This window comes from Arachis stenosperma, chromosome 2 (genome assembly GCF_014773155.1).
Source record: "Arachis stenosperma cultivar V10309 chromosome 2, arast.V10309.gnm1.PFL2, whole genome shotgun sequence".
Classification (NCBI taxonomy): Eukaryota; Viridiplantae; Streptophyta; class Magnoliopsida; order Fabales; family Fabaceae; genus Arachis; species Arachis stenosperma.
In genome coordinates, this window is record NC_080378.1 from 35,090,516 (window position 1) to 35,162,604 (window position 72,089).

The 72,089-nt window shown below is 37.9% G+C and overlaps 2 protein-coding genes across 2 annotated transcripts; both read right to left on the reverse strand.

Annotated features, from left to right (window-relative positions):
• Positions 1 to 3,056: 3,056 nt before the first annotated feature.
• Positions 3,057 to 3,920, reverse strand: LOC130962794 (uncharacterized). Its single transcript, XM_057888960.1, has one exon. The coding sequence runs from the start codon at positions 3,918 to 3,920 to the stop codon at positions 3,057 to 3,059; it is 864 nt and encodes a 287-aa protein (XP_057744943.1).
• Positions 3,921 to 47,341: 43,421 nt separating this feature from the next.
• Positions 47,342 to 48,205, reverse strand: LOC130962795 (uncharacterized). Its single transcript, XM_057888962.1, has one exon. The coding sequence runs from the start codon at positions 48,203 to 48,205 to the stop codon at positions 47,342 to 47,344; it is 864 nt and encodes a 287-aa protein (XP_057744945.1).
• Positions 48,206 to 72,089: the final 23,884 nt, after the last annotated feature.

Below are 72,089 nucleotides of genomic sequence, written 5' to 3' on the forward strand. Positions count from 1 at the left end.
GTAAAGGTGCCCGCATAGTTAATATAAAAGGTCTCAGGAAAGTCAGAGGCATTCCTAGAACTCCGACACTCAAAATCATTCTTAAATAAAATAAACTAAACCAAAAGTTAGGTAAGTTATCTAACGTATTCTAGGTCTGAATCTAACTTTAACTTAATACTTCACTTTCTGTCGCCTCCAATCCTCCGAATCACTGGTGGAACAACCCTCTCTCCTCACACCTTCGTCAAGAGGAATATCTCAGAAAACATACACATATAGTTCAAGCAAGGAAAACACAGATAGAGAAGCATTTACAGCAAGTAGAACAAGTAGCGGATAAGCAGAATTAAACAGTTAAGCAAACCAAAACAATGCACACTCAAGCAAACAAACAATGCATATGATGTATGCCTGTCCTATGGCTGATGAGTCTCATCTGTCGGTTATACAGCCAACCCGACAAGTCCTGGTAATTAACCATTGGACAGTCCCTCTGTGCGCGCATCCCCAAGCTCAATAATATTCCATGGAGTCAAACTCCAAGCTCAAATATAATATTCCATGGAGTCACACTCCAAGCTCAATAACATAGTATTCCATGGAGTTAAACTCCAAGCTCAATAATATTCAATATTCATATTATATGCATGCCCATGGGGGAATCCGGGGAGTTAAAGTGCCCGGTCACATCTTGCGACAGAGGGTCAACAAATAGTCTCAAATACACAGGCCACATAATAATCTCTTTCCTTTTTAAAATAACCCTTCAAATCAAAACTCTAATTCTCATAGAAATCTTGGCAGTATCTCCTCTAAAACTCGAATTTCTGCCACCCTTAAAGGGTCCCAACTACCAAACCAAACACCTCTCAGTCATTCAAATCATTTCCAGTAATAAATTATTTCAAAATAAAACAAATACCAATATTAAATCTTTTCTCAAAACTAACCAACTTCAACAGCAAATTATTAACAACAGCTAAACCACACATTTTATTCCATATACACAATCCATCAATTATACATTCAGTTCATTCCTATCTTAAGGTCTTCTAGCCTAAGTTTTCACGTGACATTAAACATTAACTACGAGAAACCAAAACCATACCTTCGTACGGAATCAAAATATTCAAAGCTCTGGAGAAGCTTTCTGACCGAGCTATCGAAGAAGAAAACGTCCAGAATCGTCTTTGCCTCCTAAAACTCTCGTTGGCCAAATCCAAAGAAAAGAGGAGCTACGCTATTGTCAACTTCCACTAATCAAAAATGGTGTCAACGTGTAGAGGAGGAGGTTACGAATACTTTCACCGGATTAGATTTTTGATTGGAGTTACGGATTGCAAGAAATCGAAACCAGAAATTCAAAGAGATTTACGTTATTTCTTTTTTTTTTTCTTCGTTACGCTATTCTCTTCTCTCCCTTTTTTTTTCCTTACGGTATTCATATATATATATATATATATATATATATATGATTTAAGAAAGCAAGCCGCCTTAGGCTTTCTTTATTATATATACATAAGGATAATGATAAACCTTAGTAAATATATATATAATGATTGAAGTATTAGGTTAAATAGTGAATAATAATAATAATAATAGTACAGGAACGAACTTTAGTGAATAATAATAATATATATATGTAACTTAATCCAGAATATAAACCGCCTTTGATTTCCATCTTTTATAATTAATAATAGTAATAATAATACTAACAATAGCAATGATGATCATATAATAATAATAATAATAATAATAATAATAATAATAATAATAATAATAACAACGTAGTGTAATATAATAACAACAATGATTTTATAATACTAGGGAGCAAAACTATATAAGTTTATAGTACATATAATACTCCTGATAATTATATCCAATGTTTTATAATAATAATAATAATAATAATAATAATAGTAATAATATGGATTTGATTAAATTCAAATTATTATAAAATTAATTCAATTACTGATAATAAAAATAATTTTTCTAAAAATAAAGAATTTTAATTTTATAAAATAAATTATAACTTATTTATATTTATATTTTTAAAACTGAGGGTCTCTACATTCTACCCACCTTATAAAAATTTTCGCCCTCGAAAATTGATATAACATGGAAAAGATTCATTCTAGCGTAACTTCCCTTCTTAAACATGTCAAAGAAAAACAGAAAGGTTTGACATGCTTAGTTTATAAATCCAGGATATCTTATGGCTTAAAGTCTACGCAAAGCGGAAGATACAAGATAGACTCGATGCAGAAAGGTTATAAGGCATGTTGGTATTAGAACGACGGGTTTATCGCTTCTAATACTCGCTTCATCTAGCTCTTAAGTTCTGCCAATTCTATTGGTGTCACCTTACGTAATACAATCGAAACTGGTTCAGCCTCTGACACTGAATTTATCACAACTTACTCTTTCTCTTGACACCTAACAGATTATCAATTATGGGTTCAATCTATGTCATGTCTCTTCCTCATAACTTACCATCTCTGGGTTTCAGGTAATTGTCCCGCACAGCTCTCAATATTTCTGGTCCCATATGTATAACTTAAGTTGTATATTCATAATAGTTTGACGCACTACTGCTGCGCCACTCTTATTATTATCCTCCAAGAATTTAGTCACTTTTCTAGGCTGACCACTATCGTTTTGTCTCACCATTCGGAGGTCTTTAGTCGATCGCTCAGTTGAAAATCACAAGGCTCACAACTCGGTAATGTACTACAATGAATGCTACGTGTTATTTACTATGCAAGGCAGTCGGAAATTTCGATTATCAGTTCGTGATTACCTCTAATCGAAGTATCTGCGCTTCCAGCACCATCCGCTGTCATAGTGAACATGCGTCCCTGATGTTGTGCCTTTCCAGCTTCTTGATTCTTCTTCTTTTCTGGACAATTCCAAGACAAATGCCCAGCTTCACCACAGTAAAAGCATACACCTAAACCAGCCCTGCACGGAGTATTCGGGTGGTACTTTCCACACCTCCTACAAGTTAAATCATTCGGTGGGGTCTGAGCTTGCTTTCCTTTGCCTCTTCCCTGGCTGTTATTATTACTGAATCTCTAGAAGTTATTCTGGCCCAAATATGGTTGTGGGGTGTAACCGCCTCGCTTAAAATCTTGTCCTCTAGGGGCGAAGTTCCTTCCCTGATCTCTCCTAACAAAAATTCGTTGATCACTCTTATCTGTTGTTGCCTTTCTCAGACAATCCTCAGCAACTCTACTTTTGTTTACCAGTTCCGAAAACACTCTGATCTCCATTGGTGCAACGAAGCTCAGAATATCACTTCGAATACCTCCTTCATACTTAATACATTTCCACTCAGCAAAATCTTCAGGCGCACCTTGACAGATACGAGAAAAGCGACATAACTCCTCAAACCTACTAGTATACTCAGTAACAGTCATTTGTCCCTGCTTTAACTGCATCAGTTCAAGTTCCTTGGCATTTCTGACTGAATTAGGAAAGTATTTCTTATAGAACTCTGTTCGGAAAACCTCCCAAGGAGCCACAGTGCCATCTGGCTGCAGGATACGTCGTGTCCCCTGCCACCAATACTGAGCCTCACCCTGCAACTGATAAGTTCCAAACTCAACCCATTGCTCCTCAGGAACCTGCTGAGCCTGCAGTGCCCGTTCCATAGCCTGAATCCAATTGTCTGCATCAGTGAGATTTGAGGTTCCCCTGAAGGTCGGAGGGTGAACTTTCAGAAATGTAGCAAGTGTCATGGGACCGTCCTCATCATTATTGTTTCTGTGATTATCCTGGTTTATCTGATTATCCAGTGCCTCGGCTGTCGCCTGCATAGCCGCAGCCATATTTCCCAGTGCAGCCATGAAGTCTACTGGATCATTTCCTGCCGGGCCAGGAGTAACGGTGCCTATCCTACCTCTACCTCGCCCGCGACCGCGTCCATGAGTCGACATCTGGTCCCTTCACACACCAAACAAGTGATATTAAGTTGATCAGTCTCAATATCGCAAGTCTAATGCTTCAAGTTCCAAATGCATGCTCATGAACGTTTATGCCACATATATCAATCAGATATCCTAATAGCACATACACACACCCAGAGTATGCCCAAAAGCATAATAAGTCCATCCCTCAGGCTCTACAGGAACGAACTGCTCTGATACTGTAAAACCCGGCCTAACCGAAATTGATTAAATAATAAGTTAAGTAGGAGCGAATATGGTTGGAAGATTTTGCAATTGGAATTTGATGATTTAAATATGATATTTGGATTCAGTGAATTTTTTCGAGTCGGAAAACATAGTTTTCTGCGTAAAAGCGCGCAGTGAAATTTTGACCGGAAGTACCGGCTGAGATTTGTCTGGTACTACAGCTGAGAAAATTGATTATGGGTAAATAAGATTAAGAAATGAGGAATTATAATTAGGAGAGGTAGAAATATTTGAAGTGCGATTTAGAGCGCTAATCTTAAGGGTTTTGGTCCAAAATTGGGCCAACGGACAAAAATAAGTGAACTGGGCCTAAGTGGGCCCAAGACCCAACATATATAAACATTAGTTATGAGCATTTCAGCTCATTTTACCCTAAAGAGAAGGGTTGGGGCGCTGAAATAGTGAAGAGAGGAGAGAAGAGAGAAAACCTAACTCTCTTTGATCTTCAAATCACCATAACTTGAGCTACGGAGCTCCGATTGACGAGCCGTTTGCGGCCACGCGTCGCTCTTCTCATCCTCTACAATTCTATCTAAGTTTTGTGGTGAGTATTCCATTCATCTCTGCCCAGTTTTCGAAATTCCCCACTGTTACACGTTTTTGGGAAGTTAGTGTTGAAATCTTGTGATTTTGGGTGTTTAGGGATACTCCAACATGGATTCTAAGTGGGTTCTATCCCTACTTCATATGGGCTGAGGTAAGAAGTGCTCAAACTCTTGTGATTTATCATCCTTATGAGCCCTAGGTTGATGTATGTATGTGATATTGGTTATGTTAGTGTATTTGGTGATTTTGATGCACAATTGGGAGGTTGATATTGCTTGTGGAGCTTTGGTGAGGCTTGGAGCTAAGGTTGGTGGAGACTTCCAAAGAAGAGGCTCAATTGATTTGGCTACAAGAGGTACGGTTTAAGTTCCATTTAAGTACCGTGTGGTGTGATGAGAATTCCTAGGCTAGATGCCCCTAGGATTAAGTTTGGATTGTGTAAATGGTTGATGCTAATATGCATAGTTGGTATGTAATGTGAATTGATGATTTGGGTTGAGAATTGTGTGGCCTTGTATGCTTGGTGTATTGAAAATTTGATGTATTGGGTAATGAGTATTAATTTGTGGTTTATGCATTTAAATTGTGAAATTGGGCCGGAGGCCGTAAATTTTGGGCCGGAGGCCGGAAAGAGGTAAGGAAGGTAAGTTGATGTGTGCATTGTATGATGACACAAGTGATTGGATGAATTTCATATAATGAATGTATGAATGATTGGGTTGGTTATTGGATAATGAGGTTTGAGGAGTTGAAGTGTGGAAATTGGTAATTTTGGGTGAAATTGTATAGATGAGGTATGTTTGATTTTGGTTGAGATTTATTATGTGGTATATGTGAGTATGATTGTTAATGCCTTGATGGTATGATAATGCATGAGAGGTATATATATTGTGATATATGTTTGAGGAATGATTAAGGTTGATTTGTGGGTGGAACCACGTGATAGTGATTATGATATTGATTATGTATAATGATGGTTGATTGGAAATAGTATTGTTGGAAATTGAGATGAGGAAGGATGTAGGACATGTTGATATGCTTGGAATTTAGCCATTTGCTTGAAATGGGTAAAGATGGTTATATGATGGTTTTGTGATTCGTGGTAAAGTGTTAATGTATGAGTTGAGGAGGCTTGATGTTGATTTTGGTATATTTTTATTGGTTTCAAAAGGGTTGAAATTGGCATGTTTTGATTGATTTTGAAAAGAGTTGAAAATGGCTTGTTTTGAAAATGGCACTTTGTGGTTTTATATGAAAACATGGTTTTGGGCATACTTTGACGGGACATAACTTGGACTACGGATCTTTGTTTTGTGCCAAATCTGTTTAGAAATGAAATTGGGTCCGGGATGTCCATGCCGTTCGAAGAACGGGTGAAAAACGATTTAAAATGAGGAAGTTATGTCCGTCGGAAGATTGGGGGTTGAAGCTGTGAATTCTGCAGTTTTTAACTTAGTAAATTTTTAGCAGAATAACCCCTTGCGCGTGGGCGCACTTGGCGCGTACGCGCCGATCTTTCAGAAAACGCCATCCACGCGTGCGCGTGATGTGCGCGGGCGCGCCGATAGTGCTGCACCCAATGCCCAGCCATTTTCCAGAGAGTTGTGCCAGAACTGTGCCAGCTTTGTGCCTGGGGCACGAGAGTATCCACGCGTACGCGTGGTTGACGCGTGCGCGTCGATATGGCAAATTTTTAATCCACGCGTTAGCGTGCATGACGCTTGCGCGTCGATGAGTTTTTAAGGACATCCACGCGTGCGCGTGGAGTACGCGTACGCGTGGCATTATTTTCATGCCAAAGTTGATATTTGAGTTTTAAAAGCCAAATCTCATACTTCTAAGCCTCCGATCTCACCACTTATATATTAAATCTTTATGATATGCCTAGCTATTAGAAAAGGGCTAGTGAATGAGGTAACTTGCGAGTGAAGCAAGGGGAAAATGAATAATCAATGAGGATCATTGAGGATTATGTGAGATGTGGAGGATGGTGGTGGAAGTGCTTGTTATGCCATTGGCCGAAGGGCCGTAATTGTTTATGAATTGGCCGGTTCTGGATTGAACCGTGAGCCGGAATAGCTGTGTATGCTATGAATATTGGCTGGTTCTGGATTGAACCGTGAGCCGGAATAGCTGTGTATGCTATGAATATTGGCTGGTTATGGATTTAACCGTGAGCCGGATGGCTGATATGGATGTTGATCCATGGATGAGAATTCATGCATGTTTATGCTGAATTATTGATAATTGTGAATTTCACTTCCACTATCTGAGATACGAGTTTACCTGGGTAGTAGCAAGGGTTGTGGTTCGTCCCGCTTGCTCCGGGTCAATACTTGTGTTTTCTCTCTGGTTGTAAGGGTGACAGGGCACCGATACCCTCTAATGGCGACAGGGCGCAGATACCCTCTAATGGCGACAGGGCGCAGATACCCTCTAATGGCGACAGGGCGCAGATACCCTCTAATGATATTAATACGCAACAGAGAGACTGTGCCCGGGTTAGCTACCGGACACGTCGGGTTGGCTTGATAACCGACAGATGATATCATCAGCCATAGGGCAGGCATACATCATTTGCATATGTTTGAATTGTTTGGGTTTGCCTATTTGTTTTGGATTTCCGTATCATATATGCTATGTTACCTGATTACATGCTTCTTGTCCTACTTGTACCTTATTTGTGTATTACTTGACTGTATTGCTTGTGTTTGTACAACTGAGAGATCCCTCATGATGGTGTTGGTGGATGTTGGGGGCTGTTCTTGATGAGATGAATTGATAATGCGATTGCATAATGATGATGATTTTCGAATGAGATCATTTGAGCCCCCCTGGGTGGACGTAGTGATGTGATTTCACTGGCTCCAGGCGAGGGTATGATGTATTGATATAGAGCTGCTGAGGCAGAGCAACTGGTAATGGTTTTGCTTATGATTCTGAGTCCGATTCGTGAAAGAATCAGTGGATTGGGAAAACATGTGTAATATGAACTAGATTTAGCATCCCCTTACGTCAGATGCCTATTTATGGATTAGTGAGAATCTAGGCTGGATATTTGGTGAAAAGGAGTTTAGGATGCTTAGTGAGTTTTTATTGCCGTGCATTGGATTTATTTGGCACTTTTACCGTACTGGGAACCCATGGGCCCGGGGTTCTCATTCCGTATATATCTCTTGTTTTTCAGATACAGATTCAGGTGCTCAGAAGTGAGCTGCGGTTCGTCTGAGAGACGGCGAAGATATTTATTTCCTCTACCTTGTGTTTTGATTAGAATCTCTCCATCTTTGTTTTGAAAAGATTATATTATGTATTGAACTCTTTTGGAACTTGCCTATAGAGGCTCTCATGTTTTCTTTGGGAGAGATTAGGATATATTGTTGTCAACTACTTTTGTACTGTACCCTAGCCGGCCTAAACTTCGCGGGTCGCGACTAGTGGCTATTTACTTACGTTATATATATCTATCTGTTATCTGTCTCTCAATCTCCTTTATGTCTGTCCGTTTATCGCTTTCGGCTTCACAGTTTAACTTTTCGTTGTCGAAACGTGAGTGATACGTCTTTGCGATTTTATTTCTACTCTTTTCAGGCTTCTCGATTAATACTCCTTTCAAAATTAACTATATTTATATATTAATAATCCACCTGAGAGTCGTACCACCGTAATATCATTGACTTATGACTCGAGCATAAGGAGCTGAATATTAGGGTGTTACATTATGGTATCAGAGCAGTTCGTCCTCGTGAGCCTGAGGGATGGAACTGCTTATGCTTCAATGCATACTCTGAGTCTGTGCCTGTGCTAGTTAGGGTATCTAACTGATACATCTAGCATGAAGTCCATGAGTGTACCTTTGGTACTTTGAAGCACTATTCTTCCGATATTGAGACTGATCAACTTGATATCGATTGTTTGGTGTGTAGAGGAACCAGATGGCGCCTCGTGGACCCGGTCGTGGACGTGAGAGAGATCGTACGAGTACTCAGGAACCAGAAATCAACCCGAATAACCCGGTAAGCCTTATGGCGGCTTTGGAGAATATGGCTGCTGCTATGCAGACCACTGCAGAGGCTCTTGGGCAACAGATAAACAATAATGTCAATGGTGGAAGGGAAGCTCAGGGCCCGATGACACTGGCAACTTTCTTAAAGGTTAATCCACCTAAGTTCAAGGGAACCACCAATCCGACTGAAGCTGATACTTGGTTTCAGGCCATGGAGCGAGCACTGCAAGCGCAGTTGGTGCCTGAAGAGCAGCGTGTTGAATTTGCTACCTATCTGCTCACAGGAGAAGCATCGCATTGGTGGCAAGGGGCTCGACGTCTCCTGCAACAGGGGAATGATCCTATCACTTGGGATGCCTTCCAAGTGGAATTCTATAAGAAGTACTTTCCGAATTCCGCCAGAACAGCTGACTTTTTGGTCTTGTATGATTTTACTCTTAGGGCACTGTTTATTTTCACAACTCCGTTCAACTAACCAGCAAGTGTACTGGGTCGTCCAAGTAATAACCTTACGTGAGTAAGGGTCGAATCCACAGAGATTGTTGGTATGAAGCAAGCTATGGTCACCTTGCAAATCTCAGTTAGGCGGATTGAACATTTGTAATAGTGATAATTGGATTGTTCTAATAAAAAGGAATAATAAAAGGGATAGAGATACTTATGCAGATTCATTGGTAGGAATTTCAGATAAGCGGAATGGAGATGCTGTAGAGCTCTCGGACGCCTGCTATCCCATTGCTTCTACTCAATCCTTCTTACTCCTCTCCATGGCAAGCTTTGTATAGGGGTTCACTATCAGCTGTGGCTACTTTCATTCCTCTCGGGGAAATAACCTGTACGGCTGTCACTCGCACAGCTAACCAGTCTGGAGGCATCACCCATGGTTGATAGCTACATCCCATCCTCGCAGTGAAAGCTAATGCACGCACTCTGTCACAGTACGGCCAATCACCGGTTGGTTCCCGCTCCTACTGGAATAGAATCCCTCTTTTGCGTTTGTCACTAACGCCCAGCAGGTTAAAGTTTGAAGCACGTCACAGTCATTCATGAACGGAATCCTACTCGGAACACCACAGACAAGGTTGGACTTTCCGGATTCCCAGGATCCTACTCGGAACACCACAGACAAGGTTGGACTTTCCGGATCCAGATGAATGCCGCCATCTATCTAGCTTATACCACGAAGATTCTGTTGGGGAATCTAAGAGATACACATTCAAGCTTTGTTGCATGTAGAACGGAAGTGGTTGTCAATCACGCGCGCTCATAAGTGAGAATGATGATGAGAGTTATTAGCTCATCACATTCATCATATTCTTGGGTACGAATGAATATCTTGGAATAAGAATAAGATAGAGAATTGAATAAAAGAAAATAGAACTTCATTAATCTCTGAGGTACAGCAGAGCTCCACACCCTTAATCTATGGTGTGCAGAGACTCCACCGTTGAAAATACATAAGCAAGAGGTTCAGGCATGGCCGAATGGCCAGCCCCCTAAACGTGATCACCGGATAGAAAGTACAATCCAGGATCCAGAATGTCTAATACAATAGTAAAAGGTCCTATATATACTAGACTAGCTACTAGGGTTTACATGAGTAAGTAATTGATGCATAAATCCACTTCCGGGGCCCACTTGGTGTGTGTTTGGGCTGAGCTTGATCAATCCACGTGTAGAGGCATTTCTTGGCGTCAAACTTCAGGTTATGACGTGTTTTGGGCGTTTAACTCCGGATCATGACGTTTTTCTGGCGTTTAACTCCAGACAGCAGCATGTACTTGGCGTTTAACGCCAAGTTACGTCGTCATTCTTCGAATAAAGCATGGACTATATATATTGCTGGAAAGCCCTGGATGTCTACTTTCCAACGCCGTTGAGAGCGCGCCATTTGGAGTTCTGTAGCTCCAGAAAATCCATTTCGAGTGCAGGGAGGTCAGAATCCAACAGCATCAGCAGTCCTTTTGTCAGCCTTTTTCAGAGTTTTGCTCAAATCCCTCAATTTCAGTCAGAATTTACCTGAAATCACAGAAAAACACACAAACTCATAGTAAAGTCCAGAAATGTGAATTTAACATAAAAACTAATGAAAACATCCCTAAAAGTAGCTTAAACTTACTAAAAACTATATAAAAACAATGCCAAAAAGTGTATAAATTATCCGCTCATCACAACACCAAACTTAAATTGTTGCTTGTCCCCAAGCAACTGAAAATCAAATAGGATAAAAAGAAGAGAATGTACTATAAAGTCCAAAATATCAATGAATATTAATTTAATTACATGAGCGGGACTTGTAGCTTTTTGCTTCTGAACAGTTTTGGCATCTCACTTTTTCCTTTGAAGTTCAGAGTGATTGGCATCTCTAGGAACTTAGAATTTTGGATAGTGTTATTGACTTTCTTAGTTAAGCATGTTGATTCTTGAACACAGCTACTCATGAGTCTTGGCTGTGGCCCTAAGCATTTTGTCTTCCAGTATTACCACCAGATACACAAATGCCACAGACACATAACTGGGTGAACCTTTTCAGATTGTGACTTAGCTTTGCTAAAGTCCCCAATTAGTGGTGTCCAGAGCTCTTAAGCACACTCTTTGCTTTAGATCACGACTTTAACCACTCAGTCTCAAGCTTTTCACTTGGACCTTCATGACACAAGCACATGGTTAGGGACAGCTTGATTTAGCCGCTTAGGCCCGGATTAAATTTCCTTGGGCCCTCCTACCCATTGATGCTCAAAGCCTTGGATCCTTGCTTTGGAATTTTCGCCTCTCTTTTTTTTTTTTTTTTCACTGCTTTTTCTTGCTTCAAGAATCAATTTCATGATATTTTTCAGATCATCAATAACATTTCTCTTTGTTCCTCATTCTTTCAAGAACCAACAATTTTAACACTCATAAACAACAAGATCCAAAGATATATGCACTGTTCATTCATTCATTCAGAAAACAAAAGCATTGTCACCACATCAATATAATTAAACTAAATTCAATAATAATTTTGAAAATTATGTACTTCTTGTTCTTTTGAATTAAAACATTTTTCTTTTAAGAGAGGTGAAGGACTAATGGAATTTATTTATAGCTTTAAGGCATGGTTACATACTAATGATCATGAAATAAAGACACAAAACATAGATAAACATAATAATTAAAAATCGAAAACAGAAAGAAATAAAGAACAAGGAATGAATCCACCTCTAGTGGCGTCTTCTTCTTGAAGGACCAATGATGTTCTTCAACTCTTCTATGTCCCTTCCTTGCCTTTGTTGCTCCTCCCTCATTGCTCTTTGATCTTCTCTTATTTCTTGAAGAGTGAGGGCGTGCTCATGGTGTTCCACCCATAGTTGTTCCACATTATGGCTCAAATCTTCCAAGGAGGTGCTAAGTTGCTCCCAATAGTTGTTGGGAGGAAAGTGCATTTGAGGCATTTGTTGATGGTGAACCTCCTCTTGTTCTCCTTGAGGGCCGTGAGGAACTTCCCTTGTTTGCTCCATCCTTTTCTTGGTGATGGGCTTGTCTTCTTCTATGGAGGCATCTCCATCTATGATAACTCCGGCTGAATAACATAGATGGCATATGAGGTGAGGGAATGCTAGCCGTGCCATGTATGAAGGTTTGTCAGCTATTTTGTAGAGTTCATTGGCTATGACTTCATGAACCTCTACTTCTTCACCAATCATGATGCTATGAACCATGATGGCCCGATCCACAGTAACTTCAGATCGGTTGCTTGTGGGGATGATGGATCTTTGAATGAACTCCAACCATCCTCTAGCTACAGGCTTGAGGTCCAGTCTTCTTAGTTGGACTGGCTTGCCTTTGGAGTCAACTCTCCATTGGGCGCCTTCCACACAAATGTTCCTAAGGACTTGGTCCAACCTTTGATCAAGTTGACCCTTCTAGTGTAGGGGTGTTCATCACCTTGCATCATAGGCAAATGAAACGCCAACCTCACATTCTCCGGACTAAAATCCAAGTATTTCCCCCTAACCATTGTGAGATAATTCTTTGGGCTTGGGTTCATACTTTGGTCATGGTTTCTAGTGATCCATGCATTGGCATAGAACTCTTGAACCATGAGAATTCCGACTTGTTGCATGGGGTTGGCTAAGACTTCCCAACCTCTTTTTTGAATTTCATGTCAGATTTCCGGATACTCATTCTTCTTGAGCTTGAAAGGGACCTCAGGGATCACTTTCTTCTTTGCCACAACATCATAGAAGTGGTCTTGATGGCTCTTGGAGATGAATCTCTCCCTCTCCCATGACTCGGAAGTGGAAGCTTTTGCCTTCCCTTTTCCTTTTCTTGAGGAAACTCCGGCCTTGGGTGCCATTGATGGTGAATGAAAAATAAAAAGCTTAGGCTTTTTACCACACCAAACTTAAAATTTGCTTGTCCCCAAGCAAAAAGAAAAGAAGAGTAGAAGAAGAAGAAGAAAATATGGAGAGAGGGAGAAGAGAGGGTTCGGTTATGTGGGAGAATGTGGAATTGAGGTGATAGGTGAAGGTTTTTGGGAAGTGTGACATTGAGAATGAGATTTGGATTAGAAGAGTGTGATTAGGATTAAAAGGAATGTGGTAGGTGGGGATCCTGTGGGGTCCACAGATCCTGAGGTGAGGATCCTGTGGGGTCCACAGATCCAGAGGTGAAAACAAATACCATTCTTTCACCATATAGGCATGTAACATGCCTTGATGCATCATTCTGGCGTTCAAACGCCCATTGATGCTAGTTCTGGGCGTTAAACGCCCATGTTATGCACGTTTCTGGCTTTGAACGCCAGTTTCATGCTTGTTTCTGGCGTTCAGCGCCAGATTGTCCTCTGTGTGCGCATCCTGGCGTTAAATGCCAGGTTGTTGCTTGTTTTGGGCGTTCAACGCCAGAAAGATGCTCCTTCTGGGCGTTGAACGCCAGCCTGTGCGCCTCCAGGGTGAAAAAATTTTTTCTCCTGTTTTTGACTCTGTTTTTAATTTTTTTTGATTTTTTTCGTGACTCCTCATGATCATGTACCTAATAAAACACAAAAATAACAAAGAAACAAAATAAAATAAAATTAGATAAATAAAATTGGGTTGCCTCCCAACAAGCGCTTCTTTAATGTCAATAGCTTGACAGTGGTTCTCATGGAACCACAAGGTGATCAGGTCAATTTAAGTGTGGTATTCCCAACACCAAACTTAGAGTTTGGATATGGGGTTTGAACACCAAACTTAGAGTTTGGTTGTGGCCTCACAACACCAAACTTAGAGTTTGACTGTGGAGGCTCTTCTTGACTCTGAACTGAGAGAAGCTCTTCATGCTTACTCTCTTCTGTCATAGAGGGATGGCCGTGTGCTTGAAACACAAGGTAGTCCCCATTCAATTGAAGGACTAACTCACCTCTGTTGACATCTATCACAGCTCCTGCTGTGGCTAGGAAAGGTCTTCCTAGGATGATGCATTCATCATCTTCCTTCCTAGTATCTAGGATTATGAAATCAGTAGGGATGTAAAGGCCTTCAACCTTTACTAGCACGTCCTCTACTAATCCATAAGCTTGTCTTATGGACTTATCTGCCAATTGTAATGAGAACAAGGCAGGTTGTACCTCAATGATCCCCATCTTCTCCATTACAGAGAGTGGCATAAGATTTATCCCTGACCCCAGATCACATAGAGCTTTTTCAAAGCTCATGGTGCCAATGGTACAAGGTATTAAGAACTTGCCAGGATCTTGTTTCTTTGGAGGTAGAGTTTTCTGAATCCAAGTGTCTAGTTCACTAATGAGTAAGGTAGGTTTACTTTCCCAAGTCTCATTACCAAACAGTTTGGCATTCAGCTTCATGATAGCTCCTAAATATAGAGCAGCTTGCTCTCCAATCACATCTTCATCCTCTTCAGAGGATGAATATTCTTCAGAGCTCATGAATGGCAGAAGGAGATTTAATGGGATCTCTATGGTCTCTAGATGAGCCTCAGATTCCTCTGGATCCTTAATAGGAGACTCCTTCATGCTTGAAGGACGTCCCAGGAGGTCTTTCTCCTTAGGATATTCGTCCTCCTCCTCCCTAGTGCATTCGGTCACTTTGATTAAATCAATGGCCTTGCACTCTCCTTTTGGATTCTCTTCTGTATTGCTTGGGAGAATACTGGGAGGAGTTTCAATAACTTTCTTACTCAGCTGGCCCACTTGTGCTTCCAGATTTCTAATGGAAGATCTGGTTTCATTCATGAAACTGAAAGTGGCCTTTGACAGATCAGAGACTATGTTGGCTAAATTAGAATTGTTTTGTTCAGAGTTCTCTGTCTGTTGCTGAGAAGATGATGGATATGGCTTACTATTATTCAGCCTTGCACGTCCACCATTGTTAAAACCTTGATGGGGTTTTTGTTGATCCTTCCAGGAGAAATTTGGATGATTTCTCCATGATGAGTTATAGGTGTTTCCATAAGGTTCACCTAAGTAATTAACTTCTGCCATGGCAGGGTTTTCAGGATCATAAGCTTCTTCAGAAGCTACCTCTCTAGTACTATTGGATGCATGTTGCAATCCATTCAGATTCTGAGAGATCATGTTGACCTGTTGAGTTAACATTTTGTTCTGAGCCAATATGGCATTCAGAGCATCAATTTCAAGAACTCCTTTCTTCTGAGGTACCCCATTGTTCACGGAATTCCTCTCAGAGGTGTACATGAACTGGTTGTTTGCAACCATGTCAATGAGTTCTTGAGCCTCTTCAGGCGTTTTCTTCAGGTGAATAGATCCACCTGCAGAGTGGTCCAATGACATTTTCGAAAATTCAGAGAGACCATAATAGAATATATCTAATATGGTCCATTCAGAAAAACATGTCAGATGGACATCTCTTGGTCAGCTGCTTGTATCTTTCCCAAGCTTCATAGAGGGATTCACCATCTTTTTGTTTGAAGGTTTGAACATCCACTCTCAGCTTGCTCAGCTTTTGAGGAGGAAAGAACTTGTCTAAGAATGCAGTGACAAGCTTATCCCATGAGTCCAGGCTATCCTTGGGTTGTGAATCCAACCATACTCTAGCTCTGTCTCTTACAGCAAAAGGGAAAAGCAAGAGTCTGTAGACTTCAGGATTAACTCCATTTGTCTTTACAGTGTCACAGATCTGCAAGAACTCAGTTAAAAACTGATAAGGATCTTCAGATGGAAGTCCATAAAACTTGTAGTTTTGTTGCATTAATGCAACTAGTTGAGGCTTAAGCTCAAAGTTATTGGCTCCAATGGCAGGAATGGAGATGCTTCTTCCATCAATCTTGGATGTTGGCTTTGTGAAGTCACCAAGCATTCTCCTTGCATTATTATCATTATTTTCGGCCATCTCTTCCTCTTGTTCGAAATTTTCTAAAAGGTTGCTTCTGGATTGTTGTAATTTAGCTTCTTTTTAATTTTCTCTTCAGAGTCCTTTCAGGTTCTGGATCAACTTCAACAAGAGTGCCTTTGTCCCTGTTCCTGCTCATATGAAAGAAAAGGGAACACAAAAAGAAAGAAGGAATCCTCTATGTCACAGTATAGAGATTCCTTTATGTTAGTAGAAAAAGAAAGGGGTAGAAGAAGAGGAATGGATTCGGATTTTGATGAAGAGGGGTGAAGAGAAGTGTTAGTAATTAAATAATTAAATAGAAGAGGAAGAGAGAAGAGAAATTTCGAAAATAATTTTGAAAAGGAGTTAGTGATTTTCGAAAATTAGAGATAAAATGTAATTAAAACATGAAACAATTAATTAATTAAAAAGAACTTTTTGAAAAAGAGAGAGATATTTTCGAAAATAGAAGAGGAAAAAGTAGTTAAGTGGTTTTGAAAAAGATAAGAAACAAACAAAAAGTTAGTTAGTTGATTGAAAAAGATTTGAAATCAAAATTTAAAAAGATAAGAAGATAGTAAGTTGGATAAGATATTTTAAAATCAAATTTTGAAAAAAATAAAATTTTTGAAAAAGATAACATAAAAGATAAAAAGATTTAATTTAAAAATTTAAAAATTTTTTTACTTCACTAACAAGAAACTACAAGATAAGATTCTAGAACTTAAAGATTGAACCTTTCTTAACAAGAAAGTAACAAACTTCAAATTTTTGAACCAATCACATTAATTATTAGTGAATTTTCGAAAATTACATATAAAGATAAGAAAAAGAATTTGAAAATATTTGAAAAATATTTTTGAAATTTTCGAAAATAAATAAAAAATTTTGAAAAAGATATGATTTTGAAAAAGATTTTGAAAAGATAAGATTTTTAAAATTGAAATTTTGACTTGACTTGTAAGAAACAACTAATTTTAAAAATCTTTTGACCAAGTCAACCCAAAATTTCTAAATTGTGGAGGGAAATAAGGAAAAGATATTTTTGATTTTTAAATTTTTAAGGAAAAACACAAAAATGACCCAAAACATGGAAATTTTGGATCAAGACACAAGATGCATGCAAGAATGCTATGAATGTCAAGATGAACACCAAGAACACTTTGAAGATCATGATGAACACCAAGAACATATTTTTGAAAAATTTTGATGCAAAGAAAACATGCAAGACACCAAACTTAGAAATTTTTAATGTATGAAAAATATGAATGCAAAAATGCACATGAAAAACAAGAAAAGACACAAAACAAGAAATCATCAAGATCAAACAAGAAGACTTGTCAAGAACAACTTGAAGATCATGAAGAACACTATGAATGCATGGGATTTTCGAAAAATGCAAGAAAATTTTTAAAAGCATGCAATTGACACCAAACTTAAAAATTGACTCAAGACTCAAACAAGAAACACAAAATATTTTTTTTTATGATTTTCTAATTTTTTGGATTTTTATTAATTATTTTCGAAAATAATGTGAAGAAAAACGAAAATTTAAAAGAAAAATTTTGAAAAAGATTTTTGAAAAGAAAATTACCTAATCTGAGCAACAAGATGAACCGTCAGTTGTCCATACTCGAACAATCCCCGGCAACGGCGCCAAAAACTTGGTGGACGAAATTGTGATCACTTGTTATTTGATCTGACTTTTTGGTCTTGTATGATTTTACTCTTAGGGCACTGTTTATTTTCACAACTCCGTTCAACTAACCAGCAAGTGTACTGGGTCGTCCAAGTAATAACCTTACGTGAGTAAGGGTCGAATCCACAGAGATTGTTGGTATGAAGCAAGCTATGGTCACCTTGCAAATCTCAGTTAGGCGGATTGAACATTTGTAATAGTGATAATTGGATTGTTCTAATAAAAAGGAATAATAAAAGGGATAGAGATACTTATGCAGATTCATTGGTAGGAATTTCAGATAAGCGGAATGGAGATGCTGTAGAGCTCTCGGACGCCTGCTATCCCATTGCTTCTACTCAATCCTTCTTACTCCTCTCCATGGCAAGCTTTGTATAGGGGTTCACTATCAGCTGTGGCTACTTTCATTCCTCTCGGGGAAATAACCTGTACGGCTGTCACTCGCACAGCTAACCAGTCTGGAGGCATCACCCATGGTTGATAGCTACATCCCATCCTCGCAGTGAAAGCTAATGCACGCACTCTGTCACAGTACGGCCAATCACCGGTTGGTTCCCGCTCCTACTGGAATAGAATCCCTCTTTTGCGTTTGTCACTAACGCCCAGCAGGTTAAAGTTTGAAGCACGTCACAGTCATTCATGAACGGAATCCTACTCGGAACACCACAGACAAGGTTGGACTTTCCGGATTCCCAGGATCCTACTCGGAACACCACAGACAAGGTTGGACTTTCCGGATCCAGATGAATGCCGCCATCTATCTAGCTTATACCACGAAGATTCTGTTGGGGAATCTAAGAGATACACATTCAAGCTTTGTTGCATGTAGAACGGAAGTGGTTGTCAATCACGCGCGCTCATAAGTGAGAATGATGATGAGAGTTATTAGCTCATCACATTCATCATATTCTTGGGTACGAATGAATATCTTGGAATAAGAATAAGATAGAGAATTGAATAAAAGAAAATAGAACTTCATTAATCTCTGAGGTACAGCAGAGCTCCACACCCTTAATCTATGGTGTGCAGAGACTCCACCGTTGAAAATACATAAGCAAGAGGTTCAGGCATGGCCGAATGGCCAGCCCCCTAAACGTGATCACCGGATAGAAAGTACAATCCAGGATCCAGAATGTCTAATACAATAGTAAAAGGTCCTATATATACTAGACTAGCTACTAGGGTTTACATGAGTAAGTAATTGATGCATAAATCCACTTCCGGGGCCCACTTGGTGTGTGTTTGGGCTGAGCTTGATCAATCCACGTGTAGAGGCATTTCTTGGCGTCAAACTTCAGGTTATGACGTGTTTTGGGCGTTTAACTCCGGATCATGACGTTTTTCTGGCGTTTAACTCCAGACAGCAGCATGTACTTGGCGTTTAACGCCAAGTTACGTCGTCATTCTTCGAATAAAGCATGGACTATTATATATTGCTGGAAAGCCCTGGATGTCTACTTTCCAACGCCGTTGAGAGCGCGCCATTTGGAGTTCTGTAGCTCCAGAAAATCCATTTCGAGTGCAGGGAGGTCAGAATCCAACAGCATCAGCAGTCCTTTTGTCAGCCTTTTTCAGAGTTTTGCTCAAATCCCTCAATTTCAGTCAGAATTTACCTGAAATCACAGAAAAACACACAAACTCATAGTAAAGTCCAGAAATGTGAATTTAACATAAAACTAATGAAAACATCCCTAAAAGTAGCTTAAACTTACTAAAAACTATATAAAAACAATGCCAAAAAGTGTATAAATTATCCGCTCATCAACAGCCAAGGAATTGGAGTTACTACAGCTGAAGCAAGGTGCTATGTCCGTATCTGAGTATACAGACAAATTTGAGGAGCTATTCAGGTTTTCCCGCATGTGTCAGGGAGCTCCAGGAGACTTTGAGGAATGGAAGTGTATTAAGTATGAGGGAGGACTTCGAAGTGAAATCCTGAACTCCGTTGGACCGATGGAGATTAGGGTCTTCTCCGAACTTGTGAACAAGAGCCGTATTGCTGAAGAATGTGTGAGGAAGGCTGTTGAGGCGAAGAATGACCGTCGGGAGTCCCACCGCAGGGAGCACAATCAAGAATACCCAACAAGGGGTCAAGAGTTTAAGAGAAGAGGATACCCACAACGTTTTCCTCAAAGGCGAAATGACTTTGCGACGAGTGAGGAGTCCCAAAGAAACGGTAAGGGAAAACGGGCAGCGGCTGCTTCTGATGTTTCGAGCTGTCAGAGATGTGGAGGTCATCACCCAAATAGACCGTGTCGTTATGGTTCGGGTTTGTGTTACAATTGCGGAAAGCTAGGACATTTGGTCAGAGATTGCCCACACCGGAAGGATCGGGAGACTGCCAGGTCCGATTTTCGTACCTGAGGTAATAAGAAAACTGATAACTTAACTCTTTACCACTTTATATAATGCTGAAGGCTGGTATTCACTCGTAATACATGGTCGAATGAAAAATTATGATCTGTTCTAGATAACCCTAAGTTATCTTAATAAAAGGTTTGGTGAGCATAAATGATTAGGTAGGCCTTTAACGGAAAGCAACCTCAGAATGGAATGACTGGTGGGTGATGTCAAAGCCATCATTCGGGAACTCCGTGTCGAGGTAGATTGGGACTTTGCCATGGTTGCAGAGGAGTTGGACATGTGTCCTAGAAATGTCCTAAGGAGGTCAACCGGAATACTACCAAGAGCCAACAACAAGGTCGTGTGTTCACTACAACAACGGGTGATACCGTTAGATCCGACGGTTTGGGAATTGGTAAGCGAAAGATTGGTAACAACGTGTTAAAAGTACGATTAAGTTGGTATGTGGTTTTGGCTATCATAGATAGAAATCTAGTGAATGCCAGTCATGCTAAGTTGTGGTTGAGTACTTGAGGAAATAAGTGATAGAGCTCGTACTAGACGAGAGATCCGAATAAAGCAACGGAAACTTGTGGAAGCAGTAACACAGGATAGCTACGAATAAGAGCTGTAAAAGTTTATTATAGTATCTTATGTTTGAATATTAGAAGGGTTAAGCGGGTTACTGCAAGTAATGATCCCAAATTAGTTGGAAATGATTGCGGCTGCGAGCTTTGATGGTTCTAAAGCGGATAAGGAAATTATCATTAATGCACAATTGGATTTAGATGATGAGAGAGTGCAAGTTGTGGTGTTGAGAGATGAGTACTGTGATGTTTGGTCATAGTGATCTTGGTTTTAGTTTGAGATTTATAATGATTGGTTTTGAAAGACGAATGTGAAAACCATTAAATCGAAATGTCGATGCGGTATTGAGATTGGTTTGAGGGAACCCGTGACAGGTGGTAAACTCCAATTTTTGGAGAGGTGCTGTTGAAAATTTTTCCCCAAGAATTTGAAAGAGTGTTGGTTTTGGTTTTGAAGATGATTTTTGATATGAGTAATTTTAACAAAAGAGATGTGTCTCAAATGCTTTTATAGATTATTAAAGGAAATGCGAACTCTTATGATTTTGTTAACTCGCTATTCCGAACTCATTTGGTTTCTAGAAATGAAAGGAGTTTTTGATTGATAAGCCAGAGGCTTTATATCAGCAAGTCATGAAGAAATTTGAGGGTTTGAGAATAAGAAAGTAAGTTTGGAGATTATGCTTGGAGTTGAGCTGTGATTAGAGGAATTGGCTTGGCAGAGAGAGAGAGAGAGGATAGTGATGGAGTATGATTAAGGTGTGGTGACGATCATTGATTGATTATAGTGATGTGAAAAAAAAATGGCTATGATTAACGATGATGGCAATCTTATTGATGACATGATTCGAGATTTAATAGGGTGTGAGTTGATGAGCCGGTAAAAGTAAGGGACGAGGCTGTTGGTCGGCGTTGAACGAACGACCGAGACCCTCAGGGATAGAGAGATCAGAGTGCGGCAACGGAAGCGCGCAGAGTAAAAAGGACCTTGGAACTGTTATACGTTGATATAAAGGCAGACTATGCTCGCGTACTCGTAGTGATGGATGGAATTTTCGAGGGCGAAAATTTCTGTTAGGGGGGTAGAATGTAAAACCCGGCCTAACCGAAATTGATTAAATAATAAGTTAAGTAGGAGCGAATATGGTTGGAAGATTTTGCAATTGGAATTTGATGATTTAAATATGATATTTGGATTCAGTGAATTTTTTCGAGTCGGAAAACATAGTTTTCTGCGTAAAAGCGCGCAGTGAAATTTTGACCGGAAGTACCGGCTGAGATTTGTCTGGTACTACAGCTGAGAAAATTGATTATGGGTAAATAAGATTAAGAAATGAGGAATTATAATTAGGAGAGGTAGAAATATTTGAAGTGCGATTTAGAGCGCTAATCTTAAGGGTTTTGGTCCAAAATTGGGCCAACGGACAAAAATAAGTGAACTGGGCCTAAGTGGGCCCAAGACCCAACATATATAAACATTAGTTATGAGCATTTCAGCTCATTTTACCCTAAAGAGAAGGGTTGGGGCGCTGAAATAGTGAAGAGAGGAGAGAAGAGAGAAAACCTAACTCTCTTTGATCTTCAAATCACCATAACTTGAGCTACGGAGCTCCGATTGACGAGCCGTTTGCGGCCACGCGTCGCTCTTCTCATCCTCTACAATTCTATCTAAGTTTTGTGGTGAGTATTCCATTCATCTCTGCCCAGTTTTCGAAATTCCCCACTGTTACACGTTTTTGGGAAGTTAGTGTTGAAATCTTGTGATTTTGGGTGTTTAGGGATACTCCAACATGGATTCTAAGTGGGTTCTATCCCTACTTCATATGGGCTGAGGTAAGAAGTGCTCAAACTCTTGTGATTTATCATCCTTATGAGCCCTAGGTTGATGTATGTATGTGATATTGGTTATGTTAGTGTATTTGGTGATTTTGATGCACAATTGGGAGGTTGATATTGCTTGTGGAGCTTTGGTGAGGCTTGGAGCTAAGGTTGGTGGAGACTTCCTAAGGTTGGTGGAGAAAGAAGAGGCTCAATTGATTTGGCTACAAGAGGTACGGTTTAAGTTCCATTTAAGTACCGTGTGGTGTGATGAGAATTCCTAGGCTAGATGCCCCTAGGATTAAGTTTGGATTGTGTAAATGGTTGATGCTAATATGCATAGTTGGTATGTAATGTGAATTGATGATTTGGGTTGAGAATTGTGTGGCCTTGTATGCTTGGTGTATTGAAAATTTGATGTATTGGGTAATGAGTATTAATTTGTGGTTTATGCATTTAAATTGTGAAATTGGGCCGGAGGCCGTAAATTTTGGGCCGGAGGCCGGAAAGAGGTAAGGAAGGTAAGTTGATGTGTGCATTGTATGATGACACAAGTGATTGGATGAATTTCATATAATGAATGTATGAATGATTGGGTTGGTTATTGGATAATGAGGTTTGAGGAGTTGAAGTGTGGAAATTGGTAATTTTGGGTGAAATTGTATAGATGAGGTATGTTTGATTTTGGTTGAGATTTATTATGTGGTCATATATGTGAGTATGATTGTTAATGCCTTGATGGTATGATAATGCATGAGAGGTATATATATTGTGATATGTTTGAGGAATGATTAAGGTTGATTTGTGGGTGGAACCACGTGATAGTGATTATGATATTGATTATGTATAATGATGGTTGATTGGAAATAGTATTGTTGGAAATTGAGATGAGGAAGGATGTAGGACATGTTGATATGCTTGGAATTTAGCCATTTGCTTGAAATGGGTAAAGATGGTTATATGATGGTTTTGTGATTCGTGGTAAAGTGTTAATGTATGAGTTGAGGAGGCTTGATGTTGATTTTGGTATATTTTGATTGGTTTCAAAAAGGGTTGAAATTGGCATGTTTTGATTGATTTTGAAAAGAGTTGAAAATGGCTTGTTTTGAAAATGGCACTTTGTGGTTTTATATGAAAACATGGTTTTGGGCATACTTTGACGGGACATAACTTGGACTACGGATCTTTGTTTTGTGCCAAATCTGTTTAGAAATGAAATTGGGTCCGGGATGTCCATGCCGTTCGAAGAACGGGTGAAAAACGATTTAAAATGAGGAAGTTATGTCCGTCGGAAGATTGGGGGTTGAAGCTGTGAATTCAGCAGTTTTTAACTTAGTAAATTTTTAGCAGAATAACCCCTTGCGCGTGGGCGCACTTGGCGCGTACGCGCCGATCTTTCAGAAAACGCCATCCACGCGTGCGCGTGATGTGCGCGGGCGCGCCGATAGTGCTGCACCCAATGCCCAGCCATTTTCCAGAGAGTTGTGCCAGAACTGTGCCAGCTTTGTGCCTGGGGCACGAGAGTATCCACGCGTACGCGTGGTTGACGCGTGCGCGTCGATATGGCAAATTTTTAATCCACGCGTTAGCGTGCATGACGCTTGCGCGTCGATGAGTTTTTAAGGACATCCACGCGTGCGCGTGGAGTACGCGTACGCGTGGCATTGTTTTCATGCCAAAGTTGATATTTGAGTTTTAAAAGCCAAATCTCATACTTCTAAGCCTCCGATCTCACCACTTATATATTAAATCTTTATGATATGCCTAGCTATTAGAAAAGGGCTAGTGAATGAGGTAACTTGCGAGTGAAGCAAGGGGAAAATGAATAATCAATGAGGATCATTGAGGATTATGTGAGATGTGGAGGATGGTGGTGGAAGTGCTTGTTATGCCATTGGCCGAAGGGCCGTAATTGTTTATGAATTGGCCGGTTCTGGATTGAACCGTGAGCCGGAATAGCTGTGTATGCTATGAATATTGGCTGGTTCTGGATTGAACCGTGAGCCGGAATAGCTGTGTATGCTATGAATATTGGCTGGTTATGGATTTAACCGTGAGCCGGATGGCTGATATGGATGTTGATCCATGGATGAGAATTCATGCATGTTTATGCTGAATTATTGATAATTGTGAATTTCACTTCCACTATCTGAGATACGAGTTTACCTGGGTAGTAGCAAGGGTTGTGGTTCGTCCCGCTTGCTCCGGGTCAATACTTGTGTTTTCTCTCTGGTTGTAAGGGTGACAGGGCACCGATACCCTCTAATGGCGACAGGGCGCAGATACCCTCTAATGGCGACAGGGCGCAGATACCCTCTAATGGCGACAGGGCGCAGATACCCTCTAATGATATTAATACGCAACAGAGAGACTGTGCCCGGGTTAGCTACCGGACACGTCGGGTTGGCTTGATAACCGACAGATGATATCATCAGCCATAGGGCAGGCATACATCATTTGCATATGTTTGAATTGTTTGGGTTTGCCTATTTGTTTTGGATTTCCGTATCATATATGCTATGTTACCTGATTACATGCTTCTTGTCCTACTTGTACCTTATTTGTGTATTACTTGACTGTATTGCTTGTGTTTGTACAACTGAGAGATCCCTCATGATGGTGTTGGTGGATGTTGGGGGCTGTTCTTGATGAGATGAATTGATAATGCGATTGCATAATGATGATGATTTTCGAATGAGATCATTTGAGCCCCCCTGGGTGGACGTAGTGATGTGATTTCACTGGCTCCAGGCGAGGGTATGATGTATTGATATAGAGCTGCTGAGGCAGAGCAACTGGTAATGGTTTTGCTTATGATTCTGAGTCCGATTCGTGAAAGAATCAGTGGATTGGGAAAACATGTGTAATATGAACTAGATTTAGCATCCCCTTACGTCAGATGCCTATTTATGGATTAGTGAGAATCTAGGCTGGATATTTGGTGAAAAGGAGTTTAGGATGCTTAGTGAGTTTTTATTGCCGTGCATTGGATTTATTTGGCACTTTTACCGTACTGGGAACCCATGGGCCCGGGGTTCTCATTCCGTATATATCTCTTGTTTTTCAGATACAGATTCAGGTGCTCAGAAGTGAGCTGCGGTTCGTCTGAGAGACGGCGAAGATATTTATTTCCTCTACCTTGTGTTTTGATTAGAATCTCTCCATCTTTGTTTTGAAAAGATTATATTATGTATTGAACTCTTTTGGAACTTGCCTATAGAGGCTCTCATGTTTTCTTTGGGAGAGATTAGGATATATTGTTGTCAACTACTTTTGTACTGTACCCTAGCCGGCCTAAACTTCGCGGGTCGCGACTAGTGGCTATTTACTTACGTTATATATATCTATCTGTTATCTGTCTCTCAATCTCCTTTATGTCTGTCCGTTTATCGCTTTCGGCTTCACAGTTTAACTTTTCGTTGTCGAAACGTGAGTGATACGTCTTTGCGATTTTATTTCTACTCTTTTCAGGCTTCTCGATTAATACTCCTTTCAAAATTAACTATATTTATATATTAATAATCCACCTGAGAGTCGTACCACCGTAATATCATTGACTTATGACTCGAGCATAAGGAGCTGAATATTAGGGTGTTACATTATGGTATCAGAGCAGTTCGTCCTCGTGAGCCTGAGGGATGGAACTGCTTATGCTTCAATGCATACTCTGAGTCTGTGCCTGTGCTAGTTAGGGTATCTAACTGATACATCTAGCATGAAGTCCATGAGTGTACCTTTGGTACTTTGAAGCACTATTCTTCCGATATTGAGACTGATCAACTTGATATCGATTGTTTGGTGTGTAGAGGAACCAGATGGCGCCTCGTGGACCCGGTCGTGGACGTGAGAGAGATCGTACGAGTACTCAGGAACCAGAAATCAACCCGAATAACCCGGTAAGCCTTATGGCGGCTTTGGAGAATATGGCTGCTGCTATGCAGACCACTGCAGAGGCTCTTGGGCAACAGATAAACAATAATGTCAATGGTGGAAGGGAAGCTCAGGGCCCGATGACACTGGCAACTTTCTTAAAGGTTAATCCACCTAAGTTCAAGGGAACCACCAATCCGACTGAAGCTGATACTTGGTTTCAGGCCATGGAGCGAGCACTGCAAGCGCAGTTGGTGCCTGAAGAGCAGCGTGTTGAATTTGCTACCTATCTGCTCACAGGAGAAGCATCGCATTGGTGGCAAGGGGCTCGACGTCTCCTGCAACAGGGGAATGATCCTATCACTTGGGATGCCTTCCAAGTGGAATTCTATAAGAAGTACTTTCCGAATTCCGCCAGAACAGCTGACTTTTTGGTCTTGTATGATTTTACTCTTAGGGCACTGTTTATTTTCACAACTCCGTTCAACTAACCAGCAAGTGTACTGGGTCGTCCAAGTAATAACCTTACGTGAGTAAGGGTCGAATCCACAGAGATTGTTGGTATGAAGCAAGCTATGGTCACCTTGCAAATCTCAGTTAGGCGGATTGAACATTTGTAATAGTGATAATTGGATTGTTCTAATAAAAAGGAATAATAAAAGGGATAGAGATACTTATGCAGATTCATTGGTAGGAATTTCAGATAAGCGGAATGGAGATGCTGTAGAGCTCTCGGACGCCTGCTATCCCATTGCTTCTACTCAATCCTTCTTACTCCTCTCCATGGCAAGCTTTGTATAGGGGTTCACTATCAGCTGTGGCTACTTTCATTCCTCTCGGGGAAATAACCTGTACGGCTGTCACTCGCACAGCTAACCAGTCTGGAGGCATCACCCATGGTTGATAGCTACATCCCATCCTCGCAGTGAAAGCTAATGCACGCACTCTGTCACAGTACGGCCAATCACCGGTTGGTTCCCGCTCCTACTGGAATAGAATCCCTCTTTTGCGTTTGTCACTAACGCCCAGCAGGTTAAAGTTTGAAGCACGTCACAGTCATTCATGAACGGAATCCTACTCGGAACACCACAGACAAGGTTGGACTTTCCGGATTCCCAGGATCCTACTCGGAACACCACAGACAAGGTTGGACTTTCCGGATCCAGATGAATGCCGCCATCTATCTAGCTTATACCACGAAGATTCTGTTGGGGAATCTAAGAGATACACATTCAAGCTTTGTTGCATGTAGAACGGAAGTGGTTGTCAATCACGCGCGCTCATAAGTGAGAATGATGATGAGAGTTATTAGCTCATCACATTCATCATATTCTTGGGTACGAATGAATATCTTGGAATAAGAATAAGATAGAGAATTGAATAAAAGAAATAGAACTTCATTAATCTCTGAGGTACAGCAGAGCTCCACACCCTTAATCTATGGTGTGCAGAGACTCCACCGTTGAAAATACATAAGCAAGAGGTTCAGGCATGGCCGAATGGCCAGCCCCCTAAACGTGATCACCGGATAGAAAGTACAATCCAGGATCCAGAATGTCTAATACAATAGTAAAAGGTCCTATATATACTAGACTAGCTACTAGGGTTTACATGAGTAAGTAATTGATGCATAAATCCACTTCCGGGGCCCACTTGGTGTGTGTTTGGGCTGAGCTTGATCAATCCACGTGTAGAGGCATTTCTTGGCGTCAAACTTCAGGTTATGACGTGTTTTGGGCGTTTAACTCCGGATCATGACGTTTTTCTGGCGTTTAACTCCAGACAGCAGCATGTACTTGGCGTTTAACGCCAAGTTACGTCGTCATTCTTCGAATAAAGCATGGACTATTATATATTGCTGGAAAGCCCTGGATGTCTACTTTCCAACGCCGTTGAGAGCGCGCCATTTGGAGTTCTGTAGCTCCAGAAAATCCATTTCGAGTGCAGGGAGGTCAGAATCCAACAGCATCAGCAGTCCTTTTGTCAGCCTTTTTCAGAGTTTTGCTCAAATCCCTCAATTTCAGTCAGAATTTACCTGAAATCACAGAAAAACACACAAACTCATAGTAAAGTCCAGAAATGTGAATTTAACATAAAAACTAATGAAAACATCCCTAAAAGTAGCTTAAACTTACTAAAAACTATATAAAAACAATGCCAAAAAGTGTATAAATTATCCGCTCATCACAACACCAAACTTAAATTGTTGCTTGTCCCCAAGCAACTGAAAATCAAATAGGATAAAAAGAAGAGAATGTACTATAAAGTCCAAAATATCAATGAATATTAATTTAATTACATGAGCGGGACTTGTAGCTTTTTGCTTCTGAACAGTTTTGGCATCTCACTTTTTCCTTTGAAGTTCAGAGTGATTGGCATCTCTAGGAACTTAGAATTTTGGATAGTGTTATTGACTTTCTTAGTTAAGCATGTTGATTCTTGAACACAGCTACTCATGAGTCTTGGCTGTGGCCCTAAGCATTTTGTCTTCCAGTATTACCACCAGATACACAAATGCCACAGACACATAACTGGGTGAACCTTTTCAGATTGTGACTTAGCTTTGCTAAAGTCCCCAATTAGTGGTGTCCAGAGCTCTTAAGCACACTCTTTGCTTTAGATCACGACTTTAACCACTCAGTCTCAAGCTTTTCACTTGGACCTTCATGACACAAGCACATGGTTAGGGACAGCTTGATTTAGCCGCTTAGGCCCGGATTAAATTTCCTTGGGCCCTCCTACCCATTGATGCTCAAAGCCTTGGATCCTTGCTTTGGAATTTTCGCCTCTCTTTTTTTTTTTTTTTTCACTGCTTTTTCTTGCTTCAAGAATCAATTTCATGATATTTTTCAGATCATCAATAACATTTCTCTTTGTTCCTCATTCTTTCAAGAACCAACAATTTTAACACTCATAAACAACAAGATCCAAAGATATATGCACTGTTCATTCATTCATTCAGAAAACAAAAGCATTGTCACCACATCAATATAATTAAACTAAATTCAATAATAATTTCGAAAATTATGTACTTCTTGTTCTTTTGAATTAAAACATTTTTCTTTTAAGAGAGGTGAAGGACTAATGGAATTTATTTATAGCTTTAAGGCATGGTTACATACTAATGATCATGAAATAAAGACACAAAACATAGATAAACATAATAATTAAAAATCGAAAACAGAAAGAAATAAAGAACAAGGAATGAATCCACCTCTAGTGGCGTCTTCTTCTTGAAGGACCAATGATGTTCTTCAACTCTTCTATGTCCCTTCCTTGCCTTTGTTGCTCCTCCCTCATTGCTCTTTGATCTTCTCTTATTTCTTGAAGAGTGAGGGCGTGCTCATGGTGTTCCACCCATAGTTGTTCCACATTATGGCTCAAATCTTCCAAGGAGGTGCTAAGTTGCTCCCAATAGTTGTTGGGAGGAAAGTGCATTTGAGGCATTTGTTGATGGTGAACCTCCTCTTGTTCTCCTTGAGGGCCGTGAGGAACTTCCCTTGTTTGCTCCATCCTTTTCTTGGTGATGGGCTTGTCTTCTTCTATGGAGGCATCTCCATCTATGATAACTCCGGCTGAATAACATAGATGGCATATGAGGTGAGGGAATGCTAGCCGTGCCATGTATGAAGGTTTGTCAGCTATTTTGTAGAGTTCATTGGCTATGACTTCATGAACCTCTACTTCTTCACCAATCATGATGCTATGAACCATGATGGCCCGATCCACAGTAACTTCAGATCGGTTGCTTGTGGGGATGATGGATCTTTGAATGAACTCCAACCATCCTCTAGCTACAGGCTTGAGGTCCAGTCTTCTTAGTTGGACTGGCTTGCCTTTGGAGTCAACTCTCCATTGGGCGCCTTCCACACAAATGTTCCTAAGGACTTGGTCCAACCTTTGATCAAAGTTGACCCTTCTAGTGTAGGGGTGTTCATCACCTTGCATCATAGGCAAATGAAACGCCAACCTCACATTCTCCGGACTAAAATCCAAGTATTTCCCCCTAACCATTGTGAGATAATTCTTTGGGCTTGGGTTCATACTTTGGTCATGGTTTCTAGTGATCCATGCATTGGCATAGAACTCTTGAACCATGAGAATTCCGACTTGTTGCATGGGGTTGGCTAAGACTTCCCAACCTCTTTTTTGAATTTCATGTCAGATTTCCGGATACTCATTCTTCTTGAGCTTGAAAGGGACCTCAGGGATCACTTTCTTCTTTGCCACAACATCATAGAAGTGGTCTTGATGGCTCTTGGAGATGAATCTCTCCCTCTCCCATGACTCGGAAGTGGAAGCTTTTGCCTTCCCTTTTCCTTTTCTTGAGGAAACTCCGGCCTTGGGTGCCATTGATGGTGAATGAAAAATAAAAAGCTTAGGCTTTTTACCACACCAAACTTAAAATTTGCTTGTCCCCAAGCAAAAAGAAAAGAAGAGTAGAAGAAGAAGAAGAAAATATGGAGAGAGGGAGAAGAGAGGGTTCGGTTATGTGGGAGAATGTGGAATTGAGGTGATAGGTGAAGGTTTTTGGGAAGTGTGACATTGAGAATGAGATTTGGATTAGAAGAGTGTGATTAGGATTAAAAGGAATGTGGTAGGTGGGGATCCTGTGGGGTCCACAGATTCTGAGGTGAAAACAAATACCATTCTTTCACCATATAGGCATGTAACATGCCTTGATTCATCATTCTGGCGTTCAAACGCCCATTGATGCTAGTTCTGGGCGTTAAACGCCCATGTTATGCACGTTTCTGGCGTTGAACGCCAGTTTCATGCTTGTTTCTGGCGTTCAGCGCCAGATTGTCCTCTGTGTGCGCATCCTGGCGTTAAACGCCAGGTTGTTGCTTGTTTTGGGCGTTCAACGCCAGAAAGATGCTCCTTCTGGGCGTTGAACGCCAGCCTGTGCGTCTCCTGGGTGAAAATTTTTTTTCTTCTGTTTTTGACTCTGTTTTTAATTTTTTTGATTTTTTTCGTGACTCCTCATGATCATGTACCTAATTAAACACAAAAATAACAAAGAAACAAAATAAAATAAAATTAGATAAATAAAATTGGGTTGCCTCCCAACAAGCGCTTCTTTAATGTCAATAGCTTGACAGTGGTTCTCATGGAACCACAAGGTGATCAGGTCAATTTAAGTGTGGTATTCCCAACACCAAACTTAGAGTTTGGATATGGGGTTTGAACACCAAACTTAGAGTTTGGTTGTGGCCTCACAACACCAAACTTAGAGTTTGACTGTGGAGGCTCTTCTTGACTCTGAACTGAGAGAAGCTCTTCATGCTTACTCTCTTCTGTCATAGAGGGATGGCCGTGTGCTTGAAACACAAGGTAGTCCCCATTCAATTGAAGGACTAACTCACCTCTGTTGACATCTATCACAGCTCCTGCTGTGGCTAGGAAAGGTCTTCCTAGGATGATGCATTCATCATCTTCCTTCCTAGTATCTAGGATTATGAAATCAGTAGGGATGTAAAGGCCTTCAACCTTTACTAGCACGTCCTCTACTAATCCATAAGCTTGTCTTATGGACTTATCTGCCAATTGTAATGAGAACAAGGCAGGTTGTACCTCAATGATCCCCATCTTCTCCATTACAGAGAGTGGCATAAGATTTATCCCTGACCCCAGATCACATAGAGCTTTTTCAAAGCTCATGGTGCCAATGGTACAAGGTATTAAGAACTTGCCAGGATCTTGTTTCTTTGGAGGTAGAGTTTTCTGAATCCAAGTGTCTAGTTCACTAATGAGTAAGGTAGGTTTACTTTCCCAAGTCTCATTACCAAACAGTTTGGCATTCAGCTTCATGATAGCTCCTAAATATAGAGCAGCTTGCTCTCCAATCACATCTTCATCCTCTTCAGAGGATGAATATTCTTCAGAGCTCATGAATGGCAGAAGGAGATTTAATGGGATCTCTATGGTCTCTAGATGAGCCTCAGATTCCTCTGGATCCTTAATAGGAGACTCCTTCATGCTTGAAGGACGTCCCAGGAGGTCTTTCTCCTTAGGATATTCGTCCTCCTCCTCCCTAGTGCATTCGGTCACTTTGATTAAATCAATGGCCTTGCACTCTCCTTTTGGATTCTCTTCTGTATTGCTTGGGAGAATACTGGGAGGAGTTTCAATAACTTTCTTACTCAGCTGGCCCACTTGTGCTTCCAGATTTCTAATGGAAGATCTGGTTTCATTCATGAAACTGAAAGTGGCCTTTGACAGATCAGAGACTATGTTGGCTAAATTAGAATTGTTTTGTTCAGAGTTCTCTGTCTGTTGCTGAGAAGATGATGGATATGGCTTACTATTATTCAGCCTTGCACGTCCACCATTGTTAAAACCTTGATGGGGTTTTTGTTGATCCTTCCAGGAGAAATTTGGATGATTTCTCCATGATGAGTTATAGGTGTTTCCATAAGGTTCACCTAAGTAATTAACTTCTGCCATGGCAGGGTTTTCAGGATCATAAGCTTCTTCAGAAGCTACCTCTCTAGTACTATTGGATGCATGTTGCAATCCATTCAGATTCTGAGAGATCATGTTGACCTGTTGAGTTAACATTTTGTTCTGAGCCAATATGGCATTCAGAGCATCAATTTCAAGAACTCCTTTCTTCTGAGGTACCCCATTGTTCACGGAATTCCTCTCAGAGGTGTACATGAACTGGTTGTTTGCAACCATGTCAATGAGTTCTTGAGCCTCTTCAGGCGTTTTCTTCAGGTGAATAGATCCACCTGCAGAGTGGTCCAATGACATTTTCGAAAATTCAGAGAGACCATAATAGAATATATCTAATATGGTCCATTCAGAAAACATGTCAGATGGACATCTCTTGGTCAGCTGCTTGTATCTTTCCCAAGCTTCATAGAGGGATTCACCATCTTTTTGTTTGAAGGTTTGAACATCCACTCTCAGCTTGCTCAGCTTTTGAGGAGGAAAGAACTTGTCTAAGAATGCAGTGACAAGCTTATCCCATGAGTCCAGGCTATCCTTGGGTTGTGAATCCAACCATACTCTAGCTCTGTCTCTTACAGCAAAAGGGAAAAGCAAGAGTCTGTAGACTTCAGGATTAACTCCATTTGTCTTTACAGTGTCACAGATCTGCAAGAACTCAGTTAAAAACTGATAAGGATCTTCAGATGGAAGTCCATAAAACTTGTAGTTTTGTTGCATTAATGCAACTAGTTGAGGCTTAAGCTCAAAGTTATTGGCTCCAATGGCAGGAATGGAGATGCTTCTTCCATCAATCTTGGATGTTGGCTTTGTGAAGTCACCAAGCATTCTCCTTGCATTATTATCATTATTTTCGGCCATCTCTTCCTCTTGTTCGAAATTTTCTAAAAGGTTGCTTCTGGATTGTTGTAATTTAGCTTCTTTTTAATTTTCTCTTCAGAGTCCTTTCAGGTTCTGGATCAACTTCAACAAGAGTGCCTTTGTCCCTGTTCCTGCTCATATGAAAGAAAAGGGAACACAAAAAAGAAAGAAGGAATCCTCTATGTCACAGTATAGAGATTCCTTTATGTTAGTAGAAAAAGAAAGGGGTAGAAGAAGAGGAATGGATTCGGATTTTTGATGAAGAGGGGTGAAGAGAAGTGTTAGTAATTAAATAATTAAATAGAAGAGGAAGAGAGAAGAGAAATTTCGAAAATAATTTTGAAAAGGAGTTAGTGATTTTCGAAAATTAGAGATAAAATGTAATTAAAATTAAAACATGAAACAATTAATTAATTAAAAAGAACTTTTTGAAAAAGAGAGAGATATTTTCGAAAATAGAAGAGGAAAAAGTAGTTAAGTGGTTTTGAAAAAGATAAGAAACAAACAAAAAGTTAGTTAGTTGATTGAAAAAGATTTGAAATCAAAATTTAAAAAGATAAGAAGATAGTAAGTTGGATAAGATATTTTAAAATCAAATTTTGAAAAAAATAAAATTTTTGAAAAAGATAACATAAAAGATAAAAAGATTTAATTTAAAAATTTAAAAATTTTTTTACTTCACTAACAAGAAACTACAAGATAAGATTCTAGAACTTAAAGATTGAACCTTTCTTAACAAGAAAGTAACAAACTTCAAATTTTTGAACCAATCACATTAATTATTAGTGAATTTTCGAAAATTACATATAAAGATAAGAAAAAGAATTTGAAAATATTTGAAAAATATTTTTGAAATTTTCGAAAATAAATAAAAAATTTTGAAAAAGATATGATTTTGAAAAAGATTTTGAAAAGATAAGATTTTTAAAATTGAAATTTTGACTTGACTTGTAAGAAACAACTAATTTTAAAAATCTTTTGACCAAGTCAACCCAAAATTTCTAAATTGTGGAGGGAAATAAGGAAAAGATATTTTTGATTTTTAAATTTTTAAGGAAAAACACAAAAATGACCCAAAACATGGAAATTTTGGATCAAGACACAAGATGCATGCAAGAATGCTATGAATGTCAAGATGAACACCAAGAACACTTTGAAGATCATGATGAACACCAAGAACATATTTTTGAAAAATTTTGATGCAAAGAAAACATGCAAGACACCAAACTTAGAAATTTTTAATGTATGAAAAATATGAATGCAAAAATGCACATGAAAAACAAGAAAAGACACAAAACAAGAAATCATCAAGATCAAACAAGAAGACTTGTCAAGAACAACTTGAAGATCATGAAGAACACTATGAATGCATGGGATTTTCGAAAAATGCAAGAAAAATTTTTAAAAGCATGCAATTGACACCAAACTTAAAAATTGACTCAAGACTCAAACAAGAAACACAAAATATTTTTTTTTTATGATTTTCTAATTTTTTTGGATTTTTATTAATTATTTTCGAAAATAATGTGAAGAAAAACGAAAATTTAAAAGAAAAATTTTGAAAAAGATTTTTGAAAAGAAAATTACCTAATCTGAGCAACAAGATGAACCGTCAGTTGTCCATACTCGAACAATCCCCGGCAACGGCGCCAAAAACTTGGTGGACGAAATTGTGATCACTTGTTATTTGATCTGACTTTTTGGTCTTGTATGATTTTACTCTTAGGGCACTGTTTATTTTCACAACTCCGTTCAACTAACCAGCAAGTGTACTGGGTCGTCCAAGTAATAACCTTACGTGAGTAAGGGTCGAATCCACAGAGATTGTTGGTATGAAGCAAGCTATGGTCACCTTGCAAATCTCAGTTAGGCGGATTGAACATTTGTAATAGTGATAATTGGATTGTTCTAATAAAAAGGAATAATAAAAGGGATAGAGATACTTATGCAGATTCATTGGTAGGAATTTCAGATAAGCGGAATGGAGATGCTGTAGAGCTCTCGGACGCCTGCTATCCCATTGCTTCTACTCAATCCTTCTTACTCCTCTCCATGGCAAGCTTTGTATAGGGGTTCACTATCAGCTGTGGCTACTTTCATTCCTCTCGGGGAAATAACCTGTACGGCTGTCACTCGCACAGCTAACCAGTCTGGAGGCATCACCCATGGTTGATAGCTACATCCCATCCTCGCAGTGAAAGCTAATGCACGCACTCTGTCACAGTACGGCCAATCACCGGTTGGTTCCCGCTCCTACTGGAATAGAATCCCTCTTTTGCGTTTGTCACTAACGCCCAGCAGGTTAAAGTTTGAAGCACGTCACAGTCATTCATGAACGGAATCCTACTCGGAACACCACAGACAAGGTTGGACTTTCCGGATTCCCAGGATCCTACTCGGAACACCACAGACAAGGTTGGACTTTCCGGATCCAGATGAATGCCGCCATCTATCTAGCTTATACCACGAAGATTCTGTTGGGGAATCTAAGAGATACACATTCAAGCTTTGTTGCATGTAGAACGGAAGTGGTTGTCAATCACGCGCGCTCATAAGTGAGAATGATGATGAGAGTTATTAGCTCATCACATTCATCATATTCTTGGGTACGAATGAATATCTTGGAATAAGAATAAGATAGAGAATTGAATAAAAGAAAATAGAACTTCATTAATCTCTGAGGTACAGCAGAGCTCCACACCCTTAATCTATGGTGTGCAGAGACTCCACCGTTGAAAATACATAAGCAAGAGGTTCAGGCATGGCCGAATGGCCAGCCCCCTAAACGTGATCACCGGATAGAAAGTACAATCCAGGATCCAGAATGTCTAATACAATAGTAAAAGGTCCTATATACTAGACTAGCTACTAGGGTTTACATGAGTAAGTAATTGATGCATAAATCCACTTCCGGGGCCCACTTGGTGTGTGTTTGGGCTGAGCTTGATCAATCCACGTGTAGAGGCATTTCTTGGCGTCAAACTTCAGGTTATGACGTGTTTTGGGCGTTTAACTCCGGATCATGACGTTTTTCTGGCGTTTAACTCCAGACAGCAGCATGTACTTGGCGTTTAACGCCAAGTTACGTCGTCATTCTTCGAATAAAGCATGGACTATATATATTGCTGGAAAGCCCTGGATGTCTACTTTCCAACGCCATTGAGAGCGCGCCATTTGGAGTTCTGTAGCTCCAGAAAATCCATTTCGAGTGCAGGGAGGTCAGAATCCAACAGCATCAGCAGTCCTTTTGTCAGCCTTTTTCAGAGTTTTGCTCAAATCCCTCAATTTCAGTCAGAATTTACCTGAAATCACAGAAAAACACACAAACTCATAGTAAAGTCCAGAAATGTGAATTTAACATAAAACTAATGAAAACATCCCTAAAAGTAGCTTAAACTTACTAAAAACTATATAAAAACAATGCCAAAAAGTGTATAAATTATCCGCTCATCAACAGCCAAGGAATTGGAGTTACTACAGCTGAAGCAAGGTGCTATGTCCGTATCTGAGTATACAGACAAATTTGAGGAGCTATTCAGGTTTTCCCGCATGTGTCAGGGAGCTCCAGGAGACTTTGAGGAATGGAAGTGTATTAAGTATGAGGGAGGACTTCGAAGTGAAATCCTGAACTCCGTTGGACCGATGGAGATTAGGGTCTTCTCCGAACTTGTGAACAAGAGCCGTATTGCTGAAGAATGTGTGAGGAAGGCTGTTGAGGCGAAGAATGACCGTCGGGAGTCCCACCGCAGGGAGCACAATCAAGAATACCCAACAAGGGGTCAAGAGTTTAAGAGAAGAGGATACCCACAACGTTTTCCTCAAAGGCGAAATGACTTTGCGACGAGTGAGGAGTCCCAAAGAAACGGTAAGGGAAAACGGGCAGCGGCTGCTTCTGATGTTTCGAGCTGTCAGAGATGTGGAGGTCATCACCCAAATAGACCGTGTCGTTATGGTTCGGGTTTGTGTTACAATTGCGGAAAGCTAGGACATTTGGTCAGAGATTGCCCACACCGGAAGGATCGGGAGACTGCCAGGTCCGATTTTCGTACCTGAGGTAATAAGAAAACTGATAACTTAACTCTTTACCACTTTATATAATGCTGAAGGCTGGTATTCACTCGTAATACATGGTCGAATGAAAAATTATGATCTGTTCTAGATAACCCTAAGTTATCTTAATAAAAGGTTTGGTGAGCATAAATGATTAGGTAGGCCTTTAACGGAAAGCAACCTCAGAATGGAATGACTGGTGGGTGATGTCAAAGCCATCATTCGGGAACTCCGTGTCGAGGTAGATTGGGACTTTGCCATGGTTGCAGAGGAGTTGGACATGTGTCCTAGAAATGTCCTAAGGAGGTCAACCGGAATACTACCAAGAGCCAACAACAAGGTCGTGTGTTCACTACAACAACGGGTGATACCGTTAGATCCGACGGTTTGGGAATTGGTAAGCGAAAGATTGGTAACAACGTGTTAAAAGTACGATTAAGTTGGTATGTGGTTTTGGCTATCATAGATAGAAATCTAGTGAATGCCAGTCATGCTAAGTTGTGGTTGAGTACTTGAGGAAATAAGTGATAGAGCTCGTACTAGACGAGAGATCCGAATAAAGCAACGGAAACTTGTGGAAGCAGTAACACAGGATAGCTACGAATAAGAGCTGTAAAAGTTTATTATAGTATCTTATGTTTGAATATTAGAAGGGTTAAGCGGGTTACTGCAAGTAATGATCCCAAATTAGTTGGAAATGATTGCGGCTGCGAGCTTTGATGGTTCTAAAGCGGATAAGGAAATTATCATTAATGCACAATTGGATTTAGATGATGAGAGAGTGCAAGTTGTGGTGTTGAGAGATGAGTACTGTGATGTTTGGTCATAGTGATCTTGGTTTTAGTTTGAGATTTATAATGATTGGTTTTGAAAGACGAATGTGAAAACCATTAAATCGAAATGTCGATGCGGTATTGAGATTGGTTTGAGGGAACCCGTGACAGGTGGTAAACTCCAATTTTTGGAGAGGTGCTGTTGAAAATTTTTCCCCAAGAATTTGAAAGAGTGTTGGTTTTGGTTTTGAAGATGATTTTTGATATGAGTAATTTTAACAAAAGAGATGTGTCTCAAATGCTTTTATAGATTATTAAAGGAAATGCGAACTCTTATGATTTTGTTAACTCGCTATTCCGAACTCATTTGGTTTCTAGAAATGAAAGGGGTTTTTGATTGATAAGCCAGAGGCTTTATATCAGCAAGTCATGAAGAAATTTGAGGGTTTGAGAATAAGAAAGTAAGTTTGGAGATTATGCTTGGAGTTGAGCTGTGATTAGAGGAATTGGCTTGGCAGAGAGAGAGAGAGGATAGTGATGGAGTATGATTAAGGTGTGGTGACGATCATTGATTGATTATAGTGATGTGAAAAAAAATGGCTATGATTAACGATGATGGCAATCTTATTGATGACATGATTCGAGATTTAATAGGGTGTGAGTTGATGAGCCGGTAAAAGTAAGGGACGAGGCTGTTGGTCGGCGTTGAACGAACGACCGAGACCCTCAGGGATAGAGAGATCAGAGTGCGGCAACGGAAGCGCGCAGAGTAAAAAGGACCTTGGAACTGTTATACGTTGATATAAAGGAAGACTATGCTCGCGTACTCGTAGTGATGGATGGAATTTTCGAGGGCGAAAATTTCTGTTAGGGGGGTAGAATGTAAAACCCGGCCTAACCGAAATTGATTAAATAATAAGTTAAGTAGGAGCGAATATGGTTGGAAGATTTTGCAATTGGAATTTGATGATTTAAATATGATATTTGGATTCAGTGAATTTTTTCGAGTCGGAAAACATAGTTTTCTGCGTAAAAGCGCGCAGTGAAATTTTGACCGGAAGTACCGGCTGAGATTTGTCTGGTACTACAGCTGAGAAAATTGATTATGGGTAAATAAGATTAAGAAATGAGGAATTATAATTAGGAGAGGTAGAAATATTTGAAGTGCGATTTAGAGCGCTAATCTTAAGGGTTTTGGTCCAAAATTGGGCCAACGGACAAAAATAAGTGAACTGGGCCTAAGTGGGCCCAAGACCCAACATATATAAACATTAGTTATGAGCATTTCAGCTCATTTTACCCTAAAGAGAAGGGTTGGGGCGCTGAAATAGTGAAGAGAGGAGAGAAGAGAGAAAACCTAACTCTCTTTGATCTTCAAATCACCATAACTTGAGCTACGGAGCTCCGATTGACGAGCCGTTTGCGGCCACGCGTCGCTCTTCTCATCCTCTACAATTCTATCTAAGTTTTGTGGTGAGTATTCCATTCATCTCTGCCCAGTTTTCGAAATTCCCCACTGTTACACGTTTTTGGGAAGTTAGTGTTGAAATCTTGTGATTTTGGGTGTTTAGGGATACTCCAACATGGATTCTAAGTGGGTTCTATCCCTACTTCATATGGGCTGAGGTAAGAAGTGCTCAAACTCTTGTGATTTATCATCCTTATGAGCCCTAGGTTGATGTATGTATGTGATATTGGTTATGTTAGTGTATTTGGTGATTTTGATGCACAATTGGGAGGTTGATATTGCTTGTGGAGCTTTGGTGAGGCTTGGAGCTAAGGTTGGTGGAGACTTCCAAAGAAGAGGCTCAATTGATTTGGCTACAAGAGGTACGGTTTAAGTTCCATTTAAGTACCGTGTGGTGTGATGAGAATTCCTAGGCTAGATGCCCCTAGGATTAAGTTTGGATTGTGTAAATGGTTGATGCTAATATGCATAGTTGGTATGTAATGTGAATTGATGATTTGGGTTGAGAATTGTGTGGCCTTGTATGCTTGGTGTATTGAAAATTTGATGTATTGGGTAATGAGTATTAATTTGTGGTTTATGCATTTAAATTGTGAAATTGGGCCGGAGGCCGTAAATTTTGGGCCGGAGGCCGGAAAGAGGTAAGGAAGGTAAGTTGATGTGTGCATTGTATGATGACACAAGTGATTGGATGAATTTCATATAATGAATGTATGAATGATTGGGTTGGTTATTGGATAATGAGGTTTGAGGAGTTGAAGTGTGGAAATTGGTAATTTTGGGTGAAATTGTATAGATGAGGTATGTTTGATTTTGGTTGAGATTTATTATGTGGTCATATATGTGAGTATGATTGTTAATGCCTTGATGGTATGATAATGCATGAGAGGTATATATTGTGATATATGTTTGAGGAATGATTAAGGTTGATTTGTGGGTGGAACCACGTGATAGTGATTATGATATTGATTATGTATAATGATGGTTGATTGGAAATAGTATTGTTGGAAATTGAGATGAGGAAGGATGTAGGACATGTTGATATGCTTGGAATTTAGCCATTTGCTTGAAATGGGTAAAGATGGTTATATGATGGTTTTGTGATTCGTGGTAAAGTGTTAATGTATGAGTTGAGGAGGCTTGATGTTGATTTTGGTATATTTTGATTGGTTTCAAAAAGGGTTGAAATTGGCATGTTTTGATTGATTTTGAAAAGAGTTGAAAATGGCTTGTTTTGAAAATGGCACTTTGTGGTTTTATATGAAAACATGGTTTTGGGCATACTTTGACGGGACATAACTTGGACTACGGATCTTTGTTTTGTGCCAAATCTGTTTAGAAATGAAATTGGGTCCGGGATGTCCATGCCGTTCGAAGAACGGGTGAAAAACGATTTAAAATGAGGAAGTTATGTCCGTCGGAAGATTGGGGGTTGAAGCTGTGAATTCAGCAGTTTTTAACTTAGTAAATTTTTAGCAGAATAACCCCTTGCGCGTGGGCGCACTTGGCGCGTACGCGCCGATCTTTCAGAAAACGCCATCCACGCGTGCGCGTGATGTGCGCGGGCGCGCCGATAGTGCTGCACCCAATGCCCAGCCATTTTCCAGAGAGTTGTGCCAGAACTGTGCCAGCTTTGTGCCTGGGGCACGAGAGTATCCACGCGTACGCGTGGTTGACGCGTGCGCGTCGATATGGCAAATTTTTAATCCACGCGTTAGCGTGCATGACGCTTGCGCGTCGATGAGTTTTTAAGGACATCCACGCGTGCGCGTGGAGTACGCGTACGCGTGGCATTGTTTTCATGCCAAAGTTGATATTTGAGTTTTAAAAGCCAAATCTCATACTTCTAAGCCTCCGATCTCACCACTTATATATTAAATCTTTATGATATGCCTAGCTATTAGAAAAGGGCTAGTGAATGAGGTAACTTGCGAGTGAAGCAAGGGGAAAATGAATAATCAATGAGGATCATTGAGGATTATGTGAGATGTGGAGGATGGTGGTGGAAGTGCTTGTTATGCCATTGGCCGAAGGGCCGTAATTGTTTATGAATTGGCCGGTTCTGGATTGAACCGTGAGCCGGAATAGCTGTGTATGCTATGAATATTGGCTGGTTCTGGATTGAACCGTGAGCCGGAATAGCTGTGTATGCTATGAATATTGGCTGGTTATGGATTTAACCGTGAGCCGGATGGCTGATATGGATGTTGATCCATGGATGAGAATTCATGCATGTTTATGCTGAATTATTGATAATTGTGAATTTCACTTCCACTATCTGAGATACGAGTTTACCTGGGTAGTAGCAAGGGTTGTGGTTCGTCCCGCTTGCTCCGGGTCAATACTTGTGTTTTCTCTCTGGTTGTAAGGGTGACAGGGCACCGATACCCTCTAATGGCGACAGGGCGCAGATACCCTCTAATGGCGACAGGGCGCAGATACCCTCTAATGGCGACAGGGCGCAGATACCCTCTAATGATATTAATACGCAACAGAGAGACTGTGCCCGGGTTAGCTACCGGACACGTCGGGTTGGCTTGATAACCGACAGATGATATCATCAGCCATAGGGCAGGCATACATCATTTGCATATGTTTGAATTGTTTGGGTTTGCCTATTTGTTTTGGATTTCCGTATCATATATGCTATGTTACCTGATTACATGCTTCTTGTCCTACTTGTACCTTATTTGTGTATTACTTGACTGTATTGCTTGTGTTTGTACAACTGAGAGATCCCTCATGATGGTGTTGGTGGATGTTGGGGGCTGTTCTTGATGAGATGAATTGATAATGCGATTGCATAATGATGATGATTTTCGAATGAGATCATTTGAGCCCCCCTGGGTGGACGTAGTGATGTGATTTCACTGGCTCCAGGCGAGGGTATGATGTATTGATATAGAGCTGCTGAGGCAGAGCAACTGGTAATGGTTTTGCTTATGATTCTGAGTCCGATTCGTGAAAGAATCAGTGGATTGGGAAAACATGTGTAATATGAACTAGATTTAGCATCCCCTTACGTCAGATGCCTATTTATGGATTAGTGAGAATCTAGGCTGGATATTTGGTGAAAAGGAGTTTAGGATGCTTAGTGAGTTTTTATTGCCGTGCATTGGATTTATTTGGCACTTTTACCGTACTGGGAACCCATGGGCCCGGGGTTCTCATTCCGTATATCTCTTGTTTTTCAGATACAGATTCAGGTGCTCAGAAGTGAGCTGCGGTTCGTCTGAGAGACGGCGAAGATATTTATTTCCTCTACCTTGTGTTTTGATTAGAATCTCTCCATCTTGTTTTGAAAAGATTATATTATGTATTGAACTCTTTTGGAACTTGCCTATAGAGGCTCTCATGTTTTCTTTGGGAGAGATTAGGATATATTGTTGTCAACTACTTTTGTACTGTACCCTAGCCGGCCTAAACTTCGCGGGTCGCGACTAGTGGCTATTTACTTACGTTATATATATCTATCTGTTATCTGTCTCTCAATCTCCTTTATGTCTGTCCGTTTATCGCTTTCGGCTTCACAGTTTAACTTTTCGTTGTCGAAACGTGAGTGATACGTCTTTGCGATTTTATTTCTACTCTTTTCAGGCTTCTCGATTAATACTCCTTTCAAAATTAACTATATTTATATATTAATAATCCACCTGAGAGTCGTACCACCGTAATATCATTGACTTATGACTCGAGCATAAGGAGCTGAATATTAGGGTGTTACAGATACCATAATGTAACACCCTACCACACAGAGTTTTACGCTTAAGTAGTAAAGCAGAGGTGGCGAGGTATTACGACCTCTAAAAGAAAAGACATATAAATATAGTTGAAATAAATTGTATCTAAGAGCCTTGAAGAATAAGCTAAACAAGAACGATAAATAGAAAATCGTGTGACACTCGCATGGATATTCATAAAACGAATAGATAAGATCAAAAGGAAGCTGAAAGTATATATACATATCAGAGTTCTAAAACTCAGATTGCAAGCTCCAAACTCGACCTGCGAAGCTAAGGCCGGCCAGAGTATATAATTATATATATATATATACAACCCAAAATAAAACTCTAACTACATAATAAACACCTGTATCTCCAAGTCAACCTCTCGGAGGGACAAAACACAAAATGTACATGCGGAGATTCTATAAACATATATACATAGCCTAAAACAAAATATGACAGTCCAAAAGGTAGTTCTTTGCTTATAAGAAGGATATCCAGTGCTCAACGAGGTGTCTCTCGACCTGCATCTGAAAAGTAACAACATAGTATGGGATGAGAACCGGAGGTTCTCAGTATGGTAAAGGTGCCCGCATAGTTAATATAAAAGGTCTCAGAAAAGTCAGAGGCATTCCTAGAACTCCGACACTCAAAATCATTCTTAAATAAAATAAACTAAACCAAAAGTTAGGTAAGTTATCTAACGTATTCTAGGTCTGAATCTAACTTTAACTTAATACTTCACTTTCTGTCGCCTCCAATCCTCCGAATCACTGGTGGAACAACCCTCTCTCCTCACACTTTCGTCAAGAGGAATATCTCAGAAAACATACACATATAGTTCAAGCAAGGAAAACACAGATAGAGAAGCATTTACAGCAAGTAGAACAAGTAGCGGATAAGCAGAATTAAACAGTTAAGCAAACCAAAACAATGCACACTCAAGCAAACAAACAAATGCATATGATGTATGCCTGTCCTATGGCTGATGAGTCTCATCTGTCGGTTATACAGCCAACCCGACAAGTCCTGGTAATTAACCATTGGACAGTCCCTCTGTGTGCGCATCCCCAAGCTCAATAATATTCCATGGAGTCAAACTCCAAGCTCAAATATAATATTCCATGGAGTCACACTCCAAGCTCAATAACATAGTATTCCATGGAGTTAAACTCCAAGCTCAATAATATTCAATATTCATATTTATATGCATGCCCATGGGGGAATCCGGGGAGTTAAAGTGCCCGGTCACATCTTGCGACAGAGGGTCAACAAATAGTCTGAAATACACAGGCCACATAATAATCTCTTTCCTTTTTAAAATAACCCTTCAAATCAAAACTCTAATTCTCATAGAAATCTTGGCAGTATCTCCTCTAAAACTCGAATTTCTGCCACCCTTAAAGGGTCCCAACTACCAAACCAAACACCTCTCAGTCATTCAAATCATTTCCAGTAACAAATTATTTCAAAATAAAACAAATACCAATATTAAATCTTTTCTCAAAACTAACCAACTTCAACAGCAAATTATTAACAACAGCTAAACCACACATTTTATTCCATATAAACAATCCATCAATTATACATTCAGTTCATTCCTATCTTAAGGTCTTCTAGCCTAAGTTTTCACGTGACATTAAACATTAACTACGAGAAACCAAAACCATACCTTCGTACGGAATCAAAATATTCAAAGCTCTGGAGAAGCTTTCTGACCGAGCTATCGAAGAAGAAAACGTCCAGAATCGTCTTTGCCTCCTAAAACTCTCGTTGGCCAAATCCAAAGAAAAGAGGAGCTACGCTATTGTCAACTTCCACTAATCAAAAATGGTGTCAACGTGTAGAGGAGGAGATTACGAATACTTTCACCGGATTAGATTTTTGATTGGAGTTACGGATTGCAAGAAATCGAAACCAGAAATTCAAAGAGATTTACGTTATTTCTTTTTTTTTTCTTCGTTACGCTATTCTCTTCTCTCCCTTTTTTTTTCCTTACGGTATTCATATATATATATATATATATATATATATATATATATATATATATATATATGATTTAAGAAAGCAAGCCGCCTTAGGCTTTCTTTATTATATATACATAAGGATAATGATAAACCTTAGTAAATATATATATAATGATTGAAGTATTAGGTTAAATAGTGAATAATAATAATAATAATAGTACAGGAACGAACTTTAGTGAATAATAATAATATATATATGTAACTTAATCCAGAATATAAACCGCCTTTGATTTCCATCTTTTATAATTAATAATAGTAATAATAATACTAACAATAGCAATGATGATCATATAATAATAATAATAATAATAATAATAATAATAACAACAACAACGTAGTGTAATATAATAACAACAATGATTTTATAATACTAGGGAGCAAAACTATATAAGTTTATAGTACATATAATACTCCTGATAATTATATCCAATGTTTTATAATAATAATAATAATAATAATAATAATAATAGTAATAATATGGATTTGATTAAATTCAAATTATTATAAAATTAATTCAATTACTGATAATAAAAATAATTTTTCTAAAAATAAGGAATTTTAATTTTATAAAATAAATTATAACTTATTTATATTTATATTTTTAAAACTGAGGGTCTCTACATTCTACTCACCTTATAAAAATTTTCGCCCTCGAAAATTGATATAACATGGAAAAGATTCATTCTAGCGTAACTTCCCTTCTTAAACATGTCAAAGAAAAACAGAAAGGTTTGACATGCTTAGTTTATAAATCCAGGATATCTTATGGCTTAAAGTCTACGCAAAGCGGAAGATACAAGATAGACTCGATGCAGAAAGGTTATAAGGCATGTTGGTATTAGAACGACGGGTTTATCGCTTCTAATACTCGCTTCATCTAGCTCTTAAGTTCTGCCAATTCTATTGGTGTCACCTTACGTAATACAATCGAAACTGGTTCAGCCTCTGACACTGAATTTATCACAACTTACTCTTTCTCTTGACACCTAACAGATTATCAATTATGGGTTCAATCTATGTCATGTCTCTTCCTCATAACTTACCATCTCTGGGTTTCAGGTAATTGTCCCGCACAGCTCTCAATATTTCTGGTCCCATATGTATAACTTAAGTTGTATATTCATAATAGTTTGACGCACTACTGCTGCGCCACTCTTATTATTATCCTCCAAGAATTTAGTCACTTTTCTAGGCTGACCACTATCGTTTTGTCTCACCATTCGGAGGTCTTTAGTCGATCGCTCAGTTGAAAATCACAAGGCTCACAACTCGGTAATGTACTACAATGAATGCTACGTGTTATTTACTATGCAAGGCAGTCGGAAATTTCGATTATCAGTTCGTGATTACCTCTAATCGAAGTATCTGCGCTTCCAGCACCATCCGCTGTCATAGTGAACATGCGTCCCTGATGTTGTGCCTTTCCAGCTTCTTGATTCTTCTTCTTTTCTGGACAATTCCAAGACAAATGCCCAGCTTCACCACAGTAAAAGCATACACCTAAACCAGCCCTGCACGGAGTATTCGGGTGGTACTTTCCACACCTCCTACAAGTTAAATCATTCGGTGGGGTCTGAGCTTGCTTTCCTTTGCCTCTTCCCTGGCTGTTATTATTACTGAATCTCTAGAAGTTATTCTGGCCCAAATATGGTTGTGGGGTGTAACCGCCTCGCTTAAAATCTTGTCCTCTAGGGGCGAAGTTCCTTCCCTGATCTCTCCTAACAAAAATTCGTTGATCACTCTTATCTGTTGTTGCCTTTCTCAGACAATCCTCAGCAACTCTACTTTTGTTTACCAGTTCCGAAAACACTCTGATCTCCATTGGTGCAACGAAGCTCAGAATATCACTTCGAATACCTCCTTCATACTTAATACATTTCCACTCAGCAAAATCTTCAGGCGCACCTTGACAGATACGAGAAAAGCGACATAACTCCTCAAACCTACTAGTATACTCAGTAACAGTCATTTGTCCCTGCTTTAACTGCATCAGTTCAAGTTCCTTGGCATTTCTGACTGAATTAGGAAAGTATTTCTTATAGAACTCTGTTCGGAAAACCTCCCAAGGAGCCACAGTGCCATCTGGCTGCAGGATACGTCGTGTCCCCTGCCACCAATACTGAGCCTCACCCTGCAACTGATAAGTTCCAAACTCAACCCATTGCTCCTCAGGAACCTGCTGAGCCTGCAGTGCCCGTTCCATAGCCTGAATCCAATTGTCTGCATCAGTGAGATTTGAGGTTCCCCTGAAGGTCGGAGGGTGAACTTTCAGAAATGTAGCAAGTGTCATGGGACCGTCCTCATCATTATTGTTTCTGTGATTATCCTGGTTTATCTGATTATCCAGTGCCTCGGCTGTCGCCTGCATAGCCGCAGCCATATTTCCCAGTGCAGCCATGAAGTCTACTGGATCATTTCCTGCCGGGCCAGGAGTAACGGTGCCTATCCTACCTCTACCTCGCCCGCGACCGCGTCCATGAGTCGACATCTGGTCCCTTCACACACCAAACAAGTGATATTAAGTTGATCAGTCTTAATATCGCAAGTCTAATGCTTCAAGTTCCAAATGCATGCTCATGAACGTTTATGCCACATATATCAATCAGATATCCTAATAGCACATACACACACCCAGAGTATGCCCAGAAGCATAATAAGTCCATCCCTCAGGCTCTACAGGAACGAACTGCTCTGATACCATAATATAACACCCTACCACATAGAGTTTTACGCTTAAGTAGTAAAGCAGAGGTGGCGAGGTATTACGACCTCTAAAAGAAAAGACATATAAATATAGTTGAAAGAAATTGTATCTAAGAGCCTTGAAGAATAAGCTAAACAAGAACGATAAATAGAAAATCGTGTGACACTCGCATGGATATTCATAAAACGAATAGATAAGATCAAAAGGAAGCTGAAAGTATATATACATATCAGAGTTCTAAAACTCAGATTGCAAGCTCCAAACTCGACCTGCGAAGCTAAGGCCGGCCAGAGTATATAATATATATATATATATATATATATATATATATATATATACAACCCAAAATAAAACTCTAACTACATAATAAACACCTGTATCTCCAAGTCAACCTCTCGGAGGGACAAAACACAAAATGTACATGCGGAGATTCTATAAACATATATACATAGCCTAAAACAAAATATGATAGTCCAAAAGGTAGTTCTTTGCTTATAAGAAGGATATCCAGCGCTCAACGAGGTGTCTCTTGACCTGCATCTGAAAAGTAACAACATAGTATGGGATGAGAACCGGAGGTTCTCAGTATGGTAAAGGTGCCCGCATAGTTAATATAAAAGGTCTCAGGAAAGTCAGAGGCATTCCTAGAACTCCGACACTCAAAATCATTCTTAAATAAAATAAACTAAACCAAAAGTTAGGTAAGTTATCTAACGTATTCTAGGTCTGAATCTAACTTTAACTTAATACTTCACTTTCTGTCGCCTCCAATCCTCCGAATCACTGGTGGAACAACCCTCTCTCCTCACACCTTCGTCAAGAGGAATATCTCAGAAAACATACACATATAGTTCAAGCAAGGAAAACACAGATAGAGAAGCATTTACAGCAAGTAGAACAAGTAGCGGATAAGCAGAATTAAACAGTTAAGCAAACCAAAACAATGCACACTCAAGCAAACAAACAAATGCATATGATGTATGCCTGTCCTATGGCTGATGAGTCTCATCTGTCGGTTATACAGCCAACCCGACAAGTCCTGGTAATTAACCATTGGACAGTCCCTCTGTGCGCGCATCCCCAAGCTCAATAATATTCCATGGAGTCAAACTCCAAGCTCAAATATAATATTCCATGGAGTCACACTCCAAGCTCAATAACATAGTATTCCATGGAGTTAAACTCCAAGCTCAATAATATTCAATATTCATATTTATATGCATGCCCATGGGGGAATCCGGGGAGTTAAAGTGCCCGGTCACATCTTGCGACAGAGGGTCAACAAATAGTCTCAAATACACAGGCCACATAATAATCTCTTTCCTTTTTAAAATAACCCTTCAAATCAAAACTCTAATTCTCATAGAAATCTTGGCAGTATCTCCTCTAAAACTCGAATTTCTGCCACCCTTAAAGGGTCCCAACTACCAAACCAAACACCTCTCAGTCATTCAAATCATTTCCAGTAACAAATTATTTCAAAATAAAACAAATACCAATATTAAATCTTTTCTCAAAACTAACCAACTTCAACAGCAAATTATTAACAACAGCTAAACCACACATTTTATTCCATATACACAATCCATCAATTATACATTCAGTTCATTCCTATCTTAAGGTCTTCTAGCCTAAGTTTTCACGTGACATTAAACATTAACTACGAGAAACCAAAACCATACCTTCGTACGGAATCAAAATATTCAAAGCTCTGGAGAAGCTTTCTGACCGAGCTATCGAAGAAGAAAACGTCCAGAATCGTCTTTGCCTCCTAAAACTCTCGTTGGCCAAATCCAAAGAAAAGAGGAGCTACGCTATTGTCAACTTCCACTAATCAAAAATGGTGTCAACGTGTAGAGGAGGAGGTTATGAATACTTTCACCGGATTAGATTTTTGATTGGAGTTACGGATTGCAAGAAATCGAAACCAGAAATTCAAAGAGATTTACGTTATTTCTTTTTTTTTCTTCGTTACGCTATTCTCTTCTCTCCCTTTTTTTTTCCTTACGGTATTCATATATATATATATATATATATATATATATATATATGATTTAAGAAAGCAAGCCGCCTTAGGCTTTCTTTATTATATATACATAAGGATAATGATAAACCTTAGTAAATATATATATAATGATTGAAGTATTAGGTTAAATAGTGAATAATAATAATAATAATAGTACAGGAACGAACTTTAGTGAATAATAATAATATATATATGTAACTTAATCCAGAATATAAACCGCCTTTGATTTCCATCTTTTATAATTAATAATAGTAATAATAATACTAACAATAGCAATGATGATCATATAATAATAATAATAATAATAATAATAATAATAATAATAATAATAATAATAATAATAATAATAATAATAATAACAACAACAACGTAGTGTAATATAATAACAACAATGATTTTATAATACTAGGGAGCAAAACTATATAAGTTTATAGTACATATAATACTCCTGATAATTATATCCAATGTTTTATAATAATAATAATAATAATAATAATAATAATAATAATAATAATAGTAATAATATGGATTTGATTAAATTCAAATTATTATAAAATTAATTCAATTACTGATAATAAAAATAATTTTTCTAAAAATAAGGAATTTTAATTTTATAAAATAAATTATAACTTATTTATATTTATATTTTTTAAAACTGAGGGTCTCTACAGGTGTCACCATTGTCAATGACTACTTCCCGTCCTCTCAGTGAAAATGGTCCTCTACGGTTTCTGTACGGCTAATCAACTGTCGAATTTTTCGTCTCAGATGAAAAATACCATGCACATATATCGTATGGCTAATCAGCTGTTGGTTCTCGATCATGTAGGAAGAGGATTTACTATCCTTTTGCGTTTGTCACCATGCCCTACAGTCGCGAGTTTGAAGCTCGTCACAGTCATCCCATTCCAGATCCTACTCGGAATATCACAGACAAGGTTTAGACTTTCCGGATCTCAGGAATGCTGCCAATGGATTCTAGCCTATACCACGAAGATTCTAATCTCGGATTCAGATGCCCCATTGTCAGAGGGGAGTCGATGTGAATCATTGATTAGAAATCCAAGAGATATGCATTCAAGCTTGTTTTCATGTAGAACGGAAGTGGTTGTCAATCACGCATTCGTAAGTGAGAATGGTGATGAGTGTCACATAATCATCACATTCATCATATTCTTGTGTGCGAATGAATATCTTAAAATAAGAATAAGCATGAATTGAATAGAAGAACAATAGTAATAGCATTAATTCTTGAGGAACAGCAGAGCTCCACACCTTAATCTATGGTGTGTAGAAACTCCACCGTTGAAAATACATAAGAACAAGGTCTACGCATGGCCGAATGGTCAGCCCCCAAAACGTGATCAAGAGATCAAAAGATGATCAAAAGATCCCTAATACAATAGTAAAAAGTTCTATTTATACTAAACTAGTTACTAGGGTTACAACAATAAGTAAATGATGCAGAAATCCGCTTCCGGGCCTACTTGGTGTGTGCTTGGGCTGAGTATTGAAGCTTTCACATGTAGAGGTCTTCCTTGGAGTTAAACGCCAGTTTATAACTTGTTTCTGGCGTTTAACTCTGCTTTGCAACTTGTTTCAGGCATTTAATTCCAGAATAGGGCAGAAATCTGGCGTTAAACGCCAGTTTGAGTCGTCTAAACTCGGGAAAAGTATGGACTATTATATATTGCTAGAAACCCCTGGATGTCTACTTTCCAACGCAGTTGAGAGCGCACCATTTGGACTTCTGTAGCTCAAAAAATTTCATTTCGAGTGCAGGGAGGTCAGAATACAACAACATCAGCAGTCCTTTGGCAGCCTCTGAATCATATTTTTGCTCAGGTCCCTCATTTTCAACAAGAAAATACCTGAAATTACAGAAAAACATACAAACTCATAGTAAAGTCTAGAAATGTAAATTTTGCTTAAAAACTAATAAAAATATACTAAAAAGTAACTAAATCATACTAAAAACTATGTAAAAACAATGCCAAAAAGTGTATAAATTATCCGCTCATCACAGCACCAAACTTAAATTGTTGCTTGTCCCCAAGCAACTGAAAATTAAATAGGATAAAAAGAAGAGAATATACAATGAATCTCATAATATCAATGAAACTTAGTCCCAATTAGATGAGCGGGGCTAGTAGCTTTTTGCTTCTGAACAGTTTTGGCATCTCACTTTTTTCTTTGAAGTTCAGAATGATTGGCATATATAGGAACTCAGAATTTTAGATAGTGTTATTGATTCTCCTAGTTAAGTATGTTGATTCTTGAACACAGCTACTTTATGAGTCTTGGCCGTGGCCCTAAGCACTTTGTTTTCCAATATTACCACCGGATACATAAATGCCACAGACACATAACTGGGTGAACCTTTTCAGATTGTGACTCAGCTTTGCTAAAGTCTCCAATTAGAGGTGTCCAGAGTTCTTAAGCACATTCTTTTTGCTTTGGATCACGACTTTAACCACTCAGTCTCAAGCTTTTCACTTGGACCTTTATGATACAAGCACATGGTTAGGGACAGCTTGATTTAGCCGCTTAGGCCTAGATTTTACTTCCTTGGGCCCTCCTATCCATTGATGCTCAAAGCCTTGGATCCTTTTTACCCTTGCCTTTTGGTTTTAAGGGCTATTGGCTTTTTCTACTTGCTTTTTCTTTTTCTTTTTTTTTTCACCTATTTTTTTCACTGCTTTTTCTTGCCTCAAGAATCAATTTCATGATTTTTCAGATTATCAATAACATTTCTCTTTGTTCATCATTCTTTCAAGAGCCAACAATTTTAACATTCATAAATTTCACTATAAAAAATATGCACTGTTCAAGCATTCATTCAGAAAATAAAAAGTATTGCCACTATACATCAAAATAATTAAACTAATTTCAAGATAAAATTTGAAATCCAAGTACTTCTTGTTCTTTTGTAATTAAGCACATTTTTCATTTAAGAGAGGTGAAGGATTCATGGAATTATTCATAGCTTTAAGACATAGACACTAGACACTAATGATCATGTAATGAAGACACAAACATAGACAAATATGAAGCTCAAAAAAAGGAAAACAGACAATAAATAGACAAGGAGATTAAGGAATGAGTCCACCTTAGTGAGGGTGGCGTCTTCCTCTTGAAGAACCAATGGAACGCCTAAGCTCCTCTAGGTCTTTTCCTTGCCTTTGTTGCTCCTCCCTCATAGCTCTTTGATCTTCTCTAATCTCATGGAGATTGATGGAGTGCTCTTGGTGCTCCACCCTTAGTTTAGTGATGGGCTTGTCCTCTTCAATGAGGATGTCTCCTTCTATGTCAATCCCAGCTAAATTGCATAGATGACAAATAAGATGAGGAAAGGCTAACCTTGCCAAGGTGGATGACTTGTCAGCCACCTTGTAGAGTTCTAGAGGTATGATTTCATGAACTTCTACTTCCTCCCCAATCATGATACTATGGATCATGATGGCCCAATCCACAGTCACTTCAGATCGGTTGCTAGTAGGAATGATGGAGCGTTGGATGAACTCCAACCATCCTCTAGCCACAGGCTTAAGGTCTGGTCTTCTCAATTGAACCGGATTGCCTCTTGAGTCTCTTTTCCATTGAGCTCTTTCCACACATATGTCCATGAGGACTTGGTCCAACCTTTGATCAAAGTTGACCCTTCTAGTGTAAGGACGTGTGTTTTCTTGTATAATTGGCAAGTGGAACGCAAACCTTACATTTTCCAGACTGAAATCTAAGTATTTCCCCCGAACCATTGTAAGCCAATTCTTTGGATTCGGGTTCATACTTTGATCATGGTTCCTAGTGATACATGCATTGGCTTAGAACTCTTGAACTATTAAGATTCCGACTTGTTGAATGGGGTTGGTAAGAACTTCCCAACCTCTTCTTCGGATCTCATATCGGATCTCCAGATACTCATTTTTCTTGAGCATGAAAGGGACCTCAGGGATCATCTTCTTCTTGGCCACAACTTTATAGAAGTGGTCTTGATGGACCTTTGAGATGAATCTTTCCATCTCCCATGACTCGGAGGTGGAAGCTTTTGCCTTTCCTTTCCTCTTTCTAGAGGTTTCTCTGGTCTTAGGTGTCATAAATGGTTATAGAAAAACAAAAAGCAATGTTTTTACCATACCAAACTTAAAAGGTTTGCTCGTCCTCGAGCAAAAGAAGAAAGAAAGAAGGGGAAGAAGAAGAAAAATGAAGGAGAAGGAGGGAAAAGTGAATTCGGCCAAGATGGTGGAAAGGTGTATGTGTTGTTGGAATATGAAGGAATAGTGAGGGGTTTATATAGGGGTGAGGGGATGGTTATTATTCGGTCATTAGGGTTGGGTTTGGGAGGGACAAATGTTTGAATTTGAAAGTGAGGTAGGTGGGGTTTTTGGGGAAGAGATATGGATATGATTGGTGAAGAGGTGATGGGGAAGAGTGAATGAGTTGATTGGTGAGGGGTATTTAGGGAAGAGTGTTGTGGGAGGGTAGGTGGGGATCCTGTGGGGTCCACAAATCCTGAGGGGTCAAGGATGTATCATCCCTACTCCTATTAGGCGTGCAAAATGCTCTTACTGTGCAATCCTGGCGTTTAACGCTAGAATGCTGCTTGTTTCTGGCGTTAAATGCCAGCTTTTATTCCTTTCCTAGCGTTAAACGCCATGCTGTAACCTGTTTCTGGCGTTTAACGCCAGATTGTAGCCTGATTCTGGCGTTTAACGCCAGTCTGGTGCTTGTTTCTGGCGTTTAACACCCAGAATGGTGCCAGACTGGGCGTTAAATGCCCATTCTGCTACCCTTACTGGCGTTTAAACGCCAGTAAGTTCCTCCTCCTGGGTGCGCTATTTTTAATGCTATTTTTTATTTTTCTTGAATTTTTGCAGTTATTTTTGTGATTCCACATGATCATCAACCTAAAAAAAAGAATAACATAGATAAGTAAAATTGGGTTGCCTCCCAATAAGCGCTTCTTTAATGCCAATAGCTTGACAGTGAGTTCTCATAGAGCTTCACAGATGTTCAAAGCATTGTTGGGACCTCCCAACACTGAACTTAGAGTTTGAATGTGGTGGTTCAACACCAAACTTAGAGTTTGGTTGTGGCCTCCCAACACCAAACTTAGAGTTTGACTGTGGGGGCTCTGTATTGAGAGAAGCTTTTCATGCTTCCTCTCCATGTGTACAGAAGGAGATCCTTGAGTTTTAAACACAAGGTAGTCCTCATTCAATTGAAGGATCAACTCTCCTCTGTCCACATCAATCACAGCCTTTGCTGTGGCTAGGAAGGGTCTTCCAATGATGATGGATTCATCCTCATCCTTTCCAGTGTCTAGGATTATGAAATCAGCAGGGATGTAAAGGCCTTTGACCTTTACTAGCACATCCTCTACCTGTCCATAAGCCTTTTTCATGGATTTTTCTGCCATTTCTAATGAGAATTTGGCAGCCTGTACCTCAAAGATTCCTAGTTTCTCCATTACAGAGAGTGGCATTAAATTTATGCCTGACTGACAAACCCCAATTTGACGGTTTATCTTGTATTGAATTTAGGGGATTTTATCACCTTTTACCCACATTTATTCAATGAAATAGCATGGTTTTGTATATTCTCCTTTAATTGTGCTTAAGAGTGAAAACATGCTTTTTAGGTCTTAAAATAGCTAAATCTAATTCTCCTTGATTCCATTAGATGCCTTGATATGTTTGTTAAGTGATTTAAGATTTAGGAGGCAAAGATTGGATCAAGGGAATGAAGAAAGAAGCATGAAAAGTTGGAGAACTCATGAAGAAATGAAAGAACCGGAAAGCTGTCAAGCCGACCTCTTCGCACTTAAACGACCATAACTTGAGCTACAGAGGTCCAAATGATGCGGTTCCAGTTGGGTTAGAAAGCTAACATCCGGGGCTTCGAAACGATATAAGATTTGCCATAGTTGCATCGCGCATAGGGGCGCGCACGCGCACGGTACGCGGACGCGCCGATGGTGGCACATGACCCACTTAATGCAACACGTGGGCCAGCGAATTCTCAAGCCTTGTGGGCCCAATCCAACTCATTTCTGATGCTATTTAAGCCAAAGATTGAAGGGGAATCAATATATACTTCACATACTTTTCACACTTTAGAACTTTTAACCATTAGTTTAGTTTAGTAGTTTAGAAGTAGTTTCTAGAGAGAGAAGCTCTCACTTCTCTCTAGGATTAGGATTAGGATTAGGTTTAGTTCTTAGATCTAGATTTTAATTCATCTTCTTCTACTTCTATCTTCTCAATTCCTTGTTGTCACATTCATTCTTCTTCCATTCTTTTGTTGTAATTTTCTTTATGTTGTTCTTACATTTTTTTGTAGATCTAGTATTGTTCCTTCCATTTTCTTTCAATTCAATAAGAGGTAATTCATAATAAATGTGTTTCTTTTGATTGTTGTTGTTAATTCCTTTCAATAAATGTTGTTAGATTCTATTCTTGTTGTCAATTTGCTTTGCTTTTCTTTTGTGCCTTCCAAGTGTTTGATGAAATGCTTGGTTGGATTTTAGTGTAGGTTTTGTTCCTCTTGGCCTAGGTAGAGTAATTAGTGACTCTTGAGTTATCTAATTCCTTTGTTGATTGATAATTAGAAGTTGCTAATTGATTTGAATGCCTCTAAAGCTAGTCTTTCCTTTAGGAGTTGATTAGGACTTGAGGAATCAATTAAATTGATTCATCCACTTGACTTTCCTCCATGGTTAGAGGTTAACTAAGTGGGAGCAATACACAATTCTCATCACAATTGAGAAGGATAACTAGGATAGGACTTCTAGTTCTCATATCTTGCCAAGAGTTTTATTAGTTGTTAGTTTATTTTCTTTGCCATTTATATTTCTTGTCTAAAATCTCAAAAACCCCAAAACAACTCACAACCAATAACAAGACACTTTATTATAAATCCTAGGGAGAACGACCCGAGGTTTAAATACTTCGGTTTATAGATTTTAGGGGTTTGTACTTGTGACAAACAAATTTTTGTATGAGAGGATTATTGTTGGTTTAGAGACTATACTTCAACGAGATTTCACTTGTGAAATTCTATACCATCAAAAATCCAATCGTCACTGACCCCAAGTCACACAGAGCCTTCTCAAAGGTCATGGTGCCTATGGTAGAGGAAATTAAGAATTTACCAAGATCTTATTTCTTTTGAGGTAAAGTGTGCTGAACCCAAGTATTCAGTTCATTAATGAGCAATGGAGGCTCATCCTCCCAAGTCTCATTACTAAATAGCTTGGCATTTAGCTTCATGATTGCTCCTAAATACTGGGCAACTTGCCCTTCAATAATGTCTTTATCTTCTTCAGAAGATGAATAGTCATCAGAGCTCATAAATGGTAAAAGGAGGTTTAATGGAATCTCTATGGTCTCTAGGTGAGCCTCAGATTCTTTAGGTTCCTCAATTGGGAACTCCTTTTTGTCCAGAGGACGTCCCATGAGGTCTTCCTCACTGGGATTCACATCTTTCTCCTCCTCTGTGCATTCGGCCACACCAAGTAAGGTTATGGCCTTGCACTCTCTTTTTGGGTTCTCTTCTGTATTGCTTGGGAGAGTACTAGGAGGAGTTTCAGTGACTCTTTTACTCAGCTGGCTCACTTGCTCCTCCAGATTTTTAATGGAGGACCTTGTTTCATTCCTGAAACTTAGAGTGGCCTTAGATAGATCAGAGACTATGTTTGCTAAGCTAGAGGGACTCTGCTCAGAATTCTCTATCTGTTGCTGAGAAGATGATGGAAAAGGCTTGCTATTGCTAAACCTATTTCCTCCATCATTATTAAAGCCTTGTTGAGGCTTTTGTTGATCCTTCCATGAGAAATTTGGATGATTTCTCCATGAGAAATTATAGGTGTTTCCATAGGGTTCACCCATGTAATTCACCTCTGCTATTGTAGGGTTCTCAGGATCATAAGCTTTTTCTTCAGAAGATGCTTCTTTAGTACTGTTGGATGCATTTTGCAATCCATTCAGGCTTTGAAAAATTATATTGACTTGCTGAGTCAACATTTTGTTCTGAGCCAATATGGCATTCAGAGCATCAATTTCAAGAACTCCCTTCCTCTGAGGCGTCCCATTACTCACAGGATTCCTTTCAGAAATGTACATGAACTGGTTATTTGCAACCATGTCAATGAATTCCTGAGCTTTTGCAGGCATTTTCTTTAGGTAAATAGATCCACATGCAGAATGGTCCAATGACATCTTAGACAATTCAGACAGACTATCATAGAATATATCCAGGATGTTCCATTCTGAAAGCATGTCAGAAGGACACTATTTGGTCAGTTGCTTGTATCTTTTTCAAGCTTCATAGAGGGATTCACCTTCTTTCTGTCTGAAGGTTTGAACATCCACTCTAAGCTTGCTCAACTTTTGAGGAGGAAAGAACTTGTCTAAGAAAGTCGTGACCAGCTTATCCCAAGAGTTCAGCCTATCTTTAGGTTGAGAGTCCAACCATATTCTAGCTCTGTCTCTTACAGCAAAAGGGAAAAGCATAAGCCTGTAGACCTCGGGATTAACCCCATTGGTCTTAACAGTATCACAGATCTGTAAGAATTCAGTTAAAAACTGAAAAGGATCTTCTGATGGAAGTCCATAAAACTTGCAATTCTGTTGCATCAGAGAAACTAATTGAGGCTTTAGCTCAAAATTGTTTGCTCCAATGGCAGGGATTGAGATGTTTCTTCCATGTAAGTTGGAGTTTGGTGCAGTAAAGTCACCAAGAATCTTCCTTGCATTGTTGTTGGGTTCGGCCATGTCTTTTTCTTTTTCGAGATTCTCTGTAAGGTTTTCTCTAGATTGTTGTGCTTTAACTTCTCTTAGCTTCTTCTTTAGAGTCCTTTCAGGTTCAGGATCTGCTTCAACAAGAATGTCCTTGTCCTTGCTCTTGCTCATATGAAAAAGAAGAGAACAGAAAAGAAGAGGAATCCTCTATGTCACAGTATAGAGATTCCTTTATGTGAGTAGAAGAATAAGAATGAAGGAAGAAGAGGAAAAATTCGAACACAAAGAAGGGAAGGGTTCGAATTTTGAGAAGAGAAGTGTTAGTAAATAAATAAAATAAATAGAATGAGAGAGAGGGAAATTCAAAAATTAAGAAAAGGAATAAAATAAAAATTAAAATTTGAAACAATTAGTTAATTAGAAAGATTTTTGAAAAAGAGGAAGGTGATTTTCGAAAATTAGAGAGAGAAAAGTAGTTTGGTGATTTTGAAAAAGATAAGAAATAGTAAAACAAACAAAAAGTCAATTAGTTAGTTGAAAAAGATTTGAAAATCAATTTTGAAAAGATAGGAAGTTAGAAAAGATTTTTGAAATTAAAGTTTGAAAAAGATATGATTTGAAAAAGATATGATTAAAAAAGATATGATTGAAAAGATATGATTGAAAATTATTTTGAAAAAGATTTGAAAAAGAAATTTAGAAAGATTTGATTTTTAAAATTAAAATTGATTACTTGATTAACAAGAAACTAAAAGATATGATTCTAGAATTTAAAGATTGAACCTTTCTTAACAAGAAAGTAACAAACTTGAAATTTTTGAATCAATCACATTAATTGTTAGTAAAGTTTTTGAAGATTTGAAATAAAGATAAGAAAAAGATTTTGAAAATCAATTTAAAAAAATTTTTGAACAAATAAAAGAAAAAATGAAAAAGATTTGATTTTTGAAAAAGTTTTGAAAAGATAAGTTTTTTTTTTAAAAATGTAATCTTGACTTGACTAACAAGAAACAACCAATTTTAAAAATTTCTGACTAAGTCAACCCAAAGATTTCTAAATTTATGAGAGAAATAAGGGAAAGATATTTTTTTGATTTTTTGAATTTAATGAGGAAAGAGAAAAACCACAAAAATGAAGCAAAATATAAAAATCATGAATCAAAACAACTAATGCATGCAAGAACACTATGAATGTCAAGATGAACACCAAGAACACTTTGAAGATCCTGATGAACATCAAGAACTTATTTTTGAAAAATTTTCAAGAAAAGAAAAACATGCAAGACACCAAACTTAGAGATTTTCATGTTCAGACACTATGAATTCAAAAATGCATATGAAATACAACAAAAGACACAACAAGAAAATATGAAGATCAAACAAAAAGACTTGTCAAGAACAACTTGAAGATCATGAAGAATGCAATGCATGAATTTTTTTTCGAAAAATGCATAAATTTTAAAAACATGCAATTGACACCAAACTTAAAAATTGACACTAGACTCAAACAAGAAATACAAAATATTTTTTTTGTTTTATGATTTTATAATTTTTTTGTATTTTTTTTGAAAATTATTTTGAAAAGAACAAAAAAAGAAGAATTTTTTTTGAAAACTTTTTGAAAATAAAATAAAAATTACCTAATCTAATCAACAAGATGAACCGTCAGTTGTCCAAACTCGAACAATCCCCGGCAACGGCGCCAAAAACTTGGTGCACGAAATTGTGATCTCAATGGCGCCAACAACTTGGTACGCACAATTGTAATCTCAACTCTTTTTCACAACTTCGCACAACTAACCAGCAAGTGCACTGGGTCGTCCAAGTAATAAACCTTACGTGAGTAAGGGTCGATCCCACGGAGATTGTCAGCTTGAAGCAAGCTATGGTCATCTTGTAAATCTCAGTCAAGCAGATTCAAATGATTATAGAGTTTTGATAATTAAAAGATAAATAAAACATAAAATAAAGATAGAGATACTTATGTAATTCATTGGTGGGAATTTCAAATAAGTGTATGGAGATGCGTTGTTCCTTTTGAATCTCTGCTTTCCTATTGCCTTCATCCAATCCTTCATACTCCCTTCTATGGCAAGCTGTATGTTGGGTGTCACCGTTGTCAATGGCTACTTCCCGTCCTCTCAGTGAAAATGGTCCTCTACGATTTCTGTATGGCTAATCAATTGTCGGATTTCTCGTCTCGGATGAAAAATACCATGCACAGATATCGTATGGCTAATCAACTATTGGTTCTCGATCGTGTAGGAATAGGATTTACTATCTTTTTGCGTCTGTCACCACGCCCTACAGTTGTGATTTTGAAGCTCGTCACAGTCATCCCATCCCAGATCCTACTCGGAATACCACAAACAAGGTTTAGACTTTCCGGATCTCAGGAATGCTGCCAAGGTTTAGTGTATTTATAGTAGAAATGATAACAACATGAGTTCCATCTTTGTTGGTAGATTACCGTTTCCTTTTTCTAGAGAAGACATTGAGATCTCCCTTCTAGATAAATGAGAGATATCTTAAAAGTCAATTACTTATTTGGATAAGCAGAGCCGGTCTTTTTATCAATATGTCTGACCTCATCAAGGTCGGATAGATGTAGATTATGTTAGATCTCTTAATTAGGTTTTATTCATTTTGGGCTTGGCTAGCATTTCTGGGCCAGGGTATAAAATTGTTGTTCATTTATGGTAGATTTGTCAATAAAAAATTATATTGGTTTTATGCTTCTATAATACTTAAAAAATACAATGGTAGATCGGTTCTCTCAAACTTCTCTCTAGAATGTATAGTTGCCTCATAAAATTTCAATGTGAAATGTCCAATAATTTAAATAATTGATATATCAAATGTGTCCGAAATCAACTAGCCCTCCTTTTACTCATTGGACGAACCCTTTTTTCTTTATATCTTTTTTGACTAAGCTTTGAGTATCCAAAGCAGAAAGATAGCAACCATTGGATGAACTATTGCATGCTGCTTTATTGTTTTCCATCCAAAATTGTATTCTAATCTTGGATTCAGATGTCCCATTGTCAGAGGGGAGTTGATGTGAATCATTGATTAGAAGTCCAAGAGATATGCATTCAAGGTTGTTTTCATGTAGAACGAAAGTGGTTGCCAATCAAGCGTTCGTAAGTGAGAATGGTAATGAGTGTCACATAATCATCACATTCATCATGTTCTTGTGTACGAATGAATATCTTAGAATAAGAATAAGCATGAATTGAATAGAAGAACAATAGTAATTGTATTAATACTCGAGGAACAGCAGAGCTCCACACTTAATCTATGGTGTGTAGAAACTCCACCGTTGAAAATATATAAGAACAAGGTCTACGCATGGCCGAATGGCCAGCCCCCAAAACGTGATGAAGAGATTAAAAGATGATCAAAAGATCCCTAATACAATAGTAAAAAGTTCTATTTATACTAAACTAGTTACTAGGGTTACAGAAATAAGTAAATAATGCAGAAATCCACTTTCGGACCCACTTGGTGTGTGCTTGGGCTGAGCATTGAAGCTTTCACACGTAGAAGTCTTCCTTGGAGTTAAACGCCAGTTTGTAACTTGTTTCTGGCATTTAATTCTGCTTTGCAACTTGTTTCTGGCATTTAACGCTAGAATAGGGCAGAAAGCTGACATTAAACGCCAGTTTGTGTCATTTAAACTCGGGCAAAGTATGGACTATTATATATTGCTGGCAAGTCCTAGATGTCTACTTTCCAACGCAGTTGAGAGCGCGCCATTTGAACTTTTGTAGCTCCAAAAATTCTATTTCGAGTGCAGGGAGGTCCGAATCCAACAACATCAGCAGTCTTTTGTTTGTATCTGAATCAGATTTTTGCTTAGATCCCTCAATTTCAGCCAGAAAATACCTTAAATCACAGAAAAACACACAAACTCATAGTAAAGTCCAGAAATGTGAATTTTACTTAAAAACTAAAAAATATACTAAAAAGTAACTAAATCGTACTAAAAATTATGTAAAAATAATGACAAAAAGCGTATAAATTATCCGCTCATCATCTTCTCTCGCTGCTCTCACCGGAACTCTGCCCTGAAGTCTCGCGCTTTGTGCTTTGGCCGTCATTTCTGCAGGTAGCATTCGTCCCTCGATGCTCACGGGCCGTAGCCTCACTTCCTTGTTCTTGCTGCTATTTATTCATTGTTCCAAGCCTAGAATTATTTTAAATATTTTTCTTAAATTATTTGTGCTATAGATGCCACCATTATTATTATTATTATTATTATTATTATTATTATTATTATTATTATTATTATTAAATCTGCTGTCAATTTGACTAAATGGTTGAATGATCATTAGATACTTCGTATAGTAGCTAGAGTTCGTTTTGGTAGATATATATAGCTGCTAGAGTTATTTGTGATATATGTGTTGTTTAAAAATATTTTTGAATATAAAATTTCAAAATTATTCCTTGCCAATACTTCAATCCGCAAGTTCAAAATTTAGTTTGATAGTTTAGAGGCATATTCATTTACATCATCTATTTTGAAGCCTATTCTCTTTGATTTTCCTTTTTCAATTTTTTCTTTTCCAATAGCAATACTATTTCATTAATTTAGAATTAAAGAAACAAAGAGTACTTCAAAAAGTAGTGGGAAAAAAAATTAATAGTAACAATTCTTAATAATTGTACAACATAGATACAGGTTATAGCTCATATAAAATTTTCGGTATTGATGATTATCATTTTCTGTATATAATTTATTAGTTTATACTTGATTATATAGATGTGATGTTCATTTCGAGCGGCTTAACCAATCAATAAAAATTGGAACACAAATTTACCACAAACAGAGTACTTAAGTTGAAGCATTTTGTAATATTTACTTGAATAAAATTTGCTTTGAACATACGAGTTTAAATTAGTTATATAATAGTGATCATTGTTGAGTTAAAATTATTGTAGATGTAATCTTTTGTAGTTACTTGTGATACAAAATTATATCTTTGAGGTTTTTTATTTTTATTTAATGATAATTTCATGACATGCAGATAATGAAGATTTGATTTGTTAAAAATTAGTCACTCCTTCAATTAGTTGTATAAAAAAAGAATGCATTATTTTGCAATGTTTGAAAAGCCAATTGAAATTTCATTTGTAAATAATGTAATTAGAGGTTACTTTTCTATATGTATTTTAAGTGATATATACATTAAAAATTTGTAAACATACCCTTATTTGTTGTTGATTTTATATAGTCTTTAATCAATAGAAATTTCTTTGAATGATAGAAATGGTTGAAACATTCTATAAAAAATCTGTCATAACAAAATCCATTCTTACAAAAAGAAAGAAAACTCAATATTCCAAAATATAAATATATAGGATTGTTATAGATTTTAATTTATATATAGAAAGATTCTATAACAATAGATAGCTACCACAAAAAAAGTCGCATTACAAAAGTACTAACACCAAAATGACTTATTTATATCATTTATAGTTAACATAATTTATTTAGAATTTTTCCAACTGATGCAGTAAAAACTAACATATACTCTTATTTTTTAACTAAATTCTTGTTCTTTTCCTCAAATTTTTTGTAGTTCTTCTTAGCAACCTTGATAATGGTGTGTTTTTTTTTTCAAATTGTATGATTTCATGATAAAATCTATAACAATACGCATCCTAGTTGTATCATCAACCTTCAAATGATAAAACCAGTAGTAAGTCACACTTATGTAATTAGAAATTAAACAATTAGAAATTTATCATGTAATGTAACTTACATAAATGTTATAATCATCAATCCAAATGCAGTTCTTCATCCAAGTTTCTACCCAAATACCGCAATCAAAGCTATGTTAAATTTTATATGGAAAAAAAGTACTAGTTAGACAATGTGACAAAAAAAATTGCATGACAAACCAAATAAAGAGCTAGAAAATTACAAGTCATTTCTTTGTCTTCCTATTCCGAGAGCTTCCAAAATGGGAAACTCAGACACCTTAGACCTAATCGTACTCTTAAAATAATAGAAAGAGTCATGTTGAAGCATCCCTTCAAGGTACAAAACCTAATAAGTGGTTAACATTGAATTAGTGTTTTTATAAATGGTAAAAATAGTATAAACGAAGATGTAAAATTGATGTCATAAATGTTTGAATATAGAAATGATATACCAATTGCTTAATGTTGAATATTTTACTTGCTTTCTTCTTAGGATCTGGGTTGAAATCCAACAAAATTACTTGACACTGATTCATGTTGAAGATAACAAGATACCAATGAAGATTATCTTCATTAACAGGCACATAAATCTGTACATATATAGAAGAATTAATTATTTTTGTGTGTGTGATAGTTAAAAAATATAATTCTATTTATGAAGAGTATTAAAATTTCTATCACGGGAGTGACTTCAATGTGAAGTCTCATATAGTCATAAGACTTATTATCCAAAACAAACTTATTATCGCAAGATTCAACACTTTAGATCTTGATGAAAAAAGTTATCAAACCAAAAATAATTATTTTATTTATTAAGCATGCATAACAAATAGAGGAACATATATTTATTTAGTAGAGATGAAATTATATCATATGATTTTACCTTTCTAAGGACTTTCACTTTGCCCATAAATGCCTCTTTATAATCCTCTCGAACTTGACTATTTGGGATAGTTCCCGACAATGCCATTTGCTATACAATGTGAAGAATATATTTTTGTCAATGTTAAATTGCCAAACTAATATTACATATAAATATTGCACAGAATGAGGATGAAAATTATATATTTTTTTAGTGCAAAAATTTCAATTTATTTATATAAATTAAGCATTTGGAGCACTTATATTACGTTATACAAGCAAGTGTGACAAATATTGATAATTATTGAAATGTTGATTAAAAAAATTTATTATAAATTACACGTGGCTTATTGAAAAGACTGTGGGCATATACCAATGTCTTAAAACTCCGGAAGTAGTCTTTTCCTCATCATTTAGCATATGAGCATATACGTCCAGTATTTAGATGCATATTATACATGGTGAGATAATGATAATAATCATGAGATTAGATTGGTATCCAAAATTAAATCAACTAAAATAACTTACAGATTGGTCAATCCAACCCTTTGGAATTAAGTTAAAAAAAGAATCCCTGGTTGCATCAAATTTGCATCCTTTTGCTAATATTTCTTGCCTACAATTGATTAAATATAAAAAAATAATTTATTATTGTTCTTCTAATATGATCGTAAGATGACAAAGTACAAAGATAATATTTTTTCAAAATAAGTTACCTCCCAAACTCATTATCTTTATTTGTTCCAAATATGTATGTTGCAACCATGATTTCAGTGTCATCTAATTCCATGGTAGTTGGCGGTGCAAACAATATTGGTAGCCACTATTAATAAAAATAAAAGGTAACAAAAATTAAGCCTCCAAATTTAAAATAACTCCAGAATTAGAAAATCTTCAAAAGTGTTTGGACGAATAAAACTTAAGCAATTGACACTCACAAATGGAGCTTCAACCCCAAGATTTCTCGGTTGGAGTTTTGTAAACCCTGGCATCCTCTGATTTATATGATAACCAGTAGGAGATGCGTTACTCAGCAATGATTTGACAACATCAGTTGATGGAGTATCTGCTATACAAAATTGTTTACCATGTATTTTTTTGGATGACTGGGCTCTAGAAATTTTAGGATTAGTCTTCTTCACACCGAGAATAGATTTTTTTCTGTCAAAAGAAGCTTTTTTAACCGGGGGAGTGACCAACTTTTTTATTATCGTGTCTGTCATGGCTTGCTCAGAAGAAAGGTTTTCAAAGGGACTTGCATATGGAGACATGGTCATTGGCATTGAAAGCAATGGATAAGGAGGTGAGCTTGGGTTAAATCCTCCCAAATGATTATAAAATTGTGACGGCATGGGGTGAAAGTAAGGCATCATTGGCATCATAGATTGATTGACAGAGGCCATGTTTTGCAAGTTAGTGACAACTTCTTGTATCTTTATGATTTGTGAGTTGAGCGCATCATATTTTTCACCTTTATTCTCCTAAAAAATATTTGAAAAATGATAAGAAAATGATTACATTAGTATTCCACGAAATTCTATAGACGTTTAATCAACTAATTGTCATATGAATTAATTGAAGACTGACCAATACTTTGTGAATTCAACATAACAATCTGAGAAGAGAAAAGACATCACCTTGTTAAAGATGGTTTCACCTGGCACATTCACTTCTTTAGATTTTAATTCCTTTTTATTTTCTACCGTCTTGACGCCCTCATTGAGACTGAAAACCATTATAAATAAATAAATAAATATCAAAATTCTTAAGAAAAATCCGAAAAAAAAATTTAAAATTCATAGAATCAATTGAAGTGTATTCCAACCTAGACGAAATTTCGATGGCCTCCATCAGAGTGTTCTTCACTTGTGCTTTTGTTACATTTGATTTTTGTTGAGCACTGCCAAGGTTTTTCCCAATGTCGTCAGATGGTGATTGAGGTGTGTGATTGCTTTTAGCTTTGGCCTTTTTTGAAATGGAGTTGTTAGTTCCTCTTGAAGACATAATTACAAGTAGAAAAAGCAATATGCATATATGAATGTAAGACATTCGAATTCTACGGTGGTAACTGAAAATAATTTCATCCATTTATAGGAAGTTTGAAAACTGGATACATGAAAGGTCATCATGTATATGGGTTTCGCATCAATTATTTCTAAAGTAATTTTTCATAAAGCCTAACTTCTCATATTTCTGTAACAAGAAAAAGAAAAAGGAAAGACGAAAGATGAAAGGAGTGATTACAAGATGGAAAACTTACTATGGGGTGAAAGACGGAAGATAAAAGGGATGAGTTAAAGATAGAAAACTTACTATAGGGTGAGTAGAGGCGTCCAAAAGTTACTTCTGCATTCTCTTCATTTATTTGTTATTAGGGTATTCCGCATACATTTTTATACCGTCTAATTAAAAAATAATATTCTATTAAATATAATTAAATTATTTAGAAATAATTTTAGTTTAGTTTTAAATGGCCAGAAGCCCAAGTATCATAGTATTTTAAAACATTAATTAATAATTACATTAATAATAAAAGATATTAAGCACATAAAATTTGAACTATAATTTACATCATTGCTCTTTAAAACTTTACCCACGTCATATTGTTTTCATGGTTTTATTACTTTTATGTTATATCATACAAAGTTGTATTTTTAATCCTCACTAATAAAATATATTATTTGTTAAGAATTTGTAAACTGTAATGATTCTTTTTCATGTTTTTAGTTTATTGTAAATTAATTATTGAAGGCTTTCTCCCCAAGGGATTAATCACATTTTTTAAGTATTTCTTTATCTTCTTCATATGACCATCTCTAAGTTTTTACTATTTCACTTATATTATGAAAATAAACTTTATTTTTAGTGATAAACTACAAATCAATATAAAAACTATCGTATTGATAGATAAGATATGAATTCAATCAAAAAAATCTATTATCAATGTCAAAAAAATTTTCATTGAACATGTTTTTCAACATGTAATTGGACTAGCTGCCATATGCAAAGGGTTTCAACCAAATGAAATTATGTAGAAAGACAGATAGAGAGTAAGGTAGAGAATATTGAGGGTTAATAAATTAGGGGCAAAACATAAAATTTGTTTGGAGTACAGTAATACACTTCCATATCGAACACAAGTCACAACTTATAATTATTGACGAATGCATTAATTCTTCTTCTTGTTAAAATCTTGAACTCTTGCATTCCAATAATAGTAGTAATTTGGTACATTAGCGTGTGATGAATTTATCTGGAACATGGGTATTCCACCTCCACTGTATGAATAACAAGGTGGAATGGGATATCCATTAAAACTAGGGTACATAGGTAATCCATTCATGTATTGAAGATTCTCAATACCCTTTGTAGAGGATATAGCACCATAAGTTCCAGTTTCGGTGGACACTTCTTGATGATCTTCTTTATTTGGTTTTCTACTCAGCTAAATAATTATAAAAAATAAATTATTAAAAACATTTTTTTATACATTATTGTATCAATACATGAGAATACAACATGGCAAACTAACCTTTTCGATGCGATTATTATGTAACCGCTTTCTTTTATTACTCTTTTGGACACTTGAAATTCTATCCTTCTTTGTGTCTGATGAGCGGATATTTTATACGCTTTTTGGGGGTAATTTCATGTAGATTTTAGTATGTTTTAATTAATTTTTAATAGAATTTTATTAGTTTTTAAGCAAAAATCATATTTCTGGACTTTACTATGAGTGTGTGTATTTTTCTATGATTTCAGGTATTTTCTGGCTGAAATTGAGGAAGCTGAGCGAAAATCTGACTTAGGCTGAAAAAGGACTGCTGATGCTGTTGGATCCTGACCTCCCTGCACTCGAAATGGATTTTCTGGAGCTACAGGAGTCCAATTGGCGCGCTCTCAACGGCGTTGGAAAGTAGACATCCAGGGCTTTCCAGCAATATATAATAGTTCATACTTTGCACGAAGATAGATGACGTAACTTGGCGTTGAACGCCAAGTACATGCTGCTGTATGGAGTTAGACGCCAGAAACACGTCATGATCTGGAGTTGAACGCCCAAAACACGTCATAACTTGGAGTTTAACTCCAAGAAAAGCCTCTACTCGTGGATAACTTTAGTCTCAGCCCCAGCACACACCAAGTGGGCCCCAGAAGTGGATTTCTGCAACAATTATCTTAGTTTATTCATATTCTGTAAACCTAGGTTACTAGTTTACTATTTAAACAACTTTTAGAGACTTATTGTGTACCTCATAACATTTTTCAGATCTGAATTACATACTTTTTGACGGCATGAGTCTCTAAACTCCATTGTTGGGGGTGAGGAGCTCTGCAGCGTCTCGATGAATTAATACAATTCCTTTGTTTTCCATTCAAATACGCTTGTTCTTATCTAAGATGTTCATTCGCGCTTAATTATGGAGAAGGTGATGGTCCGTGACACTCATCACCTTCCTCAACCCATGAACGTGTGCCTGACAACCACCTCCGTTCTACATTAGATTGAATGAGTATCTCTTAGATTCCTTAAGCAGAATCTTCGTGGTATAAGCCGGATTGATGGCGGCATTCATGAGAATCCGGAAAGTCTAAACCTTGTCTGTGGTATTCCGAGTAGGATTCTGGGATTGAATGACTGTGACAAGCGTCAAACTCCTGAAGGTTGGGCGTAGACGCAAAAGAATCAATGGATTCTACTCCAACCTGATTGAGAACCGACAGATGATTAGCCGTGCTGTGACAGAGCATAGGAACGTTTTCACTGAGAGGATGGGATGTAGCCATTGACAACGGTGACACCCTACATAGAGCTTGCCATAGAAGGGGTTTTGCGTGTGGAATAGGATTCCAAGAAAAAGTTGAAATTCAAAGGACAAAGCATCTCCATAACTCCAACATATTTCTCATTACTGCACACCAAGTAACGATTTGATTCTCTTTTATTTTTCTAATAATTTTAAACACTTTGACTGCTTACAATTAAATCCAAATAATCTTATTGGCCTCCTGACTAAGATTAATAAAATAAATATAGCTTGCTTCAAACCAATAATCTCCGTGGGATCGACCCTTACTCACGTAAGGTATTACTTGGACGACCCAGTGCACTTGCTGGTTAGTTGTGCGACTTGCCAAAGAGTTAGATTGCATTTCGTGCACCAAGTTTTTGGCGCCGTTGCCGGGGATTATTCGAATTTGAACAACTAAAGGTTTATTTTATTTCTTAGATTAGGAATAATTTATTTTTATTGTTATAGAGTCATTAAATCTTGATAGGATAGTTTCTTTTCAAAAAATTTTTCTTTTCAAAATTTATTATTTTTCTTAATTAATTGCTAATTTTCGTGAGTTTAGTGTTTTGTTCTAAGTTTGGTGTCAATTGCATATCTTATATTTTTCTTTAAAATTTTCGACTTGTGTTCCTTGTTCTTCATTAATCTTCAAGTTGTTCTTGTTTATCTTTCTTGTTGATCTTGAGTTTTTCTTGCTTTGTGTCTTTTCTTGTTTCACTTGTGTTCTTTTTAAAGCATTAATTGGAATATTCAGAACAAGTGTTACATTTACTCCCAATTGGCTAGAGTATTGGTTTATATTCTTGATAATTGGGTATACGCTTTGGAACCTTTTTCAAAAATAATTTTTCTTTGATTGAATCTTGCGCCAAACTCTAAGTTTGGTGTTTTCTTGTTAATCTTTTTATAATTTTCAAAAATTTTATTAAAGTTTTCTAAAAATCTTAAGTTTGGTGTTCTTCCTTTTGTTCTTGGTGTTCTTGTGAATCTTCAAGGTGTTCTTGAGTTTTTCTTGTGTCTTGATCTTAAAATTTTTAAGTTTGGTGTTCCTTGGTGTTTTCCCTCCAAAAATTTTCGAAAATAAGGAGCATTAGATCTAAAAATTTTAAGTCTTGTGTCTTTTGTGTGTTTTTCTCTTTCATCACAAAATTCAAAATTAAAAAAAAATTATATTTTCTAACTAATTTTGAACTATTTTTTTTTTCTTTCGAAAATTTTATATAAAAATTCAAATTTCAATTTCAAAATATTTCCAATTTCTTTTATTTATTTCGTCTTTCATTTTATTTTATAAAAATTAATTCGAAAAAAAAAATCAACATATAAATTATCCCTTGTATTCCATCATGGAAGCAAGTAGGAATGAACAGTCCAAGAGGACTCTGGGGTCATATGCTAACCCCACTACTGCTTCATATGGGAGTAGTATCTGTATACCCTCCATTGGAGTTAGTAGCTTTGAGTTGAATCCTCAGCTCATTATCATGGTGCAGCAAAACTGTCAGTATTCTGGTCTTCCACATGAAGAACCT

What these genes read in the sequence shown, in the direction of transcription:
- LOC130962794 (XM_057888960.1), bottom strand. Translation starts at nt 3,920, where the DNA reads ATGTCGACTCATGGACGCGGTCGCGGGCGAGGTAGAGGTAGGATAGGC.
- LOC130962795 (XM_057888962.1), bottom strand. Translation starts at nt 48,205, where the DNA reads ATGTCGACTCATGGACGCGGTCGCGGGCGAGGTAGAGGTAGGATAGGC.